Below are 56,378 nucleotides of genomic sequence, written 5' to 3' on the forward strand. Positions count from 1 at the left end.
TCTATTGTAATACATTTATTCTGAATATTTTTTTCAACACCAAAAACCTAATACCAACATATGCATTTGCTCTCCGTCAAGATTTCATCAATGAATACCATTAAAAGTTTTATGTGACTGCCTACATGAACCATACAAGGCAGCCTTGACGTGGCTTCTAGTGCCCCTTGTCGCGATCCCATGGGAGCCAAAGTCCCATGAGACCAAGCAAATTCTAAGCTGGTTCTGGAGGTCCATCTCGGGAAGAAAATCAATCAATCTAAGCCGGTTCACATCCAGATCAACCGGAGTAAAATCCTCATCCATGTCTAAGGTAAAACTTGAGGCTCCCCGATGCAAAAGGACCATAGATGTTCAACTTAGTTAGGAACATCAAAATTATATGGAATGTAAGGGTTTCTCGGAAGAAAAAGGCAGAAGCATTCATAGGAAAAGGCAAATAATAGTCTAGTCCCCCTTTCGTACCCAGACCCAAAAATTAGGTTCCAAGGTCATTGGCAGTTTATCAGAATGGTCTCGAATGAAAGTAAAGAGCGAACTGACCATCCATTACAGATTTAGTCGAGCATGGCCGAAGAGAAACTGATGTTGGCGATGGCAACTGTAAGGCGGCAACGGCAAACACGCCGGTTAGGTGCAAACCAAGAAAGAGGATGGAGGAGGATGAAAGAAAGACACAATGAGTTTCACGTAAACGTCACTTCAATACCGTTTGCCTTTCGTCATTCATAGATGCAGCCATATAAGATTTTTAATGGTGCTTATTAACTAAATTTTGATATAATGTAAATATGTCACACGGATACGAGTTTCGGATTTTTCATATAAAAGAATTTTTTTGAAATAAATGTGCCATTGTGAAAACAGATTGGGGTTTTAGACGGGTGTAAATATATCATAATGAGCATAATTTTGATATGATTCTTATAAAATCAATTTATTGTAATTTCCAAATGCAAAGATACTAATTTTAGTAGAGTTCAATTTGCTTTTTGGAAAAGAACAGTGAGATGTCTCAAATCCGTAGAATAGCTCACGCGAGCTTAGAATTTGCCCATGTTCGGAGTATACGATCAAGACGTTCTTACTAATCAAGCGAGTGTCCACAAATACCGCCATACCAAAAGAACCGACAATAGTGCACGCATTTGCCAAGACGGAAACACTCAATCGATTGAGCGAACGTGACGGTGAGGATGACATGATAAAAGATTCAGACAGTGCAGCAGCTATTGGTTGACAGGTCAATCGAGCTTTGGGGTCACTCGTGGAGGAGTTGCAATCATGTCCAGGGGGAACAGGGTTAGGCAGGGCTCTCATGACAAGATCTTCGGTCCCCCCCAATTCCCTCTAAACCCTAAATGGCTTCTTGGAATTTCGACAAGGCATTATCTTCTTCCTTCATTTATGTACTTTAGTTATTGTCGTTCTGCTTGGTTCAGCAGACCAGACATCGCTTTATCTGCTCATGGATGATGATGGGTAACTTCGAAACTTGCGGATGTACGGAAAAAAGTGGATCTTGAGGATGATGCAAAAGCCAGAAGTGACGAAGTTAGTTCATCTGCTCATGCAGGTCATGCGAAACGAAATGATGTTGAAGCTGCAAACATAGAATGCAGACATTTCACAAATTTATTCTAGCAGATTCCTCTATGTACAAAGGCCCATGATTACCGCAGGAAACACAGAAAGAGAGAGAGAGAGAGAGAGAGAGCAGTAGAGAAGCGAGTGACTGAGACTTTACAAGACCATGCATGCACAAAAGGAAATTCGAAATGGGAAAATGGGTAAGGGGAACGAAAGAGCATTGAATGGATAAGAAGAAGATATGATGATGATGATGATGATGATGAAGATAAGTCAATCCCATGCGAGGCCAAGACCGCCTCTATGGCGCCTGCGGAAGCCGGATAAGAAGCAGAGCAGGAACGCCATGCCCAGCGACGACACGGCTGAGCTCACCACCTCGAGTGTCGCCGGGAGCCGCCGGTCCTGCAGCCCCCATATGGCCCTTGCCAGCGTCCCAAAGCCGTCCACGACCACCGCGATCATCACCGCCATTCCCGCTTTTCCCGCTGAGCCCTTCCGTAGGAGAAGGAAGAAGAACAAAGTGGGGGTGGTCTAGCTAGCAATTCTTCCTGAGAGCAGAGTGTCGGGAGGGGCGAGCTTTCGTAGCCCCAGCTTCCAAGCAAAGCAAAGGCCTAACGAGTGAGAAGAAGACAGAAGGAGATTGGAGTCTTGCACTGGTAGGAAGGGCCGTCGCTTCCACGTTGCTTCCTTCTCTCTCTCTCTCTTTCGACGACGATGATGAGTGGGGAGGAAGCTTTATCCGAAACTTCGGCACAAAAACTTGTGATGGGACCGGAAGGAATGGAATGAAAAATTGGTTTTGAGTGTATTATTATGGTACTGGTTTATGACTTATATATATGAGGATGATTGCCCCAATGTACTAATAATTTTTCTTAAATATTGACTATGTTGATGGTGGTGGCACCACGTAAGAAGAAAAGCCTCTTTATCTTGAGATAAAGAGATATCCCATGTTATTTTCGAAAAGCTGGGTTTCAGGCCAACACATTGCTCTTAGTGTTGTAGATTAGAACTCGACTGAATGAAATGTCATGCGCATCGTTTGTATAACGCATGGTGAAGCATTGCCACTCGAATGTTATCTGTGTTCTTCGTAGTGTTACGTCCCGATTTTGATGAATGGACTAAGTCTCGCGTGTGCCGGTTTAGACTACAGTGATAGGCGATGGGAGTACGATGATAAGCATATCATATCTCAAACCATTGATTGAATGAGAAAATTTCGAAGCACATAGTTGGAAAAATATAACAAAACACGACCAGTTAATATGATCCGATATGGATTTTACCCGCATTTTATATTTCTCTTAGGCACTTAGGGTATCCGGTAACTAGTCCAATATATTCTAATAAACTTGATCTTTATACCTTCTAATGACTTTGTATCGATGTTAATTTGAGTCACCAAACCAACAGAAGATAACATCGTAGTACCGCTCAAAATAACAAAACCAGACGCTTTTCATGAACTGAATCTGTCCAAGCAAAAGCAGAAAAATTGAAACTGAAACCATTTCTTCTTCTTGTTTGCCACGAGTGAGGCTAAGACATCTTGACATACCAAACCACGTCGCATCAATATCACCATTCACACACTAATTTGGTCCGTATAACATGAGTCACAGTACTCCAACTCCTTCTAGGATATCTATGTGAAAAAAAGGGCCAATGGAAGAAGGAAAAACAAGTAAAGCCGACCATTCAGAACTTCACTGAGTTGCTTGCTTAACTACTTGAAAAATACGTGGAAAAACAACATTCATCTATAAAAGATATACTCGGTGAATATGCACATCGCCTGAACGTATAAAAAGAAGAAACTACACCGGCAATGCTGTCCGCTCAGCACGTTACCATCATCAACTCCGAACCAGAAACTGGTCTCGCCTCCAGCCACAAAGATATGTAAGCCAATGAAAGAATGATCAAGAAGATAGATGATATACACAGATCCTTTATTTTTTTCCTCGTGAAAAACACCATTACTTTGTTGACGAACTCGACCCATTAGGAAGCCTCCACTTCCTATGCCAATAGATCGACACCCTCGCCCATAAAGGAAACCCAAAACTGTACTCGAGGGGTCCATCCACAGGACCCCCGACAAGCAAAGGAAGCCATACGTACCTAGAGTCCCTCAACTCAGCTGGATTCCACCTATCTGCCATGAAGATGAAAGCACCGGGTTGACCGGGCATTGGAATGACAAATGTACTTTGAGCTAAAAATGTGGTGAGCTGAAACATTTTTTTCCCGCCTATGCATGGATTCCCAATGGTCTCCCAAGGTCCCATAATTGATTCCGCCGCATGGGCCATTGCCTCGTTTGGAGCCCAACCGGTGCACCCAGACGTGATCATGTAATAAGTCCCTTCGTGCTTAAACAATGCTGGAGCTTCCCGATGCTGTCCCACGAGTATCCTTCTCATGTCATTGACCACATCGAGATAATCCTCGGTGAGGGGTCCGACATGTAGAACGCTATTATTTTCTGAGGAATACATGACATAAGCTATGCCATCATCATCTTTGAATATGGTCATGTCCCTACTATCAAACCCATGGGGCCGTTTGCTATAGAGATAATTGAAGGGGCCAGTAGGGTAGTCACTTGTGGCAATACCCACAGCAGCCTTGGTGTAGTTAGCATTGTCAATGTGCATCCACATCACATACTTCCCAGTCTTCTCATTGTAAATCACCTTTGGCCTTTCGAGGACTTTGGACTTGTGAAGATCGTGGGTCTCGTTTGTTTCTGTAGCTGCCAGAACAATCCCTTCATTCTTCCATGTCCATAAGTCCTTGGATGAGTAACATCCGACTCCTAACACATCGACCTGCATTTAACCCAAAGTCAAGACCTAAGATAAACTTTCTACAATTATCTAGCAGGAGCACACTGAACACCGAACAAAGTAATTACATGGCACGATAGGACATTGGCACTTCGTATAATGGATATGAGCTTGTAAAGCAAAATATCAAGTAACGCATCAAGTAACACGGATGTTCAACCACATGTTTGATATGTACCGCTCATCAACCAAAAAGTGCAATTTGAGGCTGCTGTGAGGTGTGAGAGGAACAAATAGATCCTTATAAAGGTGAAATCATCACTTTCACTGATAGAGAATATAGAGAACCCAACAACTGTGGTCAGGCTATCCTTCAGCATTCCGTTTCCAGCAGAAGCACTTATTCTTTGAAATTCATTATTGCACGTGCACAACAAGCTACCGTAACACAAGAAAACCACACCTCTGGCAAAGTCGTGTTCAAAAAAGAGAGGACAAAGAATTTCAAAAAATGCAGATTTCGAAAAACATTGACTCAATTATACATCACCAGAATTGGGACTCCCGTCTCCTGTTCATGAAGAATATTAAGTCATGGCAGAGTTGATGTGTGACCAAAAATTGTTTAAGAGATGACAAATGCTCAAGAAACTGCAATGTCTGAAATCTACTGGTTTATTTCGACAATAACACGTGAGAATTCACCAACAGACATAATATTACCAAATTCCAACGTCCCACCAACAGTAATGAAATGCCACATACTTTCTCAAAGAAAAATTGGGTGGATGAATTATCAAGGACCAAGGTAGTAATCCAACCATAAGGCTACATTTGTAAGGATCATTTTACTTCAAAAATGCTTTTGATTAGGTCACTTTACTATTCAAATGAGATTATTCAAGTCTCCAATATTTTTCCTGTAAACATTGACTAAAAGTTGACATGTCAAATGCAGCGCTTCATCTTTGTTCCATCTTGCATGCCACCATGCTTTCCATCATTTTTTCAACAAGAAAATAAAAAAGTGGGGGCAAAGAAAGAAAAGAAGAAAGTGAAGGACCCTATGAAAACCATTATAAAGAAAAGAACCTGATTGATATCTTTAAGTGACAATCACCGTAAGGAAAGTAGTGCAAAAGTCAAATGACCATGAGGAAATAGGCATAGTTGTGCCATAAAAAGGATAACCGGCAAGCTGTCCAAAAGGCTGGCATATACAGATTAAACTTATTGCAGTTGACCAGCAACTTCTGTACATATGACACTGATGAAAGTTCTTGACATGTGCAGGGGATTACATCTGTTAAGCGAGCCATCTTCTGCATGTGCATTCAGAGTTTGAAGAAAAACCATAAGAGAAGTTTGCCGTGAATGGTAGAGCAAAGACACCAAGTTGTCTAAGATTGACTTTTTACTTTTTGTTTTTTACTTAATGTAAATTATAGCATGTGCATATTGATTTTTTACTTAATCACAGTATATATAGACTTACCTATAATTTCTTCATAATTTTCTGAAACTAAAATAAAATTTTAAATCTTGGCGGGAGAGCCAAAAAAAAAACTTTTTGCTTATTTTTAAGGTAAACAAACAGGCCCCTAAAGAACTCTATGTCAACAGATGGCTCTGGCTCTTCTATCAGAACATGTTTTGTCAAGAATCATGGGGTAATAGTGGCAATGTGTTCCATTTCCCACAGTGTTCTCATCTCCCCAAAGTTTATATCCTTCAGCATCACTTCTTTTCCAGGGAGTGACAAAAGACACTAACACTTCAAGACAAGCAAACACGCCGTACAACAGAAATAGGATGTGGCTTATCATGAATTAAGAAGAAAAGCCACTCAGAGGATGCATAAAGTTAGCATAAAAAAGACTGACTAAGAGAAAAGCGAAGCACTCTCGTTAAGCTATGAGGAATTACCCACCAATCTTTCTAATTTTCATGAATCAAACACCCAACTCAGTGCCTCAAGGATGATTGGCGAACAATAGTAATAACTTACAAGTACAGAAAATAGCCACGAGTTCAAGATCCTGGAACTTACCCTTGCTGCTCCTTTTTTGTGGGCATGGTATGTAGGCCCGTCCTTATACTCTCCGTACCAGTAATATGTCCCTGATCTCTCATCATACAGGATCCCACCACCATGAGCCTGAATGGGATTTCCCTCAGTATCTAGCCATACTCTACCCGGAAAGTAGTAAAAACTGTCATTTCCTGCACTATTCATTGGATCGATTGCAGTTCTCTTGTCTGGGAAAAAGACATGCCTAATTTGGGATTTCTTATCAAGAAACTCATCAACTATAGGGTGAGTTTTCCTATTTCTACTTTTGTTCTTAGGGGCGTGTGATGAACGCTTCCCTTTAGGCTGAGGAATTTGAAAATTGTCCTCCTCAACCGTCTCAAGTTCAAGATATACAGGACGGTTACTTGTTCGCAAATGGTTCCCTTCGTTTGCGGCATCTTTTTGACGACATACTGAGATCAGATGAAGCAGAACAAGACAGCCCATGAAGCTCCATACTATAGCGAAGGCAGAACATCTGCTTCCTGCATTGGAATGCAAAGTAGTTGGTTTCCGGTATTTGTTCCTCATCCCCATTTTCTCTTCTGTCTTATCTCCAAATAATGCTGCAAATGAAAAGGGTAAAAAGGAAATCTATGGAAATACAGCAAAGTGACAAATCATACATCGAGTCAAAACTGATTCATTAGCATAGTTCCTCCACGAATGAGATTTCTAACAGATGAGACTGAAAAGACAACGGTTCTAAACCTACCTCATACGCTAAACTAACAGAATGGAGGAACGGGATACTCAAATGAACTTTAAACTTGTGTTTTCGGGATTATAAGTGAGATTTAGAATTTAAATTAGTAGTTCACAACGATGTATGAAATTATAACCGATTCATACTGATAATTGGATACGCCAGTACAGAGAAGCTCGAAATGAAAATGTGAATATCAAAGAAGCTCATCATCGATTTTTCCGAAAGACCGAGGTCATTCCGATTCTAAACAAAACTTAACCAGCATAGCCACACAGTCAAATTCAAACAGCATCTCCTGGTCACAAACCAATTCAAAGAACGCCTCAGCCTTGAAACTCTGAATCAGAAACCAATAAAACCCTGGTCAACGGACCAAGAAACAAGCACCAGGTCGTTCAAGAATTCCACAAATTTGCATCATGCGAGGACGAGTGTATCTCACGAATCAAAGTTAAAACACCAATCTCATCCCACAACCAAAAAAAAAAAAGAAAAAGAAGAAAAAAAAAAGACGATGCAGATTCCATCACTGACCACAGTCAAAACGAAAGGGCCCAAGAACGGAAACCCAAGTCGAAAGCTCCATACCCGAAAACACCCGCATCACCTGCGACCCGAAATTCGACATGGGTCGTTTCATGCCCGCTCGCTTTCCACTCCGGTGGTCATGGAACGGCCGAATCACAGCCGGAAACGCTGAATCCGATCGAGTTCTTGAGGACTCTGCAGAGGTTTCGAGAGCTGGCCAAGATGCAACCGATGCAGAACGGGGAGGAGATAGCTTAAGAACGAGACGAAGCGAAGGAAGAGTGAGAGAGAGAGAGGGAGGGAGGGAGGGAGAGGGGGCGGTCGTTGGAGGATGGGACGCGCCACCGAAAGTCTTCGTTGGGTGATTATTACAGTCTGCGTCGGGCTCGGGGCATCATGGAGGAGGAGGAGGAGGAGGAGGAGGTGGTCTTGTTGGAAGGGAGGTGCATCTGCTAAAGAGATGGGAGAGTGTGAAATGTTCTGGCAATAATTACGGATGCTTGTCTGCCCTTCTTTTTTGTCATTTGTCTTATTTTTCATCTTTCCTAATTTGGCATTAGGAGCACCTAGACACACACACACACATTTATATAATTTCTCCGTCCTTAATTTTTAAGAATAATGCTAAGAATTTTAAAGTCAAATTATAAAATTAATATACTGAGTATTATTACGATAACCCACTTATTATATTATTTAACTTTGTTGTAATCAAGTGCTGGTTTTATCATCTCTTTACAGGTTGGATCACTTCATTTTTATATCTTTCATCTCATTTGTGTTGAAGTGCATGATTTCTTTTCTTTTTCCCTCTTTTGATAATGTGGGTAATCGAATCTTGTAAGTCCCCATGAGTACGTTTGTCCATGTGTATTAGGCAAGATTCCATTCACACGTTTTCCGTAATCTATGTTTTAAAGCGTTGATAAATAAAAATAATTGGATCGAGAATTTGCTCAAACAAAATGGGATTTAGATGAACTCTCTTCGACCCATTAAGAGTCTGCTTGACTCAAGATGAACTTGGCTGCTCTCTAGAAAAGATTATAGACCATACGCATACATGATGACCCACCTTTTTTGATTTGTAATAGAATTGGGATGGATCAAGGGCATGATTTTGGTATAGCAACATCATGTAGATATTATAGAAGACAAGACAATAATAAGTGCTGTGAGCTTAGTTCTCACTTTTCTTTAGATGTTCAAAAGAGAGAGAGAAGATCGAGAAGGGGTTTCTTAGAAAAGTAGTCAAAAATCCTCGTCAAACCCATCTAGAAGCCAAAACCTTATAGATAGTGATTACATTTAGCTTATTTAAGTACTTAACCACGTTCCACGTATCCACCATTGCTAATTAAATGCCAACACATCCACATGTAGAAGATTTTATGCTGAGATCATACAACTTATAATAGACAGGAACTAGAGCCAATGGAAAAGAAGTATATTGCATGGTTTGAATTGTATATACATTTCTCTTCTCTCGATAAATGTGATGCATGAGTTATTCTCCATGGTATGTACAGCTTGCATTCACCTCTTGTAAACAAAGAAAATTCCCCAAAAAATGAGTAAAAAAGGGTGGGTTGTGTCATGTTTTGTCCTTGTCCTCTATTTCTATGAATCCTTACTGCTATAGACTTGATCATGGGCTTGACAAGTCATGGGCCACACTCGACGGGCGTGTTTGAGTGGTCTTGGGCTCGGCCATTCAGTTGTGAAGCCGGCCCATCCTAGTCCAACAATTTTGTCCTAATTATTTTTGTTACGAGTGGGTTTGGACAACAAATTAGGCCCGACTTAAGGGGTCGGAACAGTTCAAACCCACTTATCGGTCACCTTTATCTAGGAATTGGGAAAAATAGAACGCCTAGGGAAGGCTCTTCGCCTATCCTGCCATGCCTTGAACACCCATGCCAACACCAAAAGCACCATCACAATTGACAGGGCAAGCATTGATGACCATAACCCATGTATGGAGGCCCTAAGTGGCCTGCACTGGTGCAACACAGCCTCCTCAAACCTGCCCTTCACAAAAGAGCACTCTGATAGGCCCTTGAGATCAGGATATATGTTGATCAGATCCTGGATGGACCTACTGTATGCCCAGGCCATGTAGTAGGCGGACTCCGACAGGAACTTCCCTTCGCTCTTGCATTTCCCCGGCGAGTTTCCCCGGTAGCACGTGAACTGCGCAAGGACCTGGATTGACAGGACAATTAAGTTTTTGTGTGTTATGTCTGCTGCAGAAGTCGAGTTCAATCACGACTTGATTTATCAAACTTTAACAAAGACTAGCACAGATCCTACTGAAAAGCACATGTGCATTGTACTCATAAAGTATGACGAGTAATAGGGTTTATTGAGTCGCTGAATGCTTTTGACATGTTGTCGACAATAAACCAGCTACTGTCCTTACGTTCGGCAAGTTGCTGATTGGTATCTCAGCCTTTGAGCAGTTTCTGGGAATGTAGCTGTAGTCAGGAGGCCCGGAAAAAGGTTCACATAACTTCATGGCTCCAGGCAACTCGTCACCTAGCTCACTTATTCCTAAGGACCGATATAACAGGCTTGTCTTGGCATTCAACTGCATCACAAGAGAAAAGACTAACGGTCAAAATAACATTCGGACATTCGAAGCATCTCCATGCTTTCAAATTGATCTAGTAAGTACCTGGGAGAAGAAGTTGTGAACGGTGGAGCCGATCTCTGTCATGAGTTGGTCCGAGTATGATGAGTCCATACATGGTAGGATTGTAGCAAGACTGTTGTTTTTGGGATTCTGTATATAATCTTTAAACGCTGAGCAAGTATCCTCTGCAAAACTTCAGTCAAATGAAAAAAGAAAATTTCCTGAGCATTCGTGTGTTTGTTCAATACTTCCTTGCATGGAAACGCCATGGAATTACCACAAAAGTAAGAGAGTTAAGGATTGACTTCATGAAGAAAAAGGCAAAAGGCTAACTCCTCCTTGTAAATAATGACAAGATTAGGAAAGCTGAGACAAAATGGAACTTACTAATAACCAAAAGAAGTTAAGATCTTAAGCTCAAGGGACCATTAGCAAAAGCGAAACATCTGTTTACTCACGTAAGGAGAAAGAAATCAAAGCCGGTGATAACCCAGCAAAGAGTTGTTAAGATCCAGCAAAAGAGAATTATCCTGAAAATGAAAGTGAAAAGTCAAATGAGAGACGATTGATTACAAGTAAACAACCATATGTAGCTAATGAAATTTGTACATGAACTTACATGACGAGTCCTGGATGCCAGTGTAGCAGAAGAAGAACTGTGCCAAAAGGAAGCACCAACTTCATTAGCCCAACAAGAAAGCCAAAATCATGAGGAAGAATAGAATCAAGAAAGAAAGCATACCGATCGCCCCAGTTAGCAGAACCAAGTTGACTGCTACGATCATGATGTGTGCAATGTACCTATAAGCACATTGAAATAAAAACAGATGGCATTCAATCAAAAAATTGCAAAGCAGGCATATGAAAGTTCATTCTTTCCACATTAACGTCCCCTATAAATATTTTAGTGGTTCTCATTTTCGAATAACCTATACCGACTCCCACTAAATATGATTCTGTTACTCTGTTAGAAGACGTTGGACTTGAGATGAGTAGCATATGGTAGAGGAGAGATGACAGACGCTTACGAAGTTTGAATTGCCAGATTGATTGAATGGCCGTTCGTCTGGACAAAGCGTTGGATGACCCTCGATTCCTTTCCAAGTTGATGAGTGGTCAAATTCAACCGGAAAGACACGGCGGGTTCATAGGGAAGCAATATGTATTCCATTTCTGTCATTGTTGCAATGATTTTTCGAATTGTTCGGCGAGCATCTTCGCCTGCTTTGAGAACGGTTTCTTTCAGCCTCCTCATTCTGTGGTGGGACCTCTGATTTGCCGCAAGGATGCAACCACTGGCCACTCTTCAAGAGAATACGCACATAACATCAGATGAATCGAGTCCTGGCTATAATTTGCTTGTCTGAGTACACTTTACGATGGATTTACTCAACTTTAGTTTATTAGATCAGAATACAGCTTGAAGCTAGACTTGCCTAATCCATTTAATCGAGTGGTTGGTACCAGATGGAATCAAATGGAGTTCTGTCTTGATCAAATCGTGGCAAGACTAAAACGTGAGAAAAAAATGCTGAACAGAGAGGGCATTTACATGGCAAGAAGGATGAGCAAGAGCACGAGCGAGATTACTATGACTCTCTGGAGATTTGATGGGTCTGTTGAACTTGTGCTCGCGCTCTTCAAATGCATGAAGATTCCAAAGCCCAGTCCACTCAACATCCATGCCCCGGCAATCACGTATCCGTGAACTCCTGTAAATGCCGCAGACTGAAAGATGAGCAAAACACAGTCAATCCCCATTTTTTCAATTTCATCTTACAATTTTTTATTTCATTTCATATGAGATGATATAAGGCAAACTAAATGTTCACAGCGTTAACAAAGGCAATGCAGTAAACCTAATCAGTTTCCAATCTTCAATTTTCTTTTTATGCTGTGCTCTACAGAGTAGAGAATGGTCACAAGATTTACTTGACATGAAATTTCAAAACCTTGAAACCGATGCATCTGCATGTTTGTTCCAATCATACATGCGCAATTTAGTTAAGCCACAGCCTCCCGACACCGAGAGTAGCACAAACAAATAGATTTCGAATAGCCTGATCATGCTGAAACTTACGGCCCAATAGTGCTTGTTCCGAAGATCGTAACCTCCATGGTAACACTTGAAGCGGCGAGAAGGATCAGGCCGCCCGCAGCCACTTCTTTCTCCAGTTTTGGGGGATTCAGCTGCTAGTGACTGCGCCGGAAACACGGATGCTGAGACCAAGAAGAGGACGAAAGGCACAAGAACCCCATTGCCTTTTGACATGGACTTATTGCATATATAACAGGCCAGCCCTCTGATACGTATTTTCTCTCCACCGGTCAAAAAGAGCCTGTGCTATATGAATGAGATTGAGCACTAGTCATGATCTTTCAGCTTTAACGAGAGAGACAGGGAGGGAGATGATGGGTTTGACTTCCTCACCAAGGTAAGAATAGCTTGTGGCCATGGCTCTGAAGGAATATTCATTTTTGTTCAGACGAAGCAAGAAACGCGTGAAAGAGAGAGAGAGAGAGACTCCATGGGAGAGTAACGAATCCTGAGGCTATACTTACGGCTCATGCGAACGGGAAGGGATCGGTTGACCACCCTTTTGCTTTTGCTCGAATTAGACTTGATTGATGCATGCCTTTCTTTCTTCTACACGTAACCCTGTCTTTTTGCCTTTTCTTTCTCTCCTTCTTTGGTTTCTCTTCTGCTTTCTTTTTCCTTAATCCCTCCCCTTCTCAAACCTTACACGTCCATGGCCTCCGCGGGAGCGTGACGCGTGCAAAAGATGCACCAAAGATCATCGAACCATGGTATCGATTCTACACGGATGTCCCTCTCCATATATGTCTTCTCAAGAAAAGCATTTTTTTCACAGTGGACCAGAATCTATGGAGATTAATAAGATGCACGGAGATTTATGTGAGCTTAATGCGTTACACTTTCATATATGGTATTATATAAACTGGCCCGTTTCCTCTCATTTTTCAAAGTTGCTGCTCCACCCCAGGACGGAGATGATCCCCCTCATCATGTAGTGCCCAGAAATCTATGTCGTCTCTGCTTCGCAAAATGAAGAACCCCCACGGCTGTGAGGTCTTTGTCTTCATTTACCAATGAGTTGGAGATGTGTTTGAGAATAGACTTCTTTGAACACATCGATGGAGTTGGCCAAGACAACGTTTTCCAAAATGCTAGAAGAAATGGTGGAAGAGGAGAGTCACTGATTTTTCGATTTTTTCCATCATAGACTTGTGACTTACAGATATTACCAACATAAATGATATTATAGGAATCCACTTTAATACTAGCCAACTTTTCTTGGAAGGCAATATGTCCAGGTTGTCTGCAAAAATCTTCAAAATGGTTATCATATGGCATGAATGGTTTTTGGATAAATTGACTCCAGAGAAGTGTGTCCAATATGAATAAGAGGACAACAATCACATTGTATTATCCAAAGGGACATGGTGGCGAAGACACAAATTTATTAGTCATTCTCTTCGGTGTAGTTCGCATGTAATTATTAGCATGACATCACTATATGTGATTTTTTTTTTTCATATTAGTGGAAAATGTGCTTGTGTGTCAATTTAGTTCTATTGAACGAGTGTTTTCACAAAATTCTCAATCATTTTTTTTTATATTATATTTAATATTTGAGCTGAAAACTCGGTTGTTTAGGGGCTAAGTTTTCTATGGACTCAAGATTCACATGATTAATGACTAGGAATATTAGGTAATTGTTATTAATAATGAGCAAGATTAATTGACCGAATTGGGAACTGCCTAAATCGAACTGGACTAGTTGGTTCATAAAGGTATTAGTCTAGTTGTCAGGTCTAGGGGAATTGGATTGCCCGGACCGGACCATTCCCATTATTATTATTTTTATATCTTAAGACTCAAATGTAAATCTGATCAATCACCACTCTGAATCCTCCACGCCTCCTCAGGCTCCTCGCGCGCAAGCCTCCTCATTCTGATGAGTCCTCTCCTCTCTACCTCGGCTCTCTTTCGCGTCGCGATTCAGCAGCTGAGCAGCTCCTCACATGCACGCCTCCCCTCCTCGAATCCTCCAATGGCCAAATCAATCTGCTCTTCGCAGCCTCTTCTTGTCGGCCCTCTTTGCCCCCATCTTACCCCCCGCAAGCTCTCCTGTCCTGTCTTCTTGGGTCCTTTTCCCTCTCCGTTCCTCTACGAAGCTTAACGGGTGGTTCTTGCCTGCATTTCTTGGTTTTTTCGAGGAGATGAAGGTCATGGGTGTTGCATTTTCGTCTGCAGTAGCGATTTATGTTAGCTTTTGCATGCACAGACCCATCCATCCGCATAGACCTATCTTTCTCCATGAGGCTTGAGGCACAACGAACAAAATGGACGAGCAAGGTGGTGGACATTTGCCATTGAACAGACGTTTTTTTTTCCTGAAAGATGTCTAACATTGCCCCCAGGCAATTGTTTGGTACCGGTTCCACCTGATTGCCTTGGGACCGGATTGGACCAATTAGTTGGGTTCAGTATGGTTCCAAGCACCTTTGGTCCAATACCCAATTTTGGAAAGTAGAAACTGATCATTTTGATTTGGTTCCTGATTTTTGAATAGGATTGGATTGACTTGGGAGCTGATTATTGCTATTTTTACTTCCAAGAGCTTTTTAGGTATTTTCTTTTACTTATTTATTATGATTGAGACGGTTATAAAAAGAAAATAATATTCATAAAATTTTTTGTTAACGAGTGTTTCGAACGTACTTATTAAATATCCAAATAATGAAAATTTATCATTCCCACAATGTCTTGAAAATGAAAACATTTCCTCTTTAGGTACGATCAGTAAATGTCCTGAGATTTTCGTTGCCAAAATCCCAATTACAAAAGTTAGACAAAGTTCCAAATATTCAGATTTTATGGCATAAAATGGGTGATGTTCTTAGTCTAATTCCCACATGACAAGACTCCTCGTACTTAAGGTAGTAGGCCTCCTTCACTTCTTTCCTCACTCTATCTCGTAGCCTTTGATTTGGTCGATAAAAATGTGAACTTTCTCTTCTGCGCAAATACACCGTAGCCATTGCCACCTCCATTCTTTGCGGCCGCGAGTGCCCTTTTCCCGCCATGGAAGCTTCACCAGGTTTCTCTCAACCTCCACCGTCGCCCAAGTTCCAACCCGACACCGAGAAAATCAAGCGCAGGCTCCTAAACCATGGAGTTTTCCCCACACCCAGAATCGTCCACAACATCCGCAAGAAAGCCATCCAGAAGCACAACCGCAGGCAAGTCCGCCTCGCCAACTCGGCCCCGAGCCCGCCCCTTTCCGAGACCCAGAAACGAGCGCTGACCGAGGAGGCCGAGGAGGAGGATTTCCGGAGTTTGAGGCGAGAGTACAGAGAATTCAACAAGGCCGTGAGGGCGAGGAGCGAGGAGGGCGGTGGAGGGTTGATGGTGGGTGTGCCTTGGGAGAGGATAGAGAGGGTCAGGTTGAGGGAGATTGCCGGCGGGAGTGAAGGGTCCGGCGGGAATAAGCTCAAGAAGGAGAGTTTGAGGGAGCTGGGTGAAATGTTTGAGGAGAGGAGTAGGGAGGAGTTGCGGTGGGTTTTGGACGATGACATGGAGTTGGAGGGGATTGGGTTGGAGAGTGAAAGGTTCCAGTGGGACCCAATGAAGAGGAGGACGAGGACTGAGGATGAGACTATTGCTTTTCTTGTCAAAAGGTTTTTGAGTTTGTTTTCGCAATTCGTATGTCTGAATCTTTTCTTCATGTTAATTTGAATTGTTAGTCTAAGGAAGGATAGTTCTGTTGTGAGGGAGATGTGCGTAACTTCTCGATCGTTTATCATTCCACTTCTCGCTCTTGGATTGGATTTTGAGGTTCCTGAGTTTGTTTGTGGGGCTCAGGTTAGGTGCCAAGGAGATCGAATGGAAGGATTGGAAGTTCTCGAGGATGATGAAGCTATCGGGATTGCAGTTCATGGAAAAGCAGTTGCTCAAGATTTTGCGTGGGCTAGGAAATGGTGGGCATTGGAAACAGGCAATAGGGGTTGTTGAATGGGTGTATCATGATAAAGAACGAAGACGTTGGAGGAGCAGGTCATATCTTCTCATTTGTCATTATGATTTGATTATTTCAGTGGGAGGACAATAAATTTACATGGCAGAATAATCTTTGTTTGATTAAAATTTCTGCTGTTTTGCTTAATCATCCACCTTAGATTGTTTAATGCCTAAATGTTTTAAACCCGAAAGAGGCATCGCTGTAAATTGATGGATTTAAATCCTTCATCTCAGACTTTGTTTTCTTGAGTTATTTTTATGAAAAAGTTGCTAATATCTGAATAAGCAATCGAGTTTTATACTTATCAACAGTGACTGACATTTGCAGATTTGTCTACACAAAACTGCTGGCAGTTCTTGGAAATGCAAGGAGGCCCCAGGAAGCTCTCCATTTCTTCAATCTGATGCGTGTAATCTTCATCTGCTTTTCTTCTCTAGCATTTGCAATATAAAAACTTGCCATGGGACTAATTTTTTAGCGGTGCAGGAAGATATTCATCTATATCCAGATATGGCTGCATACCACAGCATTGCTGTAACCCTTGGCCAAAGTGGTCTTGTGAGAGAATTGCTGAACATTGTTGAGTTAATGAGACAGAAGCCTTCGAAGATAATAAAAAATGGGCGCCGGAAGAACTGGGATCCAGTCCTTGAACCTGATTTAGTTGTGTATAATGCTGTAAGTAACTATACCTTTTTCACTCGTTCGACGTATGCAAATTTGCAGTTGATATTATGTTTGATTGGCGGGTGCCAAATTTATCCAGGTGCTGAATGCCTGTGTTCCGTCTCACCAGTGGAAGGGTGTTTCCTGGGTGTTTGAGCAGTTAAGAAAGAGTGGATTGAAGCCCAATGGAGCAACATATGGACTGGCAATGGAGGTAATATGTTTTAAAATTGATTGCATTATATATAGATTGAGGAGCACATATCTCTTGCTGTTGTGGTAAGGAGCTTTGGGCTGGGGAGTTTGGGTGTCTGTCAAAATAGAAACATGAAGGGGGGACATATTTGACTCATGCCTAGGTGGATTGGCTGTCTTCCACCCATGTTGTTAAATTTTGTAACTTAGGACCATCGGACCAGTTGGTGGTCCGATGACTAATGGTCACATAGGAGGCAAGAGTGAGCTAGTACCTCCTTGGTTTGGAGTGAAATATTGTCTGAGGAAGAAAGGCATTTATTATCACCGTTCCAACCAACCAAAGAACCATTTGAACTTCATCAGGCTGACAACTCCTTAACCTCTCCCAACCATGAACAAGACGGAGAGGAACTTGAAAGCACTCAAACCAGTGAAACCTAAAGTATAAAAGAACAGGAAAGTGTAACCAACATAATGTCGCAGTTAGTATGTTGGAGTCTCTTACTATTTATTCTTGTATTTTGTTACTGGAGGCAATTGATTTTTATTTTGGCGGATTCTCTTAGCTAATGGCAGTTCCAGGGGGAATTGCTGTTCTTGGCAAACTTTTCATTTTGTTCTCCTCAAATTATGTGTGGATTCAAGTCTTACAGGAGGTGCTTCTTGAAAGGTAATGCTTCAATGTGGAAAGTATGACCTTGTCCATGATTTGTTCCGGAAAATGAAGAGAAGCGGGGAAGCCCTTAGTGCTATTACTTACAAAGGTGACACTCTTTGTTCCTCATTTAGAGACTTGTTCATTCAAGAATCCGGATAAACTCATAGAATAAGTGTTTGCTACTTACAGTCCTTGTCAGAACCTTTTGGGAGGAGGGTAAAATTGATGAAGCTGTAAAAGCTGTCAGAGAGATGGAATGGAGGGGAGTGGTCGGAAAGGCTGGTGTATATTACGAATTGGCGTGCTGCCTCTGTAACAGTGGAAGATGGAAAGAAGCTATATTGGAGGTGATTTTTTTTGCCTTTTGATGCCTAAAAGATAGATTTAGGCTCAATAGTATAAATCTCTATAATCTAACCTCCGCCAGAAGATTGGCAAGAGGCTATATCAGCAGCTGGAACTTTTCGAATGTACATTTTTTCAAAAGGATAGGGCAGAAAGATGAGGGCATTCTCAGGGCTGATTCTGTCTGGTTTGTAGTGTTAAGAGTAGAATCAGTTGATTGAGAATTTGAACTGTTTTTAAGGAAAATATGTAGCTATTTTTGTGTTGACATTGCTTAAGAAGCTAGGGGAACTTGTCTTCTATCCAAGTAAAAGCTGTTTTTATTATTTTCTACAAGCTTGTGGACTGTAGTTATCTTTGTGTTTCTGCTTTATCTTCTAGTTCGAGTGAAGGGAGGTGTCTCACGGTCAATTCTCTCTGGAGAACATGATTGTTGACCCATAACTGCCCAAATTCTTTCAGTTGGTTGGTTATGATGAGAGACCTTCTTCTTCTAGGTACAAAATTGAAGGAGGCAGTCCGTGCCAAATTGTAAAATTTATGGTTTCTTATTTCCCTTAATATGTAGAAGTAGATGATTGTACTTAGTTTTGAAGAAGAAATCTTCCGTTATTTGATAGTCTTTCCCATCCATCACGAATTCTTCTATTGCCTGAAGGACTTGCTACTTCTTGCCTTCTCACTTCCTTTTCCTGAAAATCCCAACCCTTGACATGGAGGAAGCAACATGCTGCCATGCCTGGAAGACTGGAGGCCATTGGCCCCTGATGACCCTGATCCTTCAGCTTTCAAACTTTCTGTTATTGCTAAGTTGGCGCTTAGGTCTAACTGCATGCTTGCTCATGATTGGTTGATACTCTCATCAAGCAGTATGTCAAGTTTGTTTTTCTTTCGAATTGATCGTCTGAGTAACTATTGAGTAGACATTGAGATGACAGCGATGAATGGAGATTCTGTTTACTGCTACAGTTTTTCTGAGTGAAGCCAACTGTGCAGGTTGAGAAGCTGAGGAAGCTTCCAGATGCTAAACCGATAGAAATAGCCTTCACTGGGATGATAACATCTGCAATGGAAGGTGGACATATTAGTGATTGCCCGTCCATTTTTAATCAGATGAGAGGCCTTTGTGCTCCTAATATAGGGACCATAAACATCATGCTAAAGGTTTTTGGCAAACATGATATGTTTTCTAATGCTAAAGAATTGTTTGAGGAAGTTAAGGGAACCAGATATATTTCCACTAAGTGCCAGGATGGTGGCAACACATTGGTTCCAGACGAGTACACATTTGGCTCAATGCTTGAGGCATCCACTAGTGCTCTTCAGTGGGAATATTTTGAATATGTTTACAAGGAAATGTCACTCTCAGGGTATCACCTAGACCAAAACAAGCACGCTTCACTGCTTGTGGCAGCATCTAGAGCTGGCAAGGTATCCTTCTCAATCCCTTTCTTTTTTGGTAAATCAACTGATACAAAAAGTATTACCCACTGCACGAAGTTGAAGCTGTTAATTCATTCTAGAAAGATGTCGATGCATAAGAGTTATCCTATTAAGTTTGTAAATTCAAAATTTGGAATGGTATTTAGAGTCTTTCCTGGCTTTTGACTTTGCAATTTCATGGAGAAGGATACGAGGTTTGCTGAATGTTTTTCTGAGGTGCAAGGTGGACTGGATCCGTTTTGTTGATTTCTTAAGTTGACTACACCATGCCCAATTCTTATCTCCACGTATTTGCAATACGCAAGGAACTGGGAAATTTTGGGCGATAATTTCTAAGAAGAGTTGCTAATGCACAAGAGGATGCTTAAATTTGTAGATTTTTGTTTGTGTTGTTGTTACTAAGACTTAGACACCCCTTTTCTGGATTCCTTCTATGACACTCAGATTTCTTTCCTCTACTCTGCAGAAACTACGTTATCAATAACTGAATAGGTTCACATTTTTGTCCTCTGACTATACAGGAGTTCTTTTATTTCCAACTCCTAATCACTCTTCTTGAACACTGTCAGTGGAAAATAATTTATGCTGTTATTACTATAGGGCCATCTACTTGAGCATGCATTTGATGCAATTCTAGAAAGTGGTGAAGTGCCTCCCCCATTATTCTTTGTTGAGATGGTTTTCCAAGCTGCAATTCAACATCAGTATGAAAGAGCGGTCACCATCATTGCTGCTATGACTCATGCATCCTTTCAGCTTAGTGAAAGGCAATGGATGGACCATTTTGTGGAAAATGCAGACAGGATCGGAAAAATTGTTTGCAGGACCTTCTGAGTGCTCTCCAAGAAAGCAATGTAACAACAGAAGGCACTTTCACCAACTTGTTGAGATCACTGCGTTCTCTCTGTGAATCTGCATCTGCCGTATCAAGAGATATCTCAGATTTGGGCGTTTCTCTGCCAGGACCAAGAACTGAATATCTTTCAGGGGGTCATGAGGAACTGGAAACTGAACAGACAAATTGGCTAAAGGTTTCTGCAAATCTTGCCTCTTCTATGCTTAACTCTTCTAGCCAAACCAGCTGCGACATGGTAGGAGATGAGACTCAGGGAGAGATTATGCATAGGTCTCGGAGTACCTCATGTTGTGAAGAGGGAAGAAATGACCTTGACAGCAATGCGTTAGCAAATGACATGGCGAACGGTGAATCCGCTAGCTTGGACAGTGTTCTCTCGAGCTTCAATTTGGATGGGAGCTTAAAAGAATTTGACGAAAATGAACCTGACTTGCCACCCGATGGAACTGAGGATTCTGAACCAATCTTTTGCCAACAGCGCATGAGATTCTGAAAACGTGGAAACTAAGCAGACAAAAAGATGGTATATACTTCCCTTTTCAACTTGGCAAAAAACAGGCGCATGCTGCTTCAAACCCTGGTGATTGCCAAAGCACAGACATGTGATGTTCGTTTACCGTAGTGGCAGAAGCATGTGAAGTCCCTTGTAAATCATATGGTATTACTATAAGGTATACAAGTCATTGTTTCACATGAATAGTTTATTCTCATCTATGCTTGATCCTCTTCCGAGTTGTTCTGGTATATTTCTTCAGCCTCTTGACTTAATGCTTATGTAGCCTGATTGGCGGCTTCATGTGGGATCTGTTTGACGAAGCATTGTTTGTGCCAACATGCCGGCTGCGTAGCCCGTGAGTCAGAATGATTCGCGGAAGGAAAAATAGTATGTCTTGTTCTTTGTTCTGTGCTTGGTTGTATAGAGAATCCGCTACACCAATGTCTTTTCTTATGTTCCTTTGGGGGAAAGAGCGATCCTTGCAGAGGACCTTGTTCATTTACCCAAATGGACCAAGATACCAAGATAACCAAAACTCCATGAAATTTTTTTGTAAAAATATAATCCAAATAGAGTATATAGTCAAAGAAATCAGACTTACTCTTCTTTTTGTGTTTTGTCTTATTTCAAAACTCTAGAGGTATCAAAATGTGTTAATTTAATGAGATGGTCAGGTTAGTTAAATTTTAATAAATGGTTTGTAAATGAGTTCGAGTTGTAAATCTAATGATACATGGGTTGCAAATGGATTTGTCTTTAAATTCATTTACAATCCATTTAATTTATGAAAGTTATTAGTTGAATCAACCCATTAAGGATATATCATCCTTTGGAACAATTTTTATAATTTTATTTATTTTTATTTTATTTTTTTATTTTTTTTTTATACTTTTTTCTTTCTTTTTTACTCTTTGTCCCCAACGAAGTCCTGCAGTCGACTCTCGCCAGCAAGACAAAGGTTCATGCTCTGCCCAATTGCATTGGCGAGCTTGAGGCTTACTGATCAATCGGCAAGGTCAATGGCTCGTTGACTTGAGGCGAGCTTGAGCTTGCCAACCTTGGCATTGGCGAGATTCGAGCTATTCTGATTTGGCAAGACTCAAGCTCTCTAGTGTCAAGGTGAAAAGAAAAAAAAAACAATTTTAAAATAGTATTTTGACAAAAATTTCCTCGATCGGTTGGAAAAATTTAGCTGAGACACAATTGCGAGGTCAAACTCTTATTTGAAATCGTCATAACCACTTCAAGCCCTTATTTTTTTACCCAAAAAAAAACTTTATTTATTATTAACATGATCACTTCAAGCCATTATTTGGCACAAGATTCACTTTATACCTTTATTTGAGAAAATAATGACATTTTAGATCTTTATTTGAAATTTTTCCTTAAAAATGATACCAAATGTTCAAGTTATATTCATAATAGCCGTCGTTTGTATTATTCACATATTTAAATATTTTTTTCATTCCCTGGAGGAATTTAATCATAGATAGATAATACAATAGAAGCACAATTACGATTTGCATCGTTTTATCTCTTTTGCGCTTTTCACTAAACTAAGCCGGCCTTCTCGATCAGACAATGTTGGTCGTCCACGTTGTGACTCGAGGATTAGTAAGTAATCAATCTCTTATGACCTCACGCTTCTATAAGCACCATGTTGACCTTATTTATTTGATGGAAAATAATTAATTTAGAAAATAATTTTTTAAAAATGATTGCTTAAAATAATTAATTAATAAAAAATCTTATAAACATTTTCGAGCAATGAAAATACTTTCTATTCATTCATTTTATAGATGATATAAGAGATCATTTACTGGAGATTTTTTTACAAGTCATTCAATTTCTACAAAATAAGTAGAGAATAAATTTCCTCTATTTGCTTCATATTAAAAATGATATATAATTTCTCGTCAAGAATATTACCTTTTCTCTAATTATGTTCAAGGTAATTTTTCCGGCTAATCCAATTTAAAAAAAAAATCAAGAAAATAAGGAGTGGCAAAGAAAAAGAGAATGGGGAAAGAACCTCATGAAAAGCACAAAAAATAAGGGCAAGTGGTGTTTGGTTCAATTTTCTCAATAAGCTTTCGACCTCCAAAGTCCCTTGTGAAAATGTTGAGATGTATGGCAAGCTTTTCAATATAGATATTAGCCAAATATCAAGAATGTTGAAAGCCTAAAGCAAGTAGGGACAAGCAGCATTTACATAACGCTGAAACTAGAGTTAAATGATTTTTCTTTCTTCCAATATTACCCTCACCAATTTTTCAGTATTTTGATTTTGCCCCTTTTTGCTATTGTTCATCTTCTTCGAGAGCACGGCGAGCGAAAGCTGATGAGGTCAAATCTAATTGGCGAGAGGCAAGTTAGAGATCACTAAGGTGTTGCGACCCACATGATGGCCACCTGAGGTCATGCGACTGCCTAGGCAACCATTGCTTAGGGCCTCGCGACCTCAGGCCTTGTCGTCTAGGCTTGTGAGTCCTCACCGAGGGTTGCCTGGGGTGTTACCTTGATCATTGGCTGCCTATGCCAACTCGACAGCAAGGGATTTGATTTCTTTTGAACTATAAAAAAAAAAAAAAAAAATTACAGTCAAAGCCCTTTCGCAAATATTTTTTTTACCAAAAGCTACTTCACCCAAAATTTATTTTGAAGAGAAGTTTTTACCAAACCCAATTAATATTCCCAAAAGAGTTTTAGCTCAAGCGTTTGTATGACACTTAAAACTCATCTCTGAAGTCCAACTAAATCAGAGCTTAACAGGCCCTCTCCTCTCTCTCGTCTATGCGAGCGTTTCTCTACCACCATGGTAGCACTTCCCTTCCCCAAACCCTAAGATCCACTTGCTTTTCCATAACCTTTTTTTTTTCCCTTTTCTCGCGTTTCTCCTTTTAGTAACCCTATTGAAAAAAAAAAAAAAGAAGAACTCTCTTCGATGTTGCTGTGTCGAGCTCCAAGCCGCCAATCGAATAGTTGGGTTGCGCCGATCTAGCAATTGCAGTCTTGTATAGGTTGGATATCGCAACTTTTCCTTCGAAATCACTCTGGGTCTCTTTGGATATTAGTCGATTAGCTTGGATCTTTCGTCTCTGGCTGATTTTCCTTGAGTCTCTGGTCCTGGTTGTGGTGGAGGAGTAGTTGATGCCTGGATCTGTTTTTTAGGAAGATGAGCATTCTCGATGCTTCAGTGCTGGCATATCGGTAGATATTTCTTTGTTTTTCTAAGACATCATCATGTTTTAGTTTTCCGATGAATCGCACAAAGGCAGAAGTTCTAAGTATCGAAAAAGGAGACATACCTGGTTAGCTACTTCAGTAATCCACCTTGTTCTCTGTCACAACTACAGATTCTAGTAATGTCTTAAATCGGTATCCATGGAGAGTAAAGAAGAAAATGAAATGCGAGTGGCAACACTATGTAAACGCCTAGGTCACCTTTGGTTTGAGGAGGATGTTGTTGAAGTCTCCACTGAAATCTCTTCGCAAAAAAAGGGAGGAATGTAAACGTATACTCTTTGGTAAGCTCTATTCCAAACCCAATGTCAATTACCCAGACTTTTTCTCCACAATGAAAAAGCATGGAAAACTGAAAGCGTAACCCGTTCACAAAAAGAACCCGGGCTATTTACCTTTGTCTTTCAAACGGAGGAGGAAAAAGAGAGGGTCATGAAGACATCACCTTGGTCTTATTCTAGTAACTTGCTAGTTTTAAGACAACGCGAGTCGGAAGTTCCAAAGCACTGTTATGATTTTACTAAAGCTGCTTTCTGGGTGCGTATTGGAGGTATTCCCCCTGGCTGGAGAGTAGAGCAAGTCTTTAAAGATCTGGGAAGCAGACTTGGACAAGTTATGGAAGTTCACCTTGATACAACAGGTAACCATCAACAGAAAGGAGGAAGAGTAAGAATAGAAGTTGACCTGAATGTTCCATTGAAATCGGGGGCAATCCTCGGATATTTGTTCCAAATGGCTTTGGGTGGAATTCAAGTATGAGCGTCTCCCACATTATTGCTATTCTTGTGGGAGAATAGGGCATTATGCTTCTAAGCGTGCTGAAATTTCTTATGCGCAATCACCTTGGGCAAACAACAAAATAGGACCATACGGGCCCTGGCTGAAGGCAGAAGCATGTGAGCACAGCCCTTATTGGGAAACATTTTATGGTAAAATTGAAGAAGAAATTATTGTGGAAGAGACAATATCTGTTACACCTTCCCAATCTAGTGGCATGGATATCATAGCTCATGAGGCAGTTCCTGATATGCAACTAGGAGCCTGCAGCAAAAGAAGACTAGATAGCTCTCACGGCAAAGAAATAGCCCAAGCTAATGAAGTGTATGCTAATGAAGCCAAAGACTATGGCAAACAGGTGCAATGCTCTGAAAACCATAAACAAGTTCTATCAAAAGTCAGGAAATGTAGTAAGAAGAATATGAAGGTTCAGAAGGCTAAAAAACAGAAGTGTATACCTAAGAAAACCCCTCTCTTGATTGATGATACTGAACTCCTGGATACCCCTATAAAATTGATTGCAGAAGGACAAGAATGGGCTTTGATGACTAGCCCTAATAAGCCATCAGTGATGCCATGAAAATCGTTAGTTGGAATTGTCAGGGGCTGAGCAACCCCTTGACAATCCAAGAACTAAAAGCCTTAACGGCTCAAGAAATGCCCAGTTTACTTTTTCTAATGGAGACTAAGAATAAAGAAGCAATGGTGGAAAAATTTTGCAAAAAGTTACATTTCCATAATGTTTTTCTAGTGAATCCATCAGCCATAGCGGGGGGTTTAGCTCTTATGTGGCATGAGGAAGTATCTTTGAAGGTGAAAGCCAGCTCAAAGCACTCTATCGATGTGGATTGTACTGATCCAAACAGCAGGCAATGTCACGCCCCGAACCTCGAGCGAGCGCACAACCCTCGGTGGTCGATAAAATTTCGCAACGTTCCCGGGACTCGTCGCCGACCCTTTCATTTTTATTTGCACATGCGGAGCAGTTATAATTCCCAGTACTATAAAGCAATGGGATAGAAAAGCAGGCCATATATTTTTCATACTGAAAATTTACAACCACACCTTTTTACATGCATCTCATAGTATTCTACAATACTATATATACGCAACTCTGGTCTAACGTCTATTCACATGCAAACAAGGTCGACAAGACGGGACGGGATCTCGGTCCTCATCCGGGTCGTACTCGGGGTCCTCCTCCACGTACTCCTCTTCAAGCTCCTCAACAGGGATCTCCTCATCAGATTCATGCTCCTTAGGCTCCTCATCCAGGTCCTGAAATGGTTATTCAATAACCACTGAGACAACGTCTCAGCAAGTTCTACCCCTAAGCCCCGGTTAGTACACCAACTCAACCCAGGGTATCTATCCAGAACTACCCCACCACAAGCAACAACCAACAGTCGATTCGCATACAACCTTACCTGGTATGCCATACCCTACACGTTATAATTCAGCACAATACACGCAATGCACATGTCTATTAGATGATACATTTCATCAATCACATATGAGTCGCATCACAAGCGATCTCACCTGGCCATTGCCACACCCTGCATGTTATCGATTCATGCACGCGTGCCATAAACAATGTGCTTAACTCACGTATGACCGAAATCACAGATGCCATGATTCTCATGCATTCTTGCACATTATCACAGTTCAACAATATCATGCATATATTCAATGCATACATACAACAATTGAAACGTCTTATCCACTCAATTAATCACAGGGGTCCTGATTATAAGATCGAATCATTATGACACGTCCCATACCGTGCCACACAATTCCGTCCCATAATCCAACGAGTCAATCAACACCCAACATGCGTTCCAATTGTTATTCACTGCCACTCAAGGGCATAGCCTACTCACGGTTCGGCTATCTGCGACATTAATGTCAGGCATCGTCTCCCCCCATGGAGCACGGCTTCGTCACTACGTCGACGGCATTCCCGAAGGAGCATCGTCTCCCCCCCTTGGAGCACGGCTTCGTCACTACGTCGACGGCATTCCCGAAGGAGCATCGGTCCATTCGGCCCAGCCTCTACTGCGACCGGCATCCATTGCGCGGGCATCCCATATAGGGGCACGTCCAGCTCAACAGCTCAGGACGGTTTCCTCTTAACCAACACACGAAAATTCAATATCGGCCCAGGACACCTTGCATTTCACTCAAATGCCCTGATTAAAATAGTAATCCTGGCCTCTTTCCTTCGTATTAAAAACATCGAGAAAGTAGTCGTGCGTGGGCACACGTTAATTCGAACCAGAAAACGATACTTTCCTTTTTCAAACCCCACTGTTCGATATAATACTTAAAATCCATTTTCGGTGTCAAAACCCGACACCCGGATTTTCTGAATAAATACCAAATTTCCAATCACCACACAATTGCACAGTCATCACTCAATTCATGCAGATGTCCATGCATTTTCACATCCATTTACTTCATAGACTCAACACATATGAATTTTAGACACTTTTTGCATTCTGGATGAACAGTGCACGTGAACAATGCTCGTGAACAGCAACTCGTGAACAGTAAATCGTGAATAGTGTCGCATGAACAGTAAATTTCCAGAATTTAATAAACTATAAATTAAATTCAGAAATCATTAAAAGCATTAATTAAAGCAACCATCAATTAATTAAAGCCAAGCATACATAATTAACCACAAAAACCACATTAAGCAAATAAAGCAATATTAGGCTAGACTAATTTAATTCATCCATCTAACCACCTATCTTAGGGCTAATACAACTTAATTAAATCACTTAAACTAGAATTAAATCTAACTAAACTAACCCTAAGCAACTTTAGGCACTAATCGAAGGATTAGGAGCTAAACTCACCCGTTAAGCGGGCCGGAAACACCGACGCAGCGGCGACGACGGAGGCGACGCTCCGGGACCTCTACCACGATGATCAAAGGTGGTCCCAAGCTCAACACAGCAACCACAGCTCGGACTCCCACTGAAACTTCTGAAAAACAGCCCTGCCGGAGAAGAAAACAAGTTGAACGGCTTGGCCGGAGCTCCGGCGAGGAGGGTGGCTGGCAGCCGGTGACACTCGGGGGTCTTGGGGATCTTGTGGGTGGTTGGGATGGGCGGAGGAAGGACCGGAATGGGAGAAAAATGGTCGAAAACGCGAAACAGTGCAGGCTGCAGGCGGACCGACGGACCGGCGACTGGTTCCTTCCCGGCGACGCCCAGGCCGGCCGGCAGCTCCGTTCGGGATGAAATCAGGTTCGTTGGAACGGTCTGTCTCTCCCAGTCACGGTGATATGTGGATCGTTGGCTGATTCATCCGGGAAGACCACTTTTGACTCGATTCTTTGACGAAGGGTCAGCTGGAGCAGAAACTGAAGGAGAGGGAAAACGAGGAAGAGAGGAGCTCGTCCGCTTGGAGGCCGAATGGGGGAGAGAGAGAGTGATGGGAGGGCTGAGAGCACTCCTCATTAAGGCCATTTAATGGCCACTTCAAGTCCCCATGCATGACATCATCAATTTCTCTCTCCTCCTTTGCCCTTATCCACTTGCTTTTAGGGGCAAAATAGTCATTTCACTTTGCACCAATTTACCAATCTGACCTTGGGCTGAAATTGGTGGATGGGCCTAGGAATTGGGCTTGGCTATGAATAGAAGTGGGCTTGGGAATTGATTGGGCTTTGAAATGGTTAAGGCTTGGCTCATGGGCTTAGAAGATGAATAGTTGGTTTGGCCCAATGGGCTCATTGCTTGACTTAGGCCCATTTGGTGGCTGTCCCAACTTGGGCTTAAGGCCCACCTGCGGCTTGGCCCGGCCCATGTCCTCACGGGCTCGCTTCCTCGGTCAGAAAATCCTTTTTTTCCAATTGCTCGGCTTAACGGCTCGTCGATCGTCCCAAGTAGCTTCATCCAAAGTCCGTCCCAGACATTCCCGATAATTCGAAGTCCAATCATAAGTTCTCTTGCCATGTCAATTTCGCCAAATGTCATTTCGGTTACAACTCAGACTGACGGGTGGCTGTGAGGATTCACGCGTGACCGACTCGTGCCAAACCACGTTCAAGACATCTCGACGCATGGACGTCCTTGGCGCATGAAATTACGGAGGATAGATTCTTATTTCAAAGTACACGATTGCGAGGATCGACATAGGGTCGTTCGTGGATTCGATAACAAGAACGGAATCACCCGTCGTTCCATTATGTTCTGTCCGCGAATCGACTTTTAGTTGTCCTTAGAATCGGCTTGCCTATCTACAGGATTGTCCTCACGTAAATCTCACGGTCAAGTCGTTTTCCCGTGTCGAGTCCTTTAGTCGTACGAGTTCGTCCTCATTAGCCTTTCCCCTCAAGGTCGTATCTCGGGAGTGATCAATTCCGAGTGAGATCAACCAACAATGCATTGACGAAATTCACATCCATTCATTCTTCAGAAGACTCGAATTTCGGGATGTCACAAGCAACATATGCAAATTACTTTTGTTCATGCATCTACCAATTTCGGAGAGAGACTAACCTTATGGCAAATGTTGGGAAACATTAAACCCCATAATTCCTGGCCGTGGATCTGCATGGGAGATTTTAATGAGATTTTGTATGTATGGGGGAAAGTTGGGAAAAAATAAGCTGATAACAATCATATAGCAGCATTCAGAAATATGATCAATGAACTTTCTTTAATGGATATGGACAATCATGGGTGTGCATATACATGGGCAAACAACAGAGATGGGGAGGATCTCATTAAGAAACGACTAGATTGAGTATTATGCACCTTGGAGTGGAGAATTACCTTTCCTGAAGCTGAAGTCCAAGCCCTTCCAGCTATTGGCTCAAACCACAGCCCTCTGGTTCTTCGGCTCTATCCTGGGAAGAAAAAGACAAAAAGATCTTTCAAGCTGGAGGTTTTCTGGACAAAGCATGAGGAGTATTATGAAGTTATCCAACAAACATGGAAAACTAAATCTATCCAGCCACGCACTCTTTTAGAAAAATTATAGGAGACATCAAAAGTGCTGGCACAATGGAGCAAAGAGAAGTTTGCCAATGCAAGGTTGCAAATAAAAGAGCTAAATATGGCCCTAACAGAGCTTACTAATCAGCCTGACCAACACACCAGCAGAAAGCAAAAATAGAGCATTATCTATCAAATAGAGAAACTACGAAGGCAGGAGGAACAATTCTGGGGTATGAGGTCATGCATTAAGTGGTTGCAATGGGGTGATAAGAATACCAAATTTTTTCATGCATCAACTATACAGAGGAGGTAGAGAAATAGAATTACTATGTTGCAATTAGAAGATAACAACTGGTGTAGAGATCCTATAATGATCTGCAACCATATTATGTCCTTTTACAGAGAGCTATATAAATTAGAGGGCCCAAGGCAATACCAACCTGTCCTCATCCAATGTCCATCACCTATAACACAACACATTAATGAAGATCCGGTGGCTGTACCTTTGATGGAGGAAATTAAGGATGTTGTTTTTCAGATGGGAGCACTCAAAGCACCTAGCCCAGATGGCTTCAGTGGCATTTTTTATCAACAATCATGGGATACTGTGAAAACTGACCTGTTACAGTTAGCTTAGAATTTTTTCCAGACAAGTATTCTTGATCCCCTCCTCAACCAAACACATCTTTCCTTAATCCCTAAAGTGAAAAACCCTGAGAATATTAGCCAATACAGACCTATCAGTTTATGCAATTTCAGTTATAAAGTAATTTCAAAACTTCTAGCAAACAAACTAAAGAAGTGGTTGCCATCTATTATTGAACCGGAGCAATGTGCATTTGTTCAAGGTAGACAGATATAAGACAATATTTTCATTGTGTAGGAAGTATTGCACCAGCTGTGCATCACAAAAAAGAGGAAAAAACATCAGGCCATACTTAAATTAAATATGCAGAAAGCATACGACAGAATCGAATAGGATTTTTTGCGAGATTGCATGTTGCACATGGGGTTTTGTGAAAAGTGGGTAACACTCATAATGTAGTGTGTGTCTACAGTATCTTTCAGTGTGAAGATAAATGGAGAACCTACCCCTTTCTTCCACCATTCACGAGGAATCAAACAAGGCGATCCCCTGTCACCTTATTTATTTATCTTGATTTCAAATGTTCTAACTTGGCTGATGAACAAAGCTATCACAGATGGCAGCATCAAAGGCATACAGATAAACAGGTTTTGTCCTAAACTCTCACATCTGTTGTTTGCGGATGATGTTATCTTTTTTTCTGGACGGTACTATGATGGAATGTCAAAATCTGGCACTGATACTTAAACAGTACTGCTATGCTTCGGGACAAGCAATCAACTTAAACAAATCAGGGGTGTATTTTTAGTGCAAATTGTCCCTTACCTTTGAAGAGAAATATGACCACAGAATTAAGAGTTCCTGTGTTTGAAAAAACAAAGAAGTATTTGGGCATCCCCACAGAATGGGGTCAATCTAAGAAAGAACTGTTTGCATGGATATTAGCTAGGGTCAATACAAAGCTAGAAGGGTGGAAAGAGAAACTACTTACTAAGGCCGGGAAGGAGGTGTTGATCAAAAGTGTTGTTCGGTCCATACCTATGCATGCTATGTCCATATTCAAGCTGCCAGTCTCTATCTGCAGAGCAATAGAACAACGAATTGCATCATTCTAGTGGCAAAAAGGTGATCATAAGAGGGGCATTCATTGGAAAAATTGGGATGTGATGAAAACCCGAAAGGACGAAGGAGGAATGGGTTCCAAAGATTTGATTACCTTTAATTGTGCCATGCTGGGTAAGCAAGTCTGGAGGCTATCAAATTCTCCCTATGCCCTGTGGAGTAGAGTGTTGAAAGGAGTCTACTTTCCAAAAGGGGATCTCTGGACAACATGCATGGGCGAACGCCCCTCATGGGGATGGCGGAGTTTGTTAATTGGCCGAGATACAATCAAAGAAAACATCAAATGGTCAGTTGGGGATGGTCAATCTATTCGCATTCGAGAAGCTAAATGGTTAATGCAAGGGGTAATTGGAGGACAAATTAACCCAACAGAACCTCTGATGGTATCTGAGCTAATACATGCAGAGTCCCGAGAATGGAATATACAGAAGATTCAACAATTCTATAATGAAAGTATCGTAAATGAAATTTTGGTTATCCCATTGAGCCCACAACCGCAATCAGATTACCTAGTCTGGACAAGTAATAATACAGGGAAATATTATGTAAAGAGTGGCTACAATAGAGCATATTCAAAAACTACAAGCCAAAACCACAATAGGGCCTCCTGTTCGTTCCAACCACCACGTACCTTATGAACCAAGATTTGGAGCCTCGCTGTGCCACAAAAAATCAAAACTTTCCTTTGGGCTCTCTGTCAAAACGCCCTTCCCACGAGAGAAAACCTATATAAGTGAAAAATCGTTCATGACTCGTTATACCAAGTCTGTCACAAAAAGGTAGAAATAACAGAGCATCTGTTCTTATTATGTAAATGGACAAAAGGCATATGGGAAGATCCAACATTTAGAGGCCTCAGTCCCACAAGCACAATCAGAAGGACAGACCAGTGGATTATGGAAGCTTTCCGAGCGAACACGAACATACTTGAACGAGAATACACTGGCCTGGTTCTCTGGCACATATGGAAGGCAAGAAATGGATGGACTTTTCCAGCAAAAGCCCCGAACTTTGCAAATCTCCTGAGTATTGTACAAGATCAGCACTTCAATTTCACTCGAGGACAAAAGACCCATAAACGATTAAACCCTAATCGAAACATACCTGGTAGATGGAAACCACCGGATCAACAAGATCTGAAGTTGAACGTTGATGCTTCTAGGACTCCGGGTGAGTTTCTTTGCTCTGTTGCTGGTATCGTGCGTGATTCGTCAGGGCAGGTGCTAGAAGGCTTCGCCTGTACTTCTAGGTTTCTTCATCGCAAGAGGCTGAAGTCGAAGCGATTTTACATGGACTCTTTTATATTAAGGAACTTCAGATGAGGCACGTGGGAGGTTTCTGGAGTCAACCACTTCGATGGATCTGCGAAAATGACTGTTCTTTGCCGTTGAACAGGTTTTGGGCCGGGCCAAAATTCAATGGAATCTAAAAGAAACTGTTCTACGGTGCAGACACGAATTGGACCATTGCGATAATATTAAGGTAAGTTGTTGCACCCGAGAAGAGAACTACGCTGCAGATTGGATAGCACGAACCCACCGAGCAAATAAGCTTCCTCTTAATTGGTGGAATACTCCTCCTTTGCTTTTATGGAATATATTATGTTCGGACTTTAGTCCTTATTCGTCTTGTAAAACTCCTTTTAAGTAAGAATAAAACGTGCTATCTATTTCGACCAAAAAAAAAAAGTCCAACTAAATCCATCCACAGCAGAAGAGAAAAACTTTTGTCCGGTCGGGCGTATGTAGCACACTCCCTCTTGAGTTGACGAACAATTCCGTTCCGATCGAATCAAGAACCCTAAACCCCCGTCGAATCACATCTCTGCAATCCGATCCCGACGTTGAAATTCTCCAAGAAAAACCTCTCGACAAATCGACCCAGGAAGATGCCCGCGAGATGATCCACCCCAGATCGCTCCTCGAGCTCTTCGCCGCCTCCCGGAGCCCCGCCCACCGCCGCTCCTTCTGCAACCCGACGGCCGCCGCCGCCGCCGCCGCAGCCGAGCCCCGGACCCAGAAGCTCGAGCGCATCGCCGACGAGCTCCTCAGCCTCAACAAGCTCGAGAGATACGACTACTCCATCCTCTTCCGCCTCAAGATGGGCCTCCACCGGTACGGCCCCGCGATCACCGGAGTCGGGTCGGCGGGGGCCGGGGCGGACGCGAAGGGGGCGGGCGCGGGCGCCGCGGCGGCGGCGGCGGCGGAGAAGACGGTGTTCGACATCAAGTTGGAGAAGTTCGAGGCGGCGGCGAAGATAAAGATCATCAAGGAGGTGAGGGGGTTCACGGATTTGGGGCTGAAGGAGGCCAAGGACTTGGTGGAGAAGGCGCCGGCGGTTTTGAAGAAGGGGTTACGAAGGAGGAGGCGGCGCCGATCGTGGAGAAGCTCAAGGAATTGGGCGCTACCGTGGTGTTGGAATGAAATTAGGTCCCCCTTTTTCACATTTCACCTTTTATTCTTTCCGGTCGAGGTGATGTTGTAATTTGGAATGACATTTTAGTTGAGCAGTGGCAAATGAATCGAATTTTTGATGATATGCACGAATTTTGTTACTGTGAATCATTTCGAGTGTCGTTCCTTGTGGGTTTTTTGCTGGGAAAATGTTTTGAGAAAGTGTTTGGTGAAGCTGAACGTTGCTTCATCAAAGAGGCAATCTGACAGTCCACTTTCGATTTCCTGGCGGGGTTATTGCTGGCAAATGAACATTGCTTCATCAAGCATCGCCTTTGTCGAGTTTCTTGTCAGGATTTATTCGAAATTTGTATACTGGATTGATTGCTCGACATGGAAATAGACCTTTGGTTCAGACTTCTACTGGAGGATTATCAGGTCGAACTAATCAAACAAGCAGGACAGTTCCTTGTGATAGCAGGTTTTCCTGCTGATTGAGGTCACAATTCTAGACGGTGGAGCTTCTGGAACATAATAGGTACTTCCTACTTTCTATTTTTCCTCTTCACTTGAATATCTTAAGGCTGTTTGGATGACATCTTCTGGGATTGATGGATCCTCCTTAGTTTCTTGCTCCTTTTTTGGCCAATATCATTCCATTGGGGTTGGACTACTATATAGTGCTTCCGAATGGCAATCCATACATATTACTAAAAACTTGAAATCCTAAGGTGGTCCAGCAGTAACAAGCTATGTCTTTGCAGATCAGTTCACATAAGTGCAGTTCAAAGATTGTAATAAGAAACTCAGTGTCTGCTTTTAACTGTTTTATGGTAATTCATGCCTGCTTTTGCTTCATCAACTATTATTTTAGATCTAATAATGATGCATTTGAAGGATTCATTATTTGGTCCTTGGGAGTCAGTCATATCTGAGTTCACCTATCGATATGCATAACTGCTGCTCGTGAGAAGCTTCTTATTCAATCTTAGTTATTGCCAGGAAGGTTGGCGATCACTCTCATGAACAGTATCAAGTTTGAATTCTGAGGTTGGCCTTTGCCTTATAGAATGACTGGATTGAACATGACTGTTTATCTATTGTACTCGATACGCAGTCTATATATATGCTCACAAGACGTGACATGCTCAATTGCTTCCTGCTTGTAAAGTCTCGGATGAAAAGCCAATACAAGCTGGCTTTCAAGCTGTGAATTTGCTGATGGATACTCTGGTGCTTGAGCAAGTGCACGGCTGCACAAATGATATTGGTGTTGCTTCTGCTTGGTGAAGTTAGAATCTTTAGAAGCCAGATGTAGACCTGGAGTCATACAATATGAGTCCTCATTGCTCAACCATTCCACAAGCTGCCCGGCATAGGGATCGTGGTGGTTCCAATGAGAGAAACTCTTTTCTTACCGGAGATCTTCACCATCTTGGTGGACGGTTCAATTATGTCGATGGATAGTTGCAACGTTCTTTGTGCCCCTGTAGTTCCCGAACCGTAGTAAAAGAAATCAATAAGCCTGAAATTGCATTTCGATCTTTGGGGCTTAAGAAAGAAACTAAAATAATATAAAGTTATATTTGTTTCGCAAAAAGTAAATGATTTGAAGAATTTTTTTTTAAAATAATTGCTTGATCACTTAAAAAAATGAATAAACGAAAAATATTTTTGTCTTCCATGAAAATATTTAAATACAATTGATGTCGTTAAGATAATGGATCAAAGTCCTCACTACAAGTTGGATGGGACGGACATAAGAGGGCTAAGGAAAGGCGATTCAATAGTCATGTCGTAATAGCGAGCAGTTGCTCCACCTATTACAAACTTCTTAAATTAATAAGATTAATTAGAACAAAAAAGTTAATAAGATTAAATTAATAAGATTAACATAAAATAAGAAATAATTAAAATATGATATTAAAAATAATATTAAATAAAAAAAATTTATTTGGTCCTATTTTTGTTTATATATTTGCATTTATTTCTAATTTATGGTGTATATCCTCTATAATTTTATTAAGGAATGGTGGAAGGGAATAAAAATATAAATGAAAAAGGAATTAAAAAAAGAGAGGAAAATAATAAATAAACAAGTAAATTAAAAATGAAGTAGGCAACCCATATTTCAAACGAATACATTCAATTTGAAAAAGATCTTTCTAATTCTCAAAAGTGAGAGGCAAGGAGATTTCTAAAGAAACCCTCTTCCCTCCGAAACTCTTTGAGTTTGAATCTCTTTCTCTTCCATAACTCTCTTGTTTATGTCAAAGGTTTGTGAAAGCAATTAGAGTATCGAAGCTTCTCCTTCTTAACTCTCTAGTTTACATTAAAATTCACAAAAGCGATGAGGTAGTCAAAACACTATACTTTTGGAATCACGAAATTGAGAAGTCATGTTTTCTCTCCCCTACTAGATTTGACATTACGTTGGCTAATTTATCTTGTTAATGCTGTTCCAGCTCAATTATGCTTTTTGTTATAGTCAAATCTATCGATGAAATGCCACTATTTCCTTTGTTCTTTAATGTTTACATTGTCTAATAATCATGCATGAATGCAAAAGGTCATCTCTATTTGTGCATTTATAGTTTCTTTAACGATGAACAGTGAGACGTCCTTACTATCATTTTTTGTACATTATCGGGTTCATTTACACTAGTATACAGTTCTTATTAAACAACAAAAAAACATTTGGCTTTAACTAAAATTTGCTTGAAAATGGATATGACATAGCAAGATTCCTAAATTTTATATCATATCTAGTCCCTTTCTAATTTGAAATCTAAATGACCAAATACCGCTTGAAAAGCATATCATCGATACTAGCACGAGGATTTAAGGTATAGATTAAATTACAGAATTTGGAGAAATTCTATACCTAATGAGAAAAAAAAAAAAATTAATTTAGATCAAACAGTTACTCTGTACTTAAAATCCTAAACTTTTTCCTGACGATCTTCGCAACTCCAGTAGTTCCTCTAAAGCTCTCATTAATAAAGTACCCTCAAGACACTAATTAAGTGTACTAAAAGTGAAAAATACCCTTTAAAATGAAGGACTTAATACAAATTTAAAAAAAAAAGTCAATTCACTTCAAATAGTAAAATATAAACATTCAAAGCACATTTGATAAGACTTGACAAATGTCCAAAAGGCACCCTTTCACGTCTTCCTTCTTTTGATACGCATTGCCAAATATTATCCCCATTGCCAAAAGACGTTTCTATGAAAAATGTCTTTATGGTACCCTGTAAGAAGCAGTAATAACCTTTCGTTGTGTTTTTTTTCTTTACACACACAAACACACACAAAGTATCTCCATGTATATGGAAAAGAGTTCTCTCTGTTCTGAAGCATCTCGTGATGTGCCCTCGAAACACATCCTAACAAGATCCAGGGAGAGCCTTCCATGTAGAAAATGTGTGGCTGGAAACTGTTGCATATTTAGCCACAAAAGTCCTTGCCATTGCGTTCAGCAACAGTGATCTACATGATTTATACAAAATCTATACTTTCATTCTCTCCATTGTTCAGAAACAAAGACAACGTTATCTTAGCATATAATTGGCACCTCAATTCCCCATATTCTCCCCTACTTTTGCCTCTATTTGATTCTGGTCTTTCAGATCAAAAGACCTAAAAAGCTCTACACAGTTTTTTTTTTTTTCCTTTTCCCCGTAGATGCAAAATTACCCAAATGTTCCCAAGATTTACAGCCCAAAACATATTTACAGTGAAAAAAGAGTTACAAAAAGTAGCTGGGTCGGTTCCCATCCATCCTGAGCGATGGTTTATGTCCAGCATTTGAGATCACCTGCAGGTCACAGCAGTTGTCTGCATAAACACATAACATAACTAACTTGATAAGAAACAGGAAAAGCATGAGCCGCTAGGCCAATGAAAAATATCTCATGCTTCATTTAGAAAAACAAACACAAACATTGTGATCCCACTCAGACCCAAGCAGAGTAGCAGCCAGGCATGTACAAGGTCAGCTGGGGCTAATGCTGAAAATTTTCAACTACTACCAGAAATTGGGGAAGCAACAAGAGGAAGACATAACCGGTAAATATTAAAAAGAGAGAGAATCTGACTGGAGCATTTTCATAGCAGACATAAAGCTCGCTAGGACTGCTACCCAGGAAAGATGGACAGAGTCCTGGGGAAAATTGCAATAGATGTCCTTAACATTGTGTATGAGATAATATCCACTTCTAAGCATTTCAATTGGTGCAATTAACTTCTAAACTTTTTTCAAAAAGGTTCATTTAAGTCCTAGTAAAAGTGGAACCTGATTTCTCCTAGATGGCAAACTTTAAGTCTGTCATGTAGGCAATTTCTGTTACTATGTTAGCAATTCCAGCTAGGAGACTTGATTGCACTTTTTGAAAAGGGTCAAGACTTAATTACATCAATCAAAAGATTTAGTGAGTTAATTTCACTTTGTACATAAGGTTTAATATTTTTAACACATTTTTCCCATTAAGTCATGATATAAAAATGCCACCCTTATGACACTTGTAAAATAGAAAATAATATATAATAGAATGTGAGACATGCCCCAAATTATTACAGTATACAATTTTTTGATGATTCTCCTTTACGATAATTATTTTATATATTAGCAAGGAGGTGTTGATGGCGTGGTTCACATTAGCAGTAGATACCCATCCATGCCAACACACACACACAGGTCTCTCTATTGAAAAGGAATACGACCTCCATAAATGAATTGGAGAAACATTGAAGATATATAACTGAGTACAAGCAGCTATGAAAATAAGTATCTGTGAACATTTTCTGAGTGATCATGCAGAACATTTTCCATCGATCAACAATGTGCTAGGCAAACAACATATTAACCGAAATATATGTACCAATATAAAGGCATCTCATTTCCAGATATTGGCTCCTTTGCAATAATTAGCTAAGATGGGGGTAAAAAGTGCCACAAAGGGCCATTCATATCTATAAGAAAATATACCCATACTCAAACAAAATGTTGCCACAATTCTCCTGTATAGCCTACTCTAGAATGAGTGGAGATCATATAGACAATCTGAACCAGATAGTGCATGCTATGTACTTCTAGAGTAGAGAAAGAACTTTTACCATGCATGAAGAGTTCCACATTTCAAAGCATTTATTGCTGCTTGGGCAAAAATTTGCGCTGCTTCAGCTTCAGCCTCCGCAGCCTCTGCTTCCCTTGCTGCCTCTTCAGCTTCTGCCATGGCAGCTTCTGCTTCAGCAACTGCTTTTGCAGCAGCCGCAGCAGCCTCTTGAGCAGTCATACTCTTCATCTTCAATAGCTCTGCGTCAATCTGTGTTTTAGTATAAATCTTGACCTCTCTCTTATCTCCTTTAAAAGAATCCTTCGGCCTTCCCTCTACAATTGACCTAGAAGAGCCTCTTCGTGCTTCCATCGTTTTCGGATTTTGTGCAATTCTATACCGGTGTTTTACCTGTCATTTAAAGGAGGCATCACCAAGTTATCAATCTCCCCATGCAGTTACCCCTTCATCCACTTTAAACAATATATCGCCATGCAACAACCTTTGAACCAGAAAATTCATACTAATTAATGAAGCTTAGGGCCACAAAAGACTAATATGTGTATGATAATCCATGTACTATCAATCAAAGAAGTAAAATATGAAACCCATTATATCAAGTAAGGAACTTAATAAAGATGTTTTAATGCGAGACATCAGCTCTCTCCTCTTTTAGTTTGTATTTGCACATGCCATCAAGAACTTCCACACCGTTCTACTGCAACAAAATTCAAGTACAACATACCTTAATCAATTTACCATTTGCAATCATAAGCTTCAACTTTGCTGACAATAACTTTTTGAGGTTTGGTGGTGCCAAGTATTGGTCCTGCATGTGAAAATCCTTCAACATCCAAAGAATCATGACGAGCTTCTACTGAAAAACTCCAATACAAGAATACACACATCTTAAAGAGACACCATGGTTCATTAAACAATTTCAAAAAATTTGTTGTTGAAAACTGGAAAGTCGCAAATCATTTGCTCATGCATATTAGTTAAGTCATCCTGCTGGTACCAGCTAATACTATGAAAAATTAGCTACTAGAGCGCTAGATTTAGAAGTAGCCAAGGTTCAAGACTGGAGGTGGGAATCAAAAATAAATCATATGCAAACCACTTCAACACAATATTCCTAAGATATTACAACATATATAAGCTAAGCTTCACTCAGTTGCGATCATGCCACATAGGACTTTTAAAAGATTCTCAAGATATGGTTTTGACTATATCTCCTAAATATATGTTAGCCAGTAACTTGTGATAATGGAAAATTTTTTGGTGCCTCTTGGAGCAAACTTTTTGTATTAATCTCAATCTTTTGTGTGTCCTAATATCTTCTTATTTTGAAATTGATGATTGTGATTACTCCTGCAGTACTTAAAAATCTCTCCAAGAGTACCCAGCATTTGCTTTTGGTTCAAAATTGACTACTTTTCTAACTACGGTTTCATTTCTTTTTGACCATGAAACTACTTTAGAAGTATGATGACTACATACAATAAACCTCAAACCTTAGTAACAGGTATACATATAGTATTTCATGGAAAGATAGATACTTAATTCGCCACTTTGCCATGAATCTAGATTAAATGCACCAAAATTGGAATTATGAGCAACATCCCAAGAGGAAACAGAATGTCTCCCTCCAAGTGCCTCTACAATGCATATGGGTTTATCATTCAAAAAGAAAAACATTGCATATGTGTTTGCCTGCTCTTAGATTGTTTTCAATACCATATATTTGACCTTGCTAACAAGAAACATTGTAAATGACTGCATAGGTGCTCTTTGGGGAGTTTTCAAAGGATTCTGGAAGTCCAGCCTCCTAGTGGCTAAGTCCTACACACTCTTCAACACCAGACCATCATGGAACTGCAATATGGGCCAGAACATCATTTGTATGTCTAGGCATAGGTTAAGAATGGAGATATACCCTAGAATACTATTATCTAGCTTTGCTAATGGAAGTATATTTATTTAAGCCTTTACCATGTTGACGAGTGTGGTCCTCCTATCATTGTGGATGCGAAAGAGACTTATACTGCATTTAAATTTTTCTTTTCATGTGCAGAATAGAATTGGGAACGTTCCAAAGCATATTAATTCAACATTTAAAAGCTATGGTTTTTACTTTTCTACCTATCAATAAATATGTCTATGATGTTGTAGAGAACCTAAATGGCAATTGTGAGCCTTTGAACTAATTTTGCATCTGAAAAGAATCAGCAATTGTATGTATTTCGATAATGATTTATATGGATGCTTTTCCAGAGAACATACAATTATGAAAAATCTACAGTTGACAAATGCTCTTTGTATTAGAGAAGATTCGAGGACAACTGATGACATTTACAGCGTTTCAGAACACACAATTATGAAAAATCTGTAGTTAACAAATGTTCTTTGTATTAGAGAAGATTCAAGGACAACTGATGACATTTAAAGCGTTTCAGAAAAAGCCTCATATAAATTTTGCCCACTTCTTCAATAACATAAAATTATTAACATTAGTAAAGACATAATTTGGAGGTAAATGTTATTTGAAGTGATATTGTTTCGATAGTAATAAGCATTAGCAATTTACCAAGTCTTAGGTAATGAAGCACTAATTTTTCTCATCTACATCTGCATTAATGTAGTGGATCTAGAAAATATAAGGAGGTTTAAATTGTTATCAGATGAATGAGGGGCTCAAGTGCAAAAAGAAATTGGAGGCCACCCCCACCCTGACCAACTCACCCACGTACAAAGAATATGTATGGTACACTACGTGCAAGTCATACATTAATAGGCATGTTGACAAGATGAAGCACCCAAAATATATAGATAGCAAAAGGCAACTTCATTAGGAGAACTAAAGTGAGGAATAGTTTGATAAAGCATGTTCAAAGAGAGTGGAGACAATCAAAACGTGAGCATACAAGCAAATGCTCTCTTTGCTCCTCTCTTTAGGTAAGCAAGCGACAAATTCATAATTAGGAAAATGATAATCTTATCTACATAAACATAGACATGCATGTTAACTTTTTTGTCCCAAGCCCATCATGACAAATAAATGTACCTCTATGTAAGCGGCAATTGCAGCTCTATCAGAACCACTTGGATCCTTCAAATTTGTAAGGGCTTCTATTATTAGATTATCCAACCGACTGCAAAGGAAAGCAGGCCAAAAAGAACAAAACCTTTAATGAGTTGACGGTGGGGAATGAAGGCTAAAGAAGCTAATCAAGGCTTCCAGCTCCCACATGAAAATCAGATAATGTTTGATGCTGGACAGACAAGTATACCACATGGTAACCAATATGAAAGACTAGTATAGATATTCCACTTTTAATTCATAAATATATACATTTATGACGGGTAAAAAAACAATTTTATATCTGACTGATCAAAAAGAGACTCACTCTAATACTGATATGATATTAACATTTCCGTTACAATCATACTGAAACTACACGTGGATCGAAAATGTCCAATAACTCTCAAGGAATCAGCACCATGCGGTTGACTGTAATTCAGGAAACAACGTAATCTTGAAACAGCTCCAAACTCTATACATTGATTCATACAAAGTACTTATGCACATTATCCAATCTATATATCAACTTTTTTATGTTATTTAACATGCATTGTTCTTCATGTCCATGTCTACTCTGGAAAATGGAAAAATTCAAGTACCACTAATTGCCACTAGCTTCAAAGATATCAACCAGAGACAGCAATAATTGTCAGAATGCCTGCAACCTTTTCATTCGCTCTTTTGGATTTGCATTGTTAATTGTTTCGCCGGAAACTGCAAGAGGGGTGGCATCAAGAATCTCTTCATCATTCCTTGCAGAGGCCAAAGCCAAGGTGTTGCTATCATGCTTAGGCGTCAGGAGATTTTTTTTAAGGGCAAGCCTGGCCTTCTGCCGCGATCCCCATATTGCAGTCACGTTGATATTTCTCCATTTATCCTGCTCAAACATTTATATATCATTAGAGAAAAGTGCTTGGTTATACTGAACTAAGAAAATTTTCCACTTTCATAGAGTTAAGTGCTCTGGGGGCATTGTAAAATTCCCAGTCATCTGAACCGAAATCATCTCGACACTGATTAATACTAATAACTGCAGTGAGTTCAAGTAGATACCTTAAGGTCCACATTTGATCGCATCTTCAAGATCTCTTTGAACTCCAAGTCTGTGAGTATAGTACGCCATTTTCCGGCACCGTGCTTGATTACTCCGGCTTTAAGGGCTGCTTCTTCCTCTGCTGTCCACTTTTGTTTAGGAGCACCCATGAACTGAAGCCCAAAACAAATTTTTAACCGAAAATCCAGACGTAAACATCAAAAGATCGATTCTTAGTTAATTCCACCGCCAGCACTAAGTCAGATATCAACACATATGAGGGGCCTTAAGCATTAAGCAAGCGTTCAACAACGGAAATCAGAAAACGAAATCAATCATCGGTTCTGAATTTTCAAACAACGGCCACGGAGAGAAACTCCGCAATCGAACAGAAGAACAGCATTCTCCGTTTAAGCAGCCGGCACCCGATGGCCAGGACGCAACCGAATTGCCGAAAAATCCGACAAAACCGAAATCGCACGAAAGCGAAACTCTCACTCGACGCGATTCCGGGACGATCGCACGCGAATTCGTCCGGAATCAGCTCAAATCCCGGAGCTCCCGCTCCCGAGAGAGACGAAATTCCGCCAATCCGCGAGCGAAGCAGCGACGAGAGAAACGGCGAAACGGAAATCGGGAGGTGAAGAAAGAAGAACGCAAGGAGCAAGCGAGAAAGACGCCGCCGGCGTCGCCGACGACCGCCGCCCCGCGGGACTCCCCGACGGGCCGAACCGGATTAAACAGGAGGAGAAAAAAAAAAGAAGCCGGGGAATTGAGCGAATCGGAGGCCGCGACGACGTCAATGCGAGCGGCTCGCCGGCGCCGCGTCGGAATGGAGGCGATTCGAGCCGCCGCATCGCCGCGCCCGGCGGCGGAGGGAGAAGAGGAGGAAAGGAGGCGGCCGATGATTACCTCCGGCGCCGGCGATCAGCGAGGTCCGCGAGGGAGGAGGAGGAGGAGGAGGAGGAGGAAGGTGGAGGAGGAGAGTGAAAATGAAATAGGCGTTGCATTTACGGACAAGTGTGTGTTTTTCTTCTTTTCATTTTTTTTTATAGTCCGCCCAAAAAAAAATTATAGAAGAAAGGAGAAAGAAAAAAATCGTGCGCCTAAATGAGCGTATCAAACAGTTCAAACCAGATCGGACCGAACTGGCAAACTAGATCTGAGGCATCCATCTAGTTTTCAATTTCATAAAAATGGAATCAGCAATTTTGGTCCAATTCCCAATTTCGATTATATATATTTAAATTTTTTAAAAATAGTAATAAATCTTAAAATTATAATAATTCTAGTATTTTTTTTTTCAATTTTCTAATTGTTTTTGCTAAGTGGCAAGCTCTCAATCCTAAGACTATTTGGTCCAATCCCTAATTCCAAAAAATGGGAATTAGTTCTTTTGATTCGATTCCTAATTCCTAAATAGAGCCAAATCAGATCGAGAACCGATCGCCCTTAGAAATAGAGACTTCGTGCAAAAATAAAATAGTACAACTGTATTGAAATAAATAAATTCACTTGAATTTAACTATGAGAAATTCATAGAGCACTAGTATATAATATATATTGGTTTATTTTCAAGAGTTTCATACACCTTCATTATTGATTGGAAGTCCTAAAATTTATCAATAAAGTGCAATTTAATCTTAAAACTTTCAAAATGTGCAATCAAGTTTTAAAATTTGCCATGAAAATGTAATCGAGTCCTAAAATTTAAAAAAAAAAAAAAGTAATGAGATCTTAGAACTTGTCAAATTGATTAAATCAAATCATTCCGTTAATAGTATTTTTTGATATTTTTATGATTTAATTGTATTTTTATAACAAATTTTATGACTTGTTTCCAGTTTTCAAAAATTTGAGGACTTGATTGCTTTTTTGTGATAAGTTTATAGAATTTGAATTACAATTTTTGAAATTTTTAGGACTTAATTGTACTTTCATGAAAAATTTTAGGATTTTTAGTAAATATAGCTGTTTTTTTTTTCTGTGGTTTGATTTTTATTTGATACCAAATATCTCGAATATTTCAAAGTGCACAAATTCTTTTGGAGCATCGGGTCATCTTGATTGTGCTTAGTTACAAATGTGTTTATTTTAAGAAGTTTAACGACAAAGAAAAATTTACTCAACGTGTTCAAAACGAACAAGCCCTCGATTTATTTTATTTTGTGTATTTATTAATCTTTTTAACCTTTGGTTTGGTATTTTGTTGATATTGGTTTTCTATAAAAAAAAAATTTCCTTTTTATAGCATACATGGAATGCTTATATTATGAAGACCTTGTGGGGAAAAAGGTTCAATAGCGAATAGAGGTTGGACCACAATGACAAACTAACCGATGGTGATTTTTTTGCATTAATATATTTTCCAAGTTTGGTGATACAAGAAAATGGAATCTCGATAGGGATATATAGATCGTTTTGGCAGGTAAAAAAAAACAAACATGGACGCGACAACATCACTGGTTTAAAAAAATTCGGATGCTTTTCTTGGACATATAATTGGGAAAGAGATATGATTTCGAGTTACTATAATAATAATAATAATAATAATAATAATAATAATACAATAAAAATAACAATAACAATAACAATAATAATAATAATAATAATAACAACAATAATATACGTAGAATAATGTGGTTAAGATATATTGTAGTGGCACCAAGTTGCAAGCTTAAATAAAAATCTTAAAATATTTTTCCTAACACCAAATATTAGTATGAAATATTATATTACATGAAAATAACATCATTACTTGCATTGAATGTGCGGGTCCTTTTTATTTCAATATACTATACAATAAAACAAAATGTGACAATATCAAAAATGTTAACCGTGGTAACCTTATAGGTGGGGAAATTACCATAAAAGTCCAAAATTTGTTAATTTAGTCATAAATCTTTCAATTTTGTTAATTTAATCGTAAACCTTTCAATAATTTACTAATTAAGTCTTTTCGACCAATTTTGGCTAGAAGTCATTAATATGGACATTGATCATCTTACATTATAAAACCAGCATTAATGTGGATAATTTTTATAATTTCTGAAAAAGTTGAATTTCGAATTTTGAATTTTTCTTCTTTTTCTTTGCTTTTGTTTTTCCATTATGCTATACAATAGTCACCGACAACCCTCGTCAGTTGCCACACTTGTGGCTAGATGGCTTAACCCATATTTAGAGAGGGCTTTTGTAGTAGGCCCAACGTTGCTGACCAAACAAACCACAAAAAAAAAACAAAAAACAAAAATAAAAAATAAAAAAAATATTTTGAAAATTTGTGAAAATAATTAATATTAGTGCCGGTTATATCATGTAAGATAATCAATATTCACGTTAGCGATTTCTAGCCAAAATGACTCAATTGGAAAATTATTAAAAAGATTATGACTAAATTAGCCATATTTACATATTCAATCTAAATTGGCACAAATATAATAGGTTGATGACTTTTTTGATAATTTTCCTGTTAATGGCAGTCGGATTTTTTAATGTTGAAGTGGTTGGAAACAATAATCTATTATTGAAATGAAATAATTCTTAAACCTATTATAGGTCCATATATTGAGTTCAAGCTTAACATTCTTTAATTCTTTCTCAGATAACTTTGTACCACGTAACCTTTCGGACTTTTTTTTTTTTTTTTTGGTCAAAGAAACCTTTCGACTTTAACAATTTGCGGCGCTCGGTCTCACCGCGGATGTGACTCCATTATTTACCAGGGAAAGTACATCCTTTGAAGTAGGGGAAATTGCAACTTAACCTCTATACTTTCGAGATTTTCTCGATCAACCCTGTAGTTCAATTCATTGTGTCAACCCCTATAGTTTCAATCAAGCCCCTCAATTAGACCTGTTCCCGGCTTGACATGGCGAACATTGCTTGTGACTTCCGAACACCCTCGACTGAAGAGGCACGGAATTTTTATTTTAGCTGCTACGGAGTGCTTGAATTTTGCTCGATGGATGGCGTGAGTGTCATCGAACATGAAATTCTGGGCCAATCTGAGACAAAACTCAAGTCATGGGGGATTGACTGAAACCGGTCGAATTATAAGTGGTTGAATCAAGCCTTGAAATAAAACATAGGGGGCAAAATGCAATTTTACTCCCTATTTGAGTATGTAGCAATCTCACCTGTTTGCAGGGTCAGGCATTGATGAGCTGACCAAATATGGATGGGAAAGGAACAAAAGAGACAGAGATTTGCATCCAGAGACTTATCGGGCCTGCATGGAAACACTCCTTGTTTCTGTTTCTGAACAATTTTTTGTTCCTGAGAACAAAAAAAAGAAGAGAAACACGTTTGATGATGTTTTTCTGAACAAAATTGAAACAAAAAAACTTACTTCTTGTTCCGTAAACAATTTTGAAGAAACACTTCTTCTTCTCTCTTCTCGTTTCTTCTTCTTTCTTTTGGCCGGTCGGCCATGGCGACGCCGCCGAGGGTCGGCGAGGAGCGTCCGCCGGCCCCGGCGATGACGCCGAGCCTCGCCAAGCTCGAGCTCGCCCAAACCGGCGAGGTCGCCGACCCCATTTGCAGGCCGGTGACCGGCCGAAAGAAGAAAAAAATAAAAATAAAGGAAAAAATGAAAAAATAAAATAAAAATATTAAAAAATTAAAAGAAACAAAAAAAGAATAAAATTTATCAAACATGTTTCTATTCATTTTTTATTCTCGAACAAATTTACCAAACGCATTTTTTCTGGTCAAAAATTGTTCCCTGTAACGTAAACACTTTTTTATTTATTTCTATTCCCTGGAATAAAAAAAGAGCAGAAACATTACCATGCAGCCCCATCAATTCTGCATATTCTCATAACTGAACATTGGACGCATCATAGCACTCAACTGTAGAGAGCTGAAACTGCATAGAGTTTTCTTCTCTCCTTTCCCCAAGAAACTTTCAAATGGGTGGACTGCATTTGTATATGCCCCTCCAAAGTTATGACATCAAAGTTAAATTGAGCAAGAAGCTGCAAAACCTATCACAGAACTCCACTAATCTAATTTAAGTCAAGCCGCGTGCTTTCCCTAGTGGCAAGAATTTTAATGCAGGATCTCCTAAACTACAATGTTACAGTTACATACCGTTCGCAGAAAGAGGGACCTGATTTGCTATGAGAACTCGGATACCGATTCACTGCCTCATGTGAAAAAGGGCAGCATGAGATAATTAGCTGACTTGCGTAAGCGACCCGCTTGCATGACTCTACCTTGAAAAAGCTATTTGAATAAGTATATGGGAATTAATTTTGCCCTCCCATCTGCTGCAAATTCACGTCTTGCATCTCAAGATGACCTTAGATGTGGCCTAAGTCCATGGTAGCAGGTTGCGAAGTCTAGTGGCCCAGCTAGTGCTTGCATTATTGTTGATTGGAGCCAAAGTGATTCTTTCGGCATTAGCGACTGCCCATCTGCTGAAGTCAGGAGAAGATACGAGTTCTTCCAGGGATTTTTTAGTATGCTCTCTGGTTATCTTTTTCCACTCATCATCTGAATATCTTTTCCTATCAGGCGTGGTGTGGAAGGTAGAGTAGTAAGTCTCTGGACCCGACGGCTGAGAAGGTGGCATCCTGGTCCCTGAGGAATTGCAGTTCGTGCAGAAGATGACATAAGGAGGACCAACTTAGCAATATAGAGATTATATCAAATAACTGAAGCAAACCTTGCAAGGGAGAATTATACAAAGCTGGCGAGGACATTGTGGACCTGCCTCTCTCATTGTACGAATTTTGCAAGGCATGTGATCCCATGTTTTGTGGTGTTCTGTGGTACTCCCTAGGGGATGAAAGCAGTTTCCTGGAAAAGTTCAAGAAGCTCAGGACAAGTACTAGCAAAATGAAACTCATTGTCTCAGGCACCAGCATTGAGCTGAATTGATGGATACAAAATTTAGACATCCTTCTAAATGCACCAACTGAGAAGCTCTATGAATATAAACGAAAGAGTTGGGTCATGATTTTAATGAAGCAATTAAATTTGACCGCTGGCAACAAAACAAGAGATGGAAGTATAGACAAAGCAAATATATTAATCTGTTCTACTGCACTTGAGGCTTAACCTCATCATACATTCAGTTTAACAACCCTGCAATGATTATTGAAGAAAATGATCCCTGGTGTACCTGTACAGACGGCGAAAAAATTTCAATCTCCAAATTCTCCTGGTCATATATGAGGTAGCAATTCCTGATATCAATGCTTCTAGAGCAAGTATGGGATCAAGGGAACACTGAAATGTAGTCAACCGACAACAAAAAGTGAGTCAGGCCTTAGTGGTCAAGCTTGATTGTAATTAACAGATATAACACACTAACAGAAGATTCTGAAGGTAAAGGAAACAAACCTGAAGGATCATAACAGCAGCCAAAACTCGAATGGACCATGCAACAAAATGAGAAGTGCTTACATCAACTGAACCATCTTCTGTGAGGACAAGTTTCCGGACAACCCAAAATCCCAACCAAGCTCCAGTAAGAACTAGAAAGGCTAGGAGAAATATTGCCAACTGCAGTATCCAGAAAAGCGAGCAAACTTCAGTGATGGGTCTACAAAACAAGATGTTTGTGTCTATTGCAATCTATTAAATTAGCAGAACACATGACAAACTCCTCGTAGAATGCAGCTGAACAGTCAATGGAACCTTTTTTTTCAAGACTGAACCCAACAGTGGGCATTGCTTCCTGATAGATGGATTAATTTACAAACAGATTGATGGTTTAATTAACCCAAATTTATTAACTTAGAATATAGTCCTAGACAGAAAAAGAATAACAATCTACAATATGGTTGCAAAACTATTAGGATCCAACACGTCCTGCTATTTGAACTATAAACAGTATATACAAGACCTAGGCATAAAGCATGATAAATGAAGATCAATTCAAAGTGGATACAAAATTTTCAAGTTAAATTGTCCTTCAGCAGATAAGACCATGAAAATTTGCACAAGGGAAACCATTACTTTCTTAAGGGAAAATATCAGCCTGAAAGGTGAAAGGATGACCATTAAAAAGGGCTGACCCTGTTGACAGCATTACAGAATACATAGCTGACTATATTGGGTTATTAACAAGCATGCTTCAGAATTGTATCAATCATTCCAAGCACTCAATTGAATCCAATGCAAAACAGTTTATGTTTCTCAGCTGCTAGTATATATGTGATAATGTAAACTTGTATCCCATATTAAATTGCAGTTCATTAATGCTTGTACTAATTGATTGAAAAGATACATTCCAGTCCAGTTAATTGATTTTTTCCTTTAAATGGTGTACCATGATTATCATATCAAAGTGTGGAGATAACATTAATTAAAATAATAAACATCATGAAAAATTATCACATTGACCAAGAATTAAAAGGATATTCTTCTTACCATGATAACATTGCACGATATAAGAAACCCAAAAAAACAAATTTTTTCAAAACAAACTAGAATTAAAAAAAAAAAAAAAAAAAATCTTTTACCAACCTTATGTATACCACAGAATTAATATAAATTATGAGACAAAAATTCCATGCAACTTATGGGTATGATGCTAGTAGTTTAACAAGTCAACAGGTCATAATTCAGTAGGCGGAAGAAAAAAAAAATGAGTATGCGCTTGAAGCAGATTGATAGCAATAAATTTTTTGTTGAAAACTTACATACAGGATTGTACATGTCTTCACTAATTCCCATCTCTGAGAGGATTGAACGAAAAAGCCCAGGCAAGTAGCGGAGAAGGAAAGAGCCCAAACCAATCTGAACAAAGGACCATGATAATTAATGTGGCAGATTCTCTCTCAATGAAAGATTATCAATTATGCTGAACATTCAAATACTCACAAGAGATGAATATATGAATATTGCAAGTGAATTTTTTCGCCCGGTTGGCAGCAGCCTCATTCCCTGTCAATAACCATCAACAAAGAAATAAGAACGAAAGAATCTCTTTACAGTCCCAAGAAAGGGCCTTATCAAAAAACACATGGAAAAAGAACAACCATTGTCTTTTGAGGTTAAACAAAGCATAACATTCACACAGATGTTGGGTAGCTAGGTTGAAAGAACATAAATGTGTATGTGCACGAATGCATGCAAACATACATAACCATGCATATTATGAACCAGAGGAAGCATGGAAATAGGGCATAATTACAGAAAAAGACTTCCCTGTACTCATGAATTATAAAATGGTTGCATGTACAGCAAGAAAAGTGCATGGCTACAGGATGTGCAGAAACATGTGAGAATATCCACTCTTCAAACTCAAACTAAGGCCATATAACAGAAGAAAGTCTCCTGACACAACCGCATTGCATCTATCTATAAGAGAACTGGCTCGAACTGAAATTAAACACATGACAATAGAAAGAGTAGAGTAGAGTAAAATTCTACATAAGCAGTTAATATACATCGATCAAATCTCTAGAATACTAAATTTAGAACTGAGAAAACCAGATATCCAAGCCATAGAGATGTGATCATTGTCCATTCAAAGAAGCAACCAAGAATGATACTATGAAAAATCAACTAGAGAGAATTCATTCCACCTGAAAAAGAACCATCAATACTACAAGGATGATGCCAACTGCCATTGCACTGCTGTAGTAGAAAGCCAAAGAATTGCTCAAAGAAGATGCAAAGGTCATTAAAACCAAGCCCACGATCAAGAGAACTACCCGATACAGGAAAAATTCTGTGAAACACATAAAAACAATATTACTGCAAAGTGTCAAAAGTTAAAGGGATAAAATATGCAGGCTAACAAGTCATTCATTAATTCAGAATACTTCAAAAATAAAATAATAGACACCTTCTTCAATTGACATCTCAAAAGTTTCCGAGGATGAACCAGCTACTCGTATATCTAAGAGCTTATGGTCAAATGGTGACATTGGCCGAAACCATGAACCCTTGCCAACTTTTTCCCATTGGTTTTGAGGGCACATGCACATACCAAGAGATAAATTTCTGCAAAATAAAGTAAACATTAGGGTAACATTCTTCAATATCCTAAGCCTATAAATAATATGGAACAGAATAAGAACTTTCTCCTGTCTTAAGAACTTTAAAGTAGATCACAACTAAAATCAGGCAAACTAAACTGTGCACACTCAATAAAGGACATTCCATCGTGCCTTCTGAAACATGGATTGCAGCATCAATCTCCCCGAAAAACAATTACTTCATAGCAGAACTCAATTATTTTCTCAAGTTAAGTATAGCTTCTATGTGATACTTGGAGTTAGTTTCACTGCCAAGAGGGATCCTCCACTGAGATTGGTACAACTCTCCTCAAAAGAAAACCCAAAATATTGTGCCTCCTTCCACTGAAAAACAGGTGTACAATGACTCCAAGGGTTCAATTATCAATGTCTAACATCAGTAGATCAACATGTCACTTTACACTGCTATACAAAGAAAGAGTAAATAGTTAGATACACACTCCAGAGGCACAATCAGCTAAGAATCACAAATACTCACCTGTGGAAACAAACCTCAAATTTGGTTGGAAGAAGACTGGTACTGTTAGAGAAAATTTCCACTTTAACTGAATGAGCTATTTTACTCAAATGTTTCATCCTTGATAAACCATGGATATGAACTCTTTCACAAAACATAGAAGTGCCGGGCCTAGAACCAGGAGGGTTTTCCACTCGTGATACAGGAGATAGCTGCACCGAAGTAGACTGACCAATGACTGCAAAATCGATACTACAGTAGTAAGTTTGAAGCATATCCAAGCAAATGAAAGAAATAGTTATGCTGCATTAGAAGTTCAGCAATTTGAATCAAATGCTGCCTGAAACTAATTTTATTGTACAACACACAACTCTTTTATTAAATTAAAGAGAAAAATCAGGTGCCTCTCTCAGGCAATTAGTATCTCTGATGCAAACTATCAAAGAACTAAGTGTTCAAAACATGGTAGCTTGTGCAAACAATTGATACTTCATAGCCTCGCAAGACTTCCAAGAAGGCAATGATGGTTTAGGTAGAACAACTGGTCCCATAAGTAAAGAAGAAGATAGAAGTATGCATGTCTTCCCCAAACGTACTTGACCAGGATGCACTTCAAAAACTGAGAGGCAATAAGAAATTAATTCTATCATATGCCACAAGCATGAGAAGATGAAACGGCTCAATGAAGGCAATGCATGAATCATTTCTTTCATATTAATAACCATGCAAAATTCAGGAATTACGAGGATTTTAATCAGTTTACTTTCTCTCTTGTAGGTAAGGGGGAATCCACCATAAGGCACCAAGGGATGCAAAACCAGATATAGAAAAAGCTCAAGAACCAAAAGGGAGCCCAGATAAAAGAAAAAAGACACATATAAAGTCAGTTAATGCATTTACATCAACTGTAATTTTCCACGGTCCCAAAAATGTAAGTTGAACCAGTTTGCCATAATTACAAACGATTTTTCAGAACACTCATTTTCTTCACTAGTTGTCTTGTTCAGCTCTTTCCAAATAAACCAAAAAACAAAGAGAGGAATCAAGAAACCCTCCCTTTCTTGCCATGCTGCAAAAATTATCTTTTTATTTTTTGGCTAACTCAATTGATTTTTCAAGGTTGCTTTATTCATTTTCCAGGAATCGAAAATGATGCTACCCATAAGTCAAGAAAGCCCAGCACATGCCCATTTCTTATTTTCTTCAATATCTTCTTTCAGATTCTTGTTCAGTCGGGTAAAGAAACAGGAAAACTCTCTGCATGGTACAATAACCAGTTGATCATTTCTTGGGGATTTTGGATGCACTATGATTCAACAAACTTTTAGTAACAAAAACTACGGCAAATTCATAGCATAAACTAGTCATCAATAGAAGAGGACCTGTCAAGATGGCACCTTAATCTGTGCTTTGGAAGAGTAATCTTCAAAAGATACAAGATCTATGGATATGATGAAATACAAAAAAGGAAAAAAGATATAAACCACAACAAGAAAAAAAAAAATCATTTTCCACTAAGTGGTTTGCAAAATAAAATAGAAGTGGGAAAACACTAAGCATCAAAAAGCATTATCAATTATAATGCCACTACCCACAAGGCACAGCTGAATCAACTGACTGCAACTACCAACTATGAAATTGGTAGAGGATATCTCGAAAAACGACACCTTCGGTAAGGCAGGGGCCCGTTAGGCGATTGCGATCACCAATGGCAATCGCGAAGCCAGGATACAATCAAACACGGGCAACCGACACTCGGCGGCCCCGTATCAATACCAACAAACAAACAAACTACACAAATTTTCTCTCTTTTCTCTCGCAGGGGAAAAGGGTCGAGAAGTGGAATGAGGAATTTCGCTCCGTCATTGCCTCGAAGCTGTGAGAAGTCCAGGAGGAGGGGAAAAGGAGAAACGACTCGAGCATAGCGGGTCTCGCTGGGGACCCCCCCAAAAACCGAAAAAGAAAACACGAACCCAAATCAAACCAGGGAAAAACGAGAGTTCCCAAAATGCATCTCGAGCAGCCGAAGCGCGCGACCGACCAGCATCCGTACCTCGAATCCTAAGGCAAGCTGAACGAAACCCAGTAGCTTACGAGTACAGAGGAAGGAACGGAAGCGAGGAAGAAGAGGCCCGTACCGAAGGTGGGTTCCGCGGCGGAGACAGAGGCGCCATGGATGAGGATGAAGAGAAGCCCGAAGGAGCAGATGAAGCCGCGAATCCGCGCGGAAGAGTCCATGGTTGGTGGCCTTCGGGTTCGCCCGGCCGGGGGGTTTAGACGGAGGGAAGGGTGTACTTTTTCTGCCCGGTTTTCCCCAAGCTTCAATCGTGAGAATTCAAAATCGCCATCTTGCCTTCCCAAAGAAGATGAGGACTGAGCTGGACCGAGTAGTGGCCCACTAAGAAAGCCCACCTGAAGGGTCCATAGTTCACCCAGAAAAGGGGCGGCGGCCCGGCCCGCTTCTCGGCCCCCGCCGCCAGTCCCGCTCCCGGCGACGGTCCTTCCTCGGCCCCCGGCTGAATTGGGGGCCGAAAGCCCGTGCCCCCATCACCTTTTCCATGGTAAAGCACACGATTATCTTGAAATCGGTATACATCTACGTTTTGCTATGGTGATTATTGTACTATAAATCTAGCACGAGGTTGCCATCCGTTTTTGATGTTTGCTTCCGGTAATAGTTTTTATGCCATAGTCGCTATCCTATTCAAAGTTAGAATAGCTGAATGTTTGTTTGCAGTAATAGCCGTAATTATTCCTGTCTCTTTTATCTCTCTTAATGATAATTATTAAAATCATTTTTCAGCAATATAATAATTATTTTATTGAAATTAATTACTAGATGACTAAATTGGTATATAATCATAGTCCTAATTCATAATAGACAATTAGTAAAGTGCTGGTACATACTTTAATAACTTTGATGATGTACTTTTTAAAGTATGATACTCATAATAATATCTGTACTTTAATAATATGTATGTTTCTTATTATTTAATTTCATGTGATATGTGATTATCTAAAATTTCATATTTAAATATAATGTTACTCACGTTGTCTTGATTGTATTATATATAAAATCAACAACGGTATCTTAATGATAATTAATCTACATTATAAATAACAATATTATCTCATTGTAAAATAAGATTTTACAAGCGTATATGAAATGGTTAATAAAGTATTAGTGAGTATATATTGATGGAACTATAAATCGATATATGTTATACCCATACCATGTAGACAATATAACCAAAATTATTAGAGGAAAATATTCCTTCTCCATATTTGAACAAAAAATTAAAGAAACATCATAGTAACCAAATATTAATGCGGATTTTTATAGTGGTGTTTATTAATGTATATTATACTAATGTTGGTTATTGAATTAATATTCAATCTTATACCATGTAACTCGACTTCGTAGATATTTTAGGCGCTTTGATGATTTCTTTTTTTTGTTACATATCCTCTAAAATAATACAATTAATGGGATAATGAGAGGAAGGATCGGAGAGAATGACTCTGAGTGTCCTATAGACGGCACAAGGTTGAAAACCAATAGCCCCCCAAAATAAAAAATGTTGCACAATTAGTTTGCACATTTACAATGACACTTTTTTTTTCCTTATTT

At 39.8% G+C, this 56,378-nt stretch overlaps 6 protein-coding genes across 10 annotated transcripts; 2 read left to right on the forward strand and 4 right to left on the reverse strand.

Moving 5' to 3' along the window:
* Positions 1–3,094: 3,094 nt before the first annotated feature.
* On the reverse strand, positions 3,095–8,162 carry LOC104414023. Of its 2 annotated transcripts, none has more exons than XM_010025010.3 (3): positions 7,763–8,162; positions 6,442–7,031; positions 3,095–4,433 (listed from the first exon to the last, which is right to left on the reverse strand). In XM_010025010.3, the coding sequence occupies exons 1-3, from the start codon at positions 7,812–7,814 to the stop codon at positions 3,579–3,581; spliced, it is 1,497 nt and encodes a 498-aa protein (XP_010023312.2). In that variant the 5' UTR covers positions 7,815–8,162; the 3' UTR covers positions 3,095–3,578. The 2 variants fall into 2 exon arrangements, with proteins under 2 accessions (XP_010023312.2, XP_010023313.2); XM_010025011.3 differs by having other exon boundaries at positions 6,442–6,950; positions 7,763–8,160.
* A 1,028-nt stretch (positions 8,163–9,190) lies between these two features.
* On the reverse strand, positions 9,191–12,677 carry LOC104416896. Of its 2 annotated transcripts, none has more exons than XM_018860110.2 (9): positions 12,418–12,677; positions 11,890–12,065; positions 11,366–11,641; positions 11,080–11,138; positions 10,957–10,993; positions 10,796–10,867; positions 10,380–10,530; positions 10,125–10,292; positions 9,191–9,907 (listed from the first exon to the last, which is right to left on the reverse strand). In XM_018860110.2, exons 1-9 carry the CDS (start codon positions 12,607–12,609, stop codon positions 9,551–9,553), a joined length of 1,488 nt encoding a protein of 495 aa, XP_018715655.2. In that variant the 5' UTR covers positions 12,610–12,677; the 3' UTR covers positions 9,191–9,550. The 2 variants fall into 2 exon arrangements, with proteins under 2 accessions (XP_018715655.2, XP_039156203.1); XM_039300269.1 differs by having other exon boundaries at positions 11,890–12,049; positions 12,418–12,519.
* A 2,647-nt stretch (positions 12,678–15,324) lies between these two features.
* LOC104414024 (pentatricopeptide repeat-containing protein At5g67570, chloroplastic) lies at positions 15,325–21,247 on the forward strand. The gene is given in 10 exon segments (XM_010025012.3): positions 15,325–16,043; positions 16,228–16,419; positions 16,712–16,793; positions 16,871–17,062; positions 17,151–17,264; positions 17,919–18,012; positions 18,096–18,253; positions 19,248–19,682; positions 20,295–20,499; positions 20,502–21,247. Coding segments are annotated over 10 exon segments (2,610 nt in total). The 5' UTR covers positions 15,325–15,447; the 3' UTR covers positions 21,044–21,247.
* A 12,281-nt stretch (positions 21,248–33,528) lies between these two features.
* On the forward strand, positions 33,529–34,287 carry LOC104414025 (50S ribosomal protein L7/L12). The gene is given in 2 exon segments (XM_039301000.1): positions 33,529–34,076; positions 34,079–34,287. Coding segments are annotated over 2 exon segments (522 nt in total). The 5' UTR covers positions 33,529–33,625; the 3' UTR covers positions 34,150–34,287.
* Positions 34,288–37,548: 3,261 nt separating this feature from the next.
* On the reverse strand, positions 37,549–44,324 carry LOC104414026 (telomere repeat-binding factor 1). 3 transcript variants are annotated; one of them, XM_010025016.3, is made up of 7 exons: positions 44,204–44,324; positions 43,312–43,464; positions 42,924–43,135; positions 42,241–42,328; positions 39,922–40,005; positions 39,238–39,587; positions 37,549–37,939 (listed from the first exon to the last, which is right to left on the reverse strand). In XM_010025016.3, exons 2-7 carry the CDS (start codon positions 43,459–43,461, stop codon positions 37,936–37,938), a joined length of 888 nt encoding a protein of 295 aa, XP_010023318.1. In that variant the 5' UTR covers positions 43,462–43,464; positions 44,204–44,324; the 3' UTR covers positions 37,549–37,935. The 3 variants fall into 3 exon arrangements, with proteins under 3 accessions (XP_010023318.1, XP_010023316.1, XP_010023317.1); XM_010025014.3 differs by having other exon boundaries at positions 39,922–40,020; XM_010025015.3 differs by having other exon boundaries at positions 37,549–37,959; positions 39,922–40,020.
* Positions 44,325–48,138: 3,814 nt separating this feature from the next.
* On the reverse strand, positions 48,139–55,068 carry LOC104414028. Its single transcript, XM_010025017.3, has 10 exons — positions 54,886–55,068; positions 52,769–52,985; positions 52,098–52,255; positions 51,835–51,980; positions 51,128–51,190; positions 50,951–51,043; positions 49,643–49,804; positions 49,422–49,528; positions 48,963–49,096; positions 48,139–48,877 (listed from the first exon to the last, which is right to left on the reverse strand). Exons 1-10 carry the CDS (start codon positions 54,983–54,985, stop codon positions 48,609–48,611), a joined length of 1,449 nt encoding a protein of 482 aa, XP_010023319.2. The 5' UTR covers positions 54,986–55,068; the 3' UTR covers positions 48,139–48,608.
* Positions 55,069–56,378: the final 1,310 nt, after the last annotated feature.

Source organism: Eucalyptus grandis, chromosome 8 (genome assembly GCF_016545825.1).
Source record: "Eucalyptus grandis isolate ANBG69807.140 chromosome 8, ASM1654582v1, whole genome shotgun sequence".
NCBI lineage: Eukaryota > Viridiplantae > Streptophyta > Magnoliopsida > Myrtales > Myrtaceae > Eucalyptus > Eucalyptus grandis.

Bases quoted from the DNA above. Each gene is read 5' to 3' on its own strand.
- LOC104414026 (XM_010025014.3), bottom strand. From the start codon at position 43,461: ATGGGTGCTCCTAAACAAAAGTGGACAGCAGAGGAAGAAGCAGCCCTT. The intron at 43,136-43,311 runs GTATCTACTTGA...ATGTTTGAGCAG, and splicing joins GATCAAATGTGGACCTTAAG to GATAAATGGAGAAATATCAA. The intron at 40,021-42,240 runs GTACATTTATTT...TGGATGTTGAAG, and splicing joins CAATTGCCGCTTACATAGAG to GATTTTCACATGCAGGACCA.
- LOC104414028 (XM_010025017.3), bottom strand. From the start codon at position 54,985: ATGGACTCTTCCGCGCGGATTCGCGGCTTCATCTGCTCCTTCGGGCTT. The intron at 49,805-50,950 runs GTATGTAAGTTT...TGGATACTGCAG, and splicing joins GTGAAGACATGTACAATCCT to TTGGCAATATTTCTCCTAGC. The intron at 49,097-49,421 runs GTACACCAGGGA...GAACTTTTCCAG, and splicing joins TTTTTTCGCCGTCTGTACAG to GAAACTGCTTTCATCCCCTA.
- LOC104416896 (XM_018860110.2), bottom strand. From the start codon at position 12,609: ATGTCAAAAGGCAATGGGGTTCTTGTGCCTTTCGTCCTCTTCTTGGTC. The intron at 12,066-12,417 runs GTAAGTTTCAGC...CTCATCTTTCAG, and splicing joins GGAACAAGCACTATTGGGCC to TCTGCGGCATTTACAGGAGT. The intron at 10,293-10,379 runs GTACTTACTAGA...CTTGTGATGCAG, and splicing joins TTCACAACTTCTTCTCCCAG to TTGAATGCCAAGACAAGCCT.
- LOC104414023 (XM_010025010.3), bottom strand. From the start codon at position 7,814: ATGAAACGACCCATGTCGAATTTCGGGTCGCAGGTGATGCGGGTGTTT. The intron at 7,032-7,762 runs GTATGGAGCTTT...TTTCATTTGCAG, and splicing joins GGTGATGCGGGTGTTTTCGG to CATTATTTGGAGATAAGACA. The intron at 4,434-6,441 runs GTAAGTTCCAGG...GGTTAAATGCAG, and splicing joins ACAAAAAAGGAGCAGCAAGG to GTCGATGTGTTAGGAGTCGG.